The following is a 72,089-nucleotide window of genomic DNA, read 5'->3' on the forward strand; positions in this document are numbered from 1 at the left end:
GACATTTACTGAAATTAAAGATGTGGCTGTGCAATCCAGTCAATAGAAGCCACAAACGAAACGAAAATAAAGGAAAAAAACATAATGAGAGAAGTACACAGACAATCTGACCAATAATTTATATTCTCTCTATTGCTGGAGTTCTTACAATACGTTTATTTTGTTTTTTAAGGACAAAAACAAAATCAGTGAGCTCTAAAATAGTTATTATTTTATTATTTATAAATAATTTACTTTTTATTGGTTTTATCATCTTGTTTGAACACACTATTTACTTCTTTATAGTTAATTTGCATCTCTGCTTTAACAATATGAAACCATTTGGGGATCAAACTTTAAATGAAATGTAAATTATAAAACACACACACAAAAGCTGACAATAATAAAATGTTTAACTTCATAATTAATCCCATTGTCAACACTGTATTCTTTTGAAATGACACCCATAATTTCTCTGAGGTGCCTCTGTTGGTATTCTTCACTCTATGAACAGAAAAAACAGACAGTACTTTTTGAACATTTTGGGAAATATACAATTTGCTAGCAGATAAATCCCGTCATGTCCAAGCTAAAGTACTTTAAATCTTGTTCATGCAGGAAACTTTTTATATTATACTTAAATATACTTTTGTTCCCTTTTGTTCCCTACTGTATATAAAATATGAAGGTAATTTGCCTTAAATAATTAAAGCTTAGCTATATGTGTTCAGTTTTTGTCCAGTTTACACATATAAATAGAATTTTATATTCTATAATTTTCAGTAATGTTATTCCAGAGCCATAAATTTATAATTATCATAATTTGGAAAAAAATATTACTAGAAAATAAAATAAAGGAGAATCCAGCTTTGATTTGTCTGCAAATGATGGCCTAGATATAAAAATGAAGGTAAATGTTAACAGATAATGTAGTACTTTTGTTAATCTTCTTTAACTAAGGTTGAAAATCTGCATAAATTATATCTTGATTATTTAATTAAAAATCCACTAGAGATCCACTATCTCCATAAAACAATAAAGCTCAGATTCTCACCAGCTCTTCTTCGAGTATAGAGAAGTAAAAATCCCATGACGATGAAGGCCACAGCTACTCCAGAACAACTCACAACAATTACAGTTATCAGCAGCGTCCCTGCAATGGAAATATTTATTAGCAAAGAACGCTATCATATGAAAGGTTTTGTTAACACTCACCAGTTAGTTAAACTGCAGGAAGGTCTTAAAGACATAAAAACCTGGATGGCCGCTAACTTTCTCCTTCTAAATTGAGATTAAACTGAGGTTATTGTACTTGGCCCTGAAAATCTTAGAAATATGGTATCTAACCAGACTCTTACTCCGGATAGCATTACCTTGGCCTCTAGTAACACTGTGAGAAATCTTGGAGTCATTTTTGATCAGGATATGTCCTCCAATGCACATATTAAACAAATAAGAAGGGTTGACAATATGTAGTATTTAAAAGTAGAATGGGAGATATATGTGTCAGCAGGTATAATATATGACCTATTGTGCTTGTTAACATAGCCAGTCTACCTGTTCTTTCATCTTGTGGTGACGGATCCATTGGATGTGTGTTATCTGAAAAAATGAGTATATACACATGCTGTCTGTCTGAAATGCAAAAAAAAAACCATACTGCAATCTACGTAAGTGTCATCACTTTACGTAAAGTGTATCAGAATCAGTTTACAGTTTCATCACCTGATACACATTTCTCTGAAGTTGGCATTATGGGCATTCCTGCAACGGTAGTAAATACACAAAAGTAGTACAAAATGATGATGGGACAAGAGTGGCAAACACTTACTTTGTACAGTAATGAAGGTTAGGTTACTGTATGGAGAGCCTGACCCTCCAGGTTGTGTCATAAAAAACGTAAGGAATACCACTTTTGTCCCCAGGAATGATGGTTACTAAATTCATGGTTCTTTTTCCATCCTTTAGATTTCCCCCTAAAAACACATTTAAAGCTGAAATATTACAGCACAAAACTTCTGTTGTTAGGATGCTGTATCAGTATATAATGTGATGAAAAAGAAGGTCACTTACTTTGTACTGTAATGGTTGACATGCTACTGTTCCGAGACTTTAACTCTCCAGGTTGTGCAATGTAAAAACAGATCACTTTAATTTCAGCAGGTGTCCTGAGATTTGCCATCTCCAGCAGCGTGGTTGCTGTCAGTGTTGTTAGACAGGAAAACCCTTTCACCGTCCCTCCACTCAAAGTGTAGAAATAACATTCAGGCACAGAAACAGATGAAGGAGTCTCACAGTTGAGTGTGACTGAGTCTGTCTCTGTGATCACTGGTGGATTAATGATGAGTTTAGGTGGAAGGGGAGCTGAAAAGTTGAAACATTAACTGCAGTTAGGATCACATCTGTGCCTGACCAACATGCATTCTTTGCTTTCACACATTAAGATAACATCAGTACTTTGTGGTAAAGCCGCTCACTCACTTTGGATGATGATGGAGGAATAGTCACTGTACAAAGAGTTTGACCCTCCCGTCTGGGGCGTGTAAGAACAACTCACTTTAATCTCTGCAGGTGGTCTGAGACCGGCCATCTCCAGAAGTTCAGTTGCTGTCTGCTGTGTCAGACAGGACAACTTTCTAACAGTTCCTTTACTCAAAGTGTAGAAATAACACTCTGAAACCGAAGATGGAGCCTCACAGTTCAGTGTGACTGAATCCATCTCTGTGATAGCTGATCTACTTACTGTCAGTGTAGGTTGGAGAAAAGCTGCAGAGACAGATTATAACATATGTGTCTGGAATAGGTATAGGGTGGTTTTGCTGCTTATTGTAATACTGTAACTAAAAGTAATATTTTACAGTCATATTTACTCACATCTTATGGTGAGTGGAGACACATTACTCATTGGAGACTGATATATAAAAAGGTAAAAACAGGTCACTTTTAATGTAACAGGTGCACTTTGATGTGCAAGTGATAGCATTTCAGATCCATTCAGTTTCTGCAAACAAGAAAAATTTTTGGCAAGTTGTTGTCCTGAAGTGCGAAAATAACAATCAGATATAGAAACAGATGGTGGAGTCTCACAGTCCAGTATGACTGAGTCTGTCTCTGTGATCACCTGTGGTCTCACTTTCAGTTTAGGTGGAAGAAGGGCTGAAAAATTGAAGTTAGGTAATTATCAGAGTCAGCACCGAGATGTAAATGATTCAGGTTCATGTATATACTGTAATTGCAATATATAAAGATCATGTCAGAAACGTTACGTACCATTTATGGCGATAGTAGATGGTTCACTGTCAAGAGATGTTAAATAAAACCCATCATGCTTTGCAACATAAGCACATCTAACTTCAACCTCAGCAGGTAAAGTCTTTCGAGCCATCCTCAGCAGCATAGTCCCTGTTAGTGTCTGCACACAGGAGGAGCCTGTAGACACTTTTTGACTTGCAATGTAGAAATCACACTGAGACACAGAAATAGATGATGGAGCTTCACAGCTCAGTGTGACTGAGTCTGTCTCTGTGATCAGGCATTTACTCAGAATCACTTTTGGCAGATTAAAGGCTGAAAAGTTAGAGGCGAACATAAGTGAATGAAATACAAATAATATCCACGATGGTGTCCAAGAAACGTAATACTAGACTCAGTGACTGACCTTGTGCTTTGACATCATCAAAAAAATCTGTTGGAGAAAGAACTGATTAAAAACAAAATGTTAAAAGATTGCTTCTCCCACTAAGTGTAATTCTGTCAGTCTAATATAATATACTGTAATTACATAAACATTTAATATTGTTTAAAAGCAGACATTAAATAGGTATCGGGTTAAATACAAAACCATTTCAAATACAAAGAAATGATAAAACGTTGAACTTACAGATGAGGATGACAAACAGCAGATGTCCAGCCATGATGAAGAACCTGAATCCTGTGACTGTGAAAACTACACCTATCTGAGTCATATGTAAATGTAGTTTTCATACTTGTTATATTTACTGTCAGGAAACCACAGGCAGCATCAGAATACATCATATTCAAAAGTCTACAAAAATACATATAGGCACTGTTTCCATTGCCAATAGCAACTTCATGTTGTGGCCTCATGTGGTGTTTGTGCGAAATAAGTCTGTGAAGGTTCTCAGTCAATCCAGGTCATGTTAGTCTAAAGAGGTTGGAAAGAAAAGCATTGGGACTTCTTTAAGTTCATTGAGGACATTTCACCTCTCATCTGAGAAGCCTCTTGAGTTCTAAGGTCAAATGGTGGAGAGTCCCAGATTTAAGTTCTAGGGGAGTGTCCCCCAAGGGGGTCATGAACCCCCTGTTGATTCTCTACCTAATCACACGTGCCAAGGTGTGAAAACGGGTGTAGGTCACAATTAGCCAAGGTTTCGCGTGAACCCGCTGTGAAACCTAGCCCCACCCTATCTTGTGATTTCCTCTGTTCAAAGATGGTAGTTCACAGTGGCAGTGAACAGAGGCGGTGGTTTACGACATCATCTGCCATCTATAATCCAGTTTTGAGATCCTTTCCTAGACGGCTTAACGCCCACTCACATCCTGCACCTGTTGACCTCAGGAAAAAGATGAAGACAATAAACATATTGGACCTATGTTTATTATTCATCCCATAGATGTGATGCAGAACAAGAAGAGGGACAGACCCCTCTCTGGGCATTATCATAATCATTTTGGGTTTTTTTGTTCTTTTTTAATGTACTTGAAAATTTTTTTTACTGGAATAAAACCAAGTGTAAAATCCAGACTTTTGCTAAGTGCCCTGTTGAAACTTATTTTATTATACTTAACAGTTATTCTCTTTCTCTTAACAAAATTGTCTTTTATAAAGATATAACACATTTTGGGGTCAGTGTAAAAGAAAGGCAGCTGTCAAATGTGAAAGTGAGGTCAGAGGTCAAATTTGACATGATATTAAATGCAAACTATAATGTGATATTTAGAATCCCAATATACCAGTATTATTTCCTAAAAGTGGTCAACACACACAAAGGCAGCAGAATTTAAAGCATAGTTTTAGAGATAAAAGACATTTCATTAAAGTTTGACCTTACTTGACCTTGAAGAAGAGGTCAGATGTCAAAGAAGGTGATATTTAGAATTCCCATATCATTCTCTTGATGTTTTCAGTACAACATTGCAGTAAGGAACATAGTTTTAACCCTCTGGGGTCCAGGGTATAATTGGCCGTTTTTGACTACTTTTGATTTTACCTCTGTATTTCACCTTTAAAAACTGTTTATCTTGCCTTGTTTGGTATCATTATTTTCAGCACAACCTCAAATATCTCTATATTTGAGTTATTATTTCATTTTTGCATACTATATTAGCACAATTAATCTAAATTCAGACAAAAAAAATTCAAAATCCGAGTAGAAAAGTAATATTTTTTACTGTAAAACCGACGAAAATGTTTAACAAATCCTTTTCATAACTTGAAATGCAAATAGAAATTGTACATTTCTAAAAATTATGCACAAGTTCTGCAAACAACAAAGTTATATGGTACTATTTGCCTAAAAATGCAGCCAAGGCCTCAGGCGCTTTTTATATAACCATTTAAATCTATTTACAGAACAATCAGGTGTGCTGCATCAAATAAGAAGGGACACAAATTATTTGTGCCAGTCCAAAAAAAATAGTTTGTGTTCGGTCTTAAACTGGTCATGTGATTTTGACCCGCCGGCGCGTCCGTTGACCCCAGAGGGTTAAATAGCTCTTTATAGCATTAATATCGTGTTGACCTTCAAATCAGTCTATTGATCTTGAATGAGAGGTCAGAGGTCTAATCTGACATGACATTTTAAGTCTTTATACGGTACTTTCTAAATGCTGACCATACACACGGCACTTGTAAGAATCAAAATTTCTAAGTTATATTCTGTCATTTTATGACCAATAAATCATTAACTCCACCTTGAAGACCTTAATGGAAGTAAGCCAAATTTGAATGGAATACTAACATGACCCCACTCTACACCCCTACAAAGTTTTAATAGTAACTTAATAAAAAACACATTTTGATAAACTGCAACAATAGCTTTCTGGGGACTTTATACCGATGCAAATGTGCTGTTACAATTTTAGTTCCTTACTTTTAAAAAACAAATAAAAAAAGATCTCTGTGCACAACCTTAAAAAGAATGAATCTGTCACAAAAAAACAAACATGCTGGGGCTGATGTAAATATATGAAGTATAGAAATAGAGGCTAGAGAATTTACTTCATCAGTATCTGTACAATAAAATTTTAAACAGTAAATTTTTTTCACGGTCACGCTTTTAGAGAACATGAACAGAAACAAATTTGCACAATGAGATGGTTTCCCTTTTTAGTATTGAAGTACATCCATATTTTTTTTTAAACTTTTTAAAAATTCATATGGATGAAATCACAGAAATTACCAGAAAGACAGTGTAGATTTTAACATGGCTTTATTTGTTCTTGTTTTAAAGCCAATGATATTTAAGAAAAATACTTCTTAATTTACAGTTTTGTTTTGTTTATCTGTGTGTGTGTGTGTGTGTGTGTGTGTGTGTGTGTGTGTGTGTGTGTGTGTGTGTGTGTGTACTTATGTGTGTGTGTACTTATGTGTGTGTGTACTTATGTGTATCTACTGTGTCCAGAAGAACAAAACATATCCTGTTACAAAAATATCTTAAACATAATACAGAAAATATTTAATGCAGCTGGCATTTGTGGTATAGGACTGTATTTCATGCTGTACCCTCCATGCTCACTAGAAACTTCTTGGCTTTACATATATTATCTCCCCTGCAACGTCTGCATGCAGTAATGCAGTTCTGCATGCATGTCTGGTGGATCGTAGTCACTATTAGAACTTCTTTCCTTCTTACACCAAGGCAGTTTTTGCTCTTTTTTTTGTCATTTTTTATTAACATTGAAGCACATGGTGAGGAAATTTTCTCACATGCACATATATTCTTCTCTTAGTTTTTAGTTAGATCTTTGTTTGGTTTTCCTCAGGGCTGTTGTAAATAATTTTTCTTTAATACAAATGTTGGCATGATTAATGTTGTATAGGAATGAATGCTGCCAACCTTTGCTATGCAAAATTCTGATATCCTTCAACCTCACTGACTACTGACATATAACTGTGATTGTAATTATTATTAACTGGTTTCAAACCAATATTCTATTTTATAAGACTGATTAAACTAAGAATTTATTTAGATTTTGCACTTATTTTAATGATTTTAGTTATTAGAATCCCTAAATTAATGGTTAATCAGTTAAAATTAGCTTAATTGTTTTTCTTCTTTTAAAGGTGGTGCCCTTATTAAGATCATTCTTAACGGGGTAGACACAAAGAAAGCTCCAGCATTTTTGCTGGCACTGCCCTTGTGAGGCACAGTGATGACATTATATGAAAGACTCCATAATGTTCTACAGAACACATTATGTAGAACACAGAAATGCTACTTGGATAATACTCACTGCACTGGTAATACAAAGCTCTGGGCTGACACCAGAAAGCAAGCCAAGCCATGCACATACAAATGTTAAATTGGGTTTAATACTTCTCTATTAATCTTTTGGAAATTATTGTCTTAAGTAGAAATATTATCCAGGTGAGTTTCCAACAAAAAGAAAGAAAGAAAGAAAGAAAAATACTTTCCTGTCTTATCTATATGGCTTGAGTGTGTAATGGCCATTCAGTCTTATCTTCTGTTTTATTCCAATTCAGTATTTTTGATGTGTTTCAGTGTGCCTGTAGAGTGCTGTATGCCAGGTCTGTTTTCATTGTAGGCGTTTCATCTGGCTCCTCAGGGATGCTGGAGTAAAAGTAGTATGCGGCAGACTAGAAAGAAAATAGAGCAAAAGGTTTTTACATCTGTGTCTTCTCTGTGGTAAACATATTAAATACTGAGGATGCACTTGTCTCACTTACATTCTCAGTTTGAGACTCCTGTCTTTTGAGTTGATTAGACCCTGTGAGTAATACAGAACCAGAGTTACCTTTATTTCACTTTGTATTTCTATGCATAAAAATATAATGTGTATGAAATAGGAAAAGGTCTGAGGACTGTGCTATAAAGCAAAATTATTGGTTAGCAAGGTAAGTTGAATATGAACAGGATATTGTAATGTCTTTTAACACCTACATCGCTATGGTAACCTATGCTGAACACATTACTGGTCCAAACCAGTCTTTGTATGAAATTTTGGCTTAAAATTGGCTGGAAGTGACATATTTTCACTAATTCTTTTTTTAGTAGTATCCTATAAATGCAATATAGTTTTACTACTGAAAGAAAACAATTTATATATAAACATGCAAAAAACAGCAGTAAATAAAGCCCAGCAAACTGCATGCCACATTGTCGTGCCATGTATTCATATTCAGATGGTGAAGCAGAAAATATATAACCTTTTTTATGCTTGGTCCTATTCTTTTACCAAACTTTTGCTTTGGCACTCTTGTAATTGCATCTACTAGAATTGTCATGGTTAGTGCCGTGCGGCGGGCAGGAGGGAGGATCCAAATGCAGGACTCAGAAACAGAGGGTTAAGCTTAGGGCGCAGCTTTATTGCTGAAAGAGCTCTTCATGGAAATTAACACTTACAAAAAGAAACCAAAACCTAAAACCTAAACTAAACTGGCACCGGAAAATAGACACTAAGGAACATGGGCTCGAAACATGACGGGAGAAACACAGCACAAAGAGAGGGTACGATGTGACAACAAGCAGGGGATGACATAGGACTAAAATACATGACGGAGTAACCAGGAAATGGCAGACAGAAGGGAAACACAGCTGGTACTAACTACACAGACAACACGGGGAACAGAGGCCGAACACAGGACTGTCAAAATAAAACAGGAAGTACATGGAAGAAAGATAAGCTCACGTTTCTTACCAAGTGTTTAGAGATTGTTTAAATAACTATCAGCGCACCATCAAGGTAGAAAGAGCAAATTATTTCTCCAAGATCATTTCTAAGAATTCTGGTAATCCTAAAGTTCTATTCAACACAGTCCTGCATCCCACCACTTCAGCCATATCTGAGACTGCCTCACACACGTCTGAGGATTTTCAAAAGTTCTTTACTGAAAAAATTGATAATATCAGAGCACATATCCCGCTCCCATCCCAAGACCCTTCTGAACCACCTACATGCTCATTCTTTTTCTCCGAATTTAAACCAGTTTCATTATCCCATCTTACTAATATAATAATGCACATGAAACCAACTACGTGCCCCTTGGATGTGTTACCTACACCATTTCTCAGAGATGTGCTGAAGACAGTCGGCCCTAACATCCTCGCTATTGTAAATGGCAGTATCTCAAATGGAACTGTTCCTCATTTGTTTAAACAAGCTGTTGTCCAGCCGCTTCTAAAAAAAACCTGGTTTGGATCTGTCAGTTCTTGGCAATTTTAGACCAATCTCTAAGCTGCCATTTTTGTCTAAGGTTCTCAAAAAAGTTGTCCTCCACCAATTATCCTCATTCTTAGACACACATAATATTCTGGATAAATATCAGTCTGGTTTCAGAGCCTTCCACAGCACAGAGTCTGCTCTATTGAAGGTGTTCAATGATGTGCTTTTAGCTGTTGACTCTGGAAAAAGTACAGTTTTGATTCTTTTAGACCTGAGTGAAGCATTTGACACTGTCGACCACACAATCCTATTAAAACCGTCTAAAGACGTGTCGGCATTCAAGGCTCTGCTCTAAAATGGTTTGCCTCTTACCTGGAGAGCAGATCATACTCTGTGATGCTGGGTAACAAATACTCTTCCCCAGCTTCACTTACTTGTGGAATACCTCAGGGCTCTATTCTGGGCCCTGTCTTATTCTCCTTATACATGCTCCCTTTAGGCTCCATTTTTCAGAAACATCAGATCTCCTATCACTCTTATGCAGATGATACACAGTTCTACCTCTCTCTAAAACCAGGTGCTGATAGTACACTGCAGAAAGTCTCAGTGTATGTCTTAGCGACATACATTGCTGGATGTCTCTGAACTTTCTCAAACTAAATCACGACAAAACCAACATTATAATTTTCGGTAAGCAGGACTCTATTAGTCTTATAAAGAAACAATCTGGGCCCATTATCAGCTAATGCACATCCCCATGTAAAAAATCTTGGTTTTATTTTTGATTCTACCCTCAAGCTGGACAAGCAAATAAATTCAGTTGTTCGTGGCAGTTTTTTCCAACTCAGGAGTATTTCTAAACTCAAAAATATCCTGTCATCTAAAGACCTGGAAACCCTTATCCATGCCTGCATATCATCACGTCTTGACTATTGTAACTCTCTCTACTTAGGCATCTGTCACTCCAGCCTGTGCCGCCTGCAACTTGTTCAAAATACAGCCACAAGGCTCCTAACGGGTACCAGAAAGAGAGAGAGTATTACTCCGATACTCGCATCTCTACATTGGCTGCCAGTTAAATATAGAATTGATTTTAAGGTTTTATTATTTGTTTTTAAAGCTCTCCATGGTTTGGCTCCAGGTTACATTTCAGATCTTCTTAACCTGCACTTACCCACTCGAACTCTGCGCTCCTCCAGTCAGATGCTGTTATTAGTTCCACGCTCCCAGTTCAAATCTAGAGGTGACAGGGCTTTCTCCATTGCCGCCCCGAAACTCTGGAACAGTCTTCCCCCTTTCATAAAATCCTCTTCATCCTTGGAAGTCTTCAAATCAAATTGAAGACCTACCTATTTTCGAAGGCTTTCGGATCTCTCTGACACCTCTTTTATTCTGTTCTAACTATTCTGGTCTTTTATCTCATTGGATGATGTTTGCATGTGTATACACATATACATGTATTTTATGTTCACTTATGTGTGCTTGTGTGTGAATGTGTACATTTTTGTATATATAGTTACATATTTGCATGTACACATATACTTTTTACAAACTTATATGGATGTCTTACAATGTTTCTATAATGTTTTCATTTTATCTATTTTAATTCTTTTTATCATATTATCCCTCTGTTCAGCACTTTGGCCGGCACTCGATGTCTTTTAAATGTGCTATATAAATAAAAATGACTTGACTTGACTTGACTCGACAGACACAGAGACCCAGACTAGACACTGAACAGAAGGACCACAGAGTACAGAGACAGGAGCGACAAGAGACACGACTGACTGGGGAACAAGAAGACAAACATAAGGACAGAACTAAACCTACACTAAACATAGGGGCACCAGAACTAAACCTAAGAACTGGAATTAACAGAGCAAAGAGGGACTAGAGCGCTAGGAATAAAAAACAGAAACCAAAACACTAGTAATCATAAACCTTGATGAAATCAGAACACAGGGGCACTGACCCAGGACCGTGCAAGAATACAGATTAGAAAAGTGATCAGTTACATTTGTAGACTGTTTGTCACCATATCTATTTGATAAATAAAATGAATGTCACTTTGATTTAGAGACAAACTACAGTAATTCCCATGTCTGCTTTATTGTTTAGGGTCATACAGTCTAACCTTTTAGAGCTTTTCCATACAGCTGTTACATAAACAGCAGCACCAAGAGTACACTGAGTAGTAATATAAATAGATTAACATGTTTATTTTAGTGCTCCATGCGCTTGTGATGATCTTGTGAATGGTTATCATGATGACAATAACCATTGTCATGACACCTGTTATCTCCAGCTGGGGTTTTAGAATGTTTTAAGTCCACTAATGCAAATCAATTCTGGCTATGTTGATCTTGGGTTGTAGCATACCCCTCTGATATTCATACAATAAGATTGTTTTGTTCTATAAATGCTTTGTTCATTCAATTATATCATTTTGGTTCCTCATCAAAATAATCTTAATTGTTACACAACTGTAACAAACCTGTGAGCACAAAAGCAGCAACTCACCGTTAGGTGGGTCATCAACAGGGACTAAACTGGTCATACTGTAGACTTCAGAATCATTCGGAGACATCTTGTTTGATAACAGAAGAAATGGAGAAGAAGAGAAGTCATGAATGACTTGCAATTAAGTACATGAATTATTAGTAGATACAAGGAATTTTATTACAACAAAAATAAGAAAGAAAAGTACCCATCCTCCTCGGTCAGTTTTTTTCGTGCTTGAAAAATTACCTACAACAAAAGGCAAAACAAAAGTAAGCATATAAAACTACCATACAAAAAAAACAACAACACTCAAGGACATCGTGGTCTGCAGCACAGCTGTGAGGGAGGCAGTCGCACCTGGATGGCATGCAATCATGCCTCGCCAGCTTTAAAGTCTTTATTGGGTCCTGAGTTTGTGTTGTTGTTTTGATGTGTTCGGCTGCGAGCTGAAAAGCTGCAGCTGTGTGTGTGTGTGTGTGTGTGTGTGTGTGTGTGTGTGTGCGCGTGTGTGTGCGTGTGTGTGTGTGTGTATATATATAAAGTACAGCAACCATTAGTAAAGTGTATGCTGACAAGCATGGAAACTTGGCTGGGTCTGCCGTGGATTTATTGCACACATAATACCAGAGGTGATTAAATATTTAATTAATTTAAGTCATTGTGGATGTGACAGTGTTGTTACATCAGGGCAAAAAAGACAAGCATTAATTCTCAAATTAATTAATTGTCTGTTAATACATGCTAAAGTAAAGTGATCTCTCTGCTTTCATCAGCAATCTGTCATTAAGCTTCTCACATACCTGTTTGCATCCATCCAAACAGGTTCTTAAAAAAAAAAAAACAAAAAAAAAAACACTGCCATTTTGTGGCAGCTGCTGTCTATTCACTTATAAATCAGAATGATACTTGATACCAGACCTACTCAAATCTATATGGGAATGGGCATTCTCATGTGTGTGTGATAGAGGTGGGCGGACTGAGTTAAATATCAATGATATACTAAAGCAGTTGGATCAATACATGTTTCTATCCTGTATGTATGCACTCCACTGAACTGTGTTAAATCAATTTTTCATTTTTTGTAAATGAAAAATGAAAAAACTCAAACATACACGTTGAAAAAGATGCAAACTTTTTTCTGTTGACTGTCACATCAATTCTTTTTACCCTATGCTGGGCGAGTTAATATATTCACCGGTGTGTTGAAGCAGTGAGGTACAGTGTTGGTGCGGAGCAGCTGAAACATAATGCTGAGTCTTAAGGAGGAATAAGAAAATTGTGGGAAAGCGTGTAAGTATGGAAGAGAAGTAAAAGATATGGAGGTCAGAGGAAATCAGTCGGTTTATGAACAGAATGGCGGTGGGGCTGGTGGATTTTGTGTATAAACTTTTTTATAATATAGTGTGATCAGAAATACTTCAAACTGTAGAAAAGGTTTGAGGCTTTACATGACATAAGGAATGATTACTATCCTTACCATTTCTTCTTTTCACACAGACAAGAGCCATTCCCAGTGAGATGACGCCCATGATTACACCAAAAACAGTTGCAACTACAGGTAGAAGTTTATGGGCAGGAAGTACTAGAAAAGCACAGACCACAAACAAGTGTCAGTCTTGCTTCCATTTTGGTGGAAGTAAAGAAGAAAGACATCTACTGTTAAAAACCAACAAATCTCTTATTTTATGGTCTTGAGAGCAGCAAAGTATGCTGAATGACATGTAGGCAAAGAACAAACTTCACTGATATGCAAAGCAAAACCCTCCTAGTATGATGAATACACAGTGCAAGGAAATTTCACTCACCTGAAGATGTCCTTGGTGTGGTCACAGAAGAAGTCGTCCCCACTGAAATGAATATCTCTAAATGTCAAAAAACACCACAGCAATTGACCGAAGCATTTTTATTCACTTGTAGAAATCTTACCAATTGTGTGAATTGTAATTGTGTGAATTGTAAAGTCCATAGAAGGAGGAGGAGCAAAGGTCAAAGTGTTTTTTTCAGCTGCAATAAAAGAAGATTGTGTAGTGATTGTTTCATTATTTGAGTTTCTTGTGGATTCACCACAAAAGGCATTTTTCTTCCACTACTGCAAAACTGTCATACAGCAGCAAAGTGTCAATGTTTTACACTTAACTTTAAACTTTCAAATTCAAAACAATGTTGTAGGGCTTTAATACTGATTGAGTGATTCGAATACTTTGATTATAAAAAACTCTCGACACAGTCTTTGCTTCAATGCTTCCTTTAACACGCGGCTCTGTAGTGCTCCGATGTATTAAACGATGTAAACGCGACTAGAACAAGACCTGCAATACAAAAGTATTTAGAAGCAGTGTGTGAATAAAAGGTTTGACAACATTGATCCTACACACACTGATAACACAATAGCAACAGTGATGATGACGCTGACACAGTTTAACATGGAGCCGGAGTTTGTTTATGGGCAAGAGCAAAGAAGTGGAGGTGTTACCAAGACAGTGAGCTCAAGGTGAGTGAAACAAAATGTGTTTTTAACGTTAAAACAGCAGCGATGTTCCTGTAATCACCATTAAAACCTTTACTTTAGCGTGAGTCCCTCAACAAAGCACCTGATCAACAAACTTCCAACGTGAAGAAAAGCAAACTCTGCAGCTGCTCCATCCACTGCCATTTGTTTTAAACAGAGAAAAAAATCTGCAGTAAGCCTCCACAAGTACTATTAAAACATGCAGGTGAACTGAGTCTGAGATCAGACTGGTTAAAACATACAGCTTGCTGAAGGCTGACGGTAGCAGTCTTATTTGACATGGAAGTGGTACCTGCAGCAAACAGGGGCTAAACCGTATTAACTTGAAGACTCTTGTAACATTTTTCACGCTGAAAATGAAATCATATCAGATAATGTGCTAATTAAACTGCATTAATATTTAAAAATATAGGAATAAAAACTTTTTTAACAACCTAATAAAAATGTAAATGGGCATTTAAACTCTGATCCACTGACCTGAGAGTTGTTAGGTTGGACACTGAATTATTATTAATATTTATTATTAACATCTAGAACATCGTATCATCTGTTTTGTGCCTTAGTTTAGATTACACATATATCTTGCTTTGTTTTATTGGACCTTTGACTGAACTTTAAACTATTTATAAATGTTTTAATTTAAGATAAAGCTTTCTTAAAATATATTTTATATAAATACACACACACACACACATATATATAATTTACAAATACAATTATTTTACAGATCTTATATCTTATATGCAATAAACATTACAATTTCTAAAATGGAAGCTTACTCAATAACTAAAATAATCGGTAGCTGAAGCCCTATAATACTATTTTACTGTCATCTGATGTCATTGCATAACACATAATGCACTGTAAATACATCCATCAATACTCAGAATTCTGCTCCCTGGACGGACTTAAATTAATTCAATAGATAGGCAGATTATTTAAGGATGGAAATATATATCACCTCCTAATATCTGGTACATTACATTGTTAAAGCTAAAAAGAACCTTATAAACATCAGTTTTCAGCTACCCTTTTTCATTTGTAGAAATAAATGCACATGCTGTAATGAGGTATAGTAGAGAGCAGCACATTGTGATCACTTACTTTGTATGTTAATGGAGGATATGTTGCTGTGAGGAGACTGGTATTGTCCCCCTTTATGCTGTGACATGTAAAAACATGCCACTTGAACCTCAGCAGGTGAACTCTGCTGTGCCATAAAGAGGAGCTCAGTTCCTGTCAGTGTCTGCTGACAGGAGATGGACGTAGATTTTCTTCTTCTCATAAAGTACAAAAAACACTGAGACACAGAAACAGATGATGGAGTCTGACATTTCACTGTGACTGAGTCTGTTTCTGTGATCATCATTAGATTCATTGTCAGTTCGGGTCGAGGAGCTAAAAAATGTAAAGATTTCTCAAGTTAATTAAAGAAATGTTTCATTTATTGAAACTGCTTATGTATCTTATGCACATTTAAATTTTCCTCACACCTAAAACAACCGACAAGTTGAGAGAGGTTGTTGTTTTTTTCTACTGATACTGTTGCCAGACATCCTCATATTAGTTAACTGCATTAGTATTTACTCACTTTGTATAATAGCTGTAATTTCTGACATGTTACTCAATGGAAATTTTGTTTTAAATTGACTCTTAAATTCAAACAAATGGCAGTTTATTTAAGAATGTAACATCAGTTACATGTAAATGAAAAACTTTATAAAAATCAGTTTTTAGTTTCATTCTTTGGTTTATAAAAGCTAAAACTTTATGCACATACTGTACAGAGGTATACTATAGAGCAGCATGTTATGATCACTTACTTTGTATGCTGATGGAGGACGTGTTACTATGCAGAGACTTATGTGGTCCTCCTTTATGTTCCAATGTGTAAAAACATGTCACTTCCACCTCAACAGGTAAACTCTGCTCTGCCATAGAGAGGAGCTCAGTTCCTGTCAGTGTCTGCTGACAGGAGATGGACGAAGATTTTCTTCTTCTCATAAAGTACAAAAAACACTGAGACACAGAAACAGATGATGGAGTCTGACAGTTCACTGTGACTGAGTCTGTTTCTGTGATCACAGTTGGATTCACTGTCAGTTCAGGCCGAGGGGCTAAAAAATGTAAAGATTTTTTTTAGTTAAATAAGCAAATGTTTCATTTACTTAAAAATAAAATATATTGATAGAAACTGATCTGAGAGTTTTACTTTTTAAAATAATCAAGTTTGATACACATAAACAATTTCCTCCAACAACCCTTAAGTTGAGAGCAACTTTGTTTTTTGTACTGATACTGTAGACAAACATCCTCACATTAGTGCACTTCAGCAGAATTTACTCACGTTGTATGTTGATGGGTGACATGTTACTCTCTGGAGATTTAAGTATATAAAAGTAATAACAGGTCACTTCAGCTGTAAGAGGTGAACTTTGACGTGTCCATGACAGAAATTCAGACCCTGTCAGAGTCTGCAGACAAGGAGCTGCTTTATCAGGTTTATGTCCTGAAATGATGAAATAACACCGAGACACAGGAACAGATGATGGAGTCTGACAGTTCACTGTGACTGAGTCTGTCTCTGTGATCTTCTGTGGATTTACTGTCAGTTTAGGTGGACGGAGATCTGAAAAATTCAGGTACATGTTAGATTCATTAAATACATTCACATCTATATTATATATTTCATATTGTAGATTTATAATAATTACATTTAGATTCATAATTATTGCAAGTACTTAGATAATAACTAATCAACCCCATAATTACTATTGAAACATATTATAAACTGTTCATGTACTTTTGTGACTCACTGTTTATGGTAATGGTGGATGGCTCGCTGTCAGGAGATGTATGTTTTAAAGTATCAATGTGTACAGTGTAAGAACATCTCACTTCAACCTCAGCAGGTAAACTCTTATGTGTGATCTTCAGCAGCTCGGTCGCTGTCAGTGTCTGCACACAGGAGGAACCTTTGGACAGTTTCTGGCTTGCAATGTAGAAATCACACTGAGCCACAGAAACAGATGATGGCGTCTGACAGCTCAGTGTGACTGAGTCTGTCTCTGTGATCGCAGGTGGATTCGCAGTCAGTTCAGGTGGAACACTGACTGAAATTACATTTACACAGATGTTATTTCAAATAGTTTACATATGCACAAAAAGTATTGATGATGAGCAAAGTTGAGTTATTGTAGAGAAACTCCAGAGACAAAACCGAAAAATTAATAATCCCATACAGTGATAAACACATGAAACTACGACTGACCTTGTGCTTTAATTTCATGAAAGGAATCTGAAGAAGGAAAGAAGGAAAATACAAAATAGAATCAACAATAAAAAGATTCAAAATGTAAACTTGTGTTAGAGTTAAACAACACTTAATAGTAATAATAGGTGAGACTATATTTAGTAATAGCTGACATGAACAATGAATTATAAGAAGTTTAACTTACACATGAGAACGACTAGCAGCAGGAGATCAGCCATGATTAAAAGAACAATGTGAACGTGCAGCACAGACTACAACAGTCTGTCTGACTGCTCTGACTCTCACCTATATTAAATGTTAATTTTAGAACTTGTTTTCAGGAAAACCACAGTTTTCAAAGTGTCACACTAACTGGCCACAGTAAGACACACGCCACATACTGAGAACCTGCAATGATACACTTTTTAAACCCCCACACATATAACTAGAATATATTTAGTCATCCTTTTTGTAGGCACGTAACAGTTAAAGTGTCTGTTGATCACTTCTGTTGCTTTGCTTTTGTGTTTCTTAGACATGCTTATTTCTACAATGGCAGAACGATTAGTGGATACATGCTTTATCATATATGTCAAAACAACAAGTAATTTGGTTTTTAGTAAACGGATTATTAATTAAATTTTGAGATGTTGGTAAAAATGGTTAAAGAAATCTTTAGACACAGATGGGGATGCCATTTCCACCTGAATATCAGTATAGTTTTTGTTTTTGTTCACCAGCTATTACAAAACTTCCTTTGAAGAAAAATGCATTTTAGCATACAGTATAGCTACAGTTAGAGTTCATATAAACTATACAGCAGAGGTCTCATCATTACTATACACCATGCTATGCCTTGCAAGAAAAAATATGGCATAGGCATTCAACAACCTTAATACATGAGAATAAATGGACAAATAGAATTATAAATAACTTGTCTAAAATGAGACTATATAAAGTAAAAGAGGTTTGACTTCGAGGACAGACGTTCCTCCTAACTGCTGTTCAAATCTCCTCATTATGATGTTCAGCCAATCAGAAGAAAGTTTGTTTTAAAGGAAGCTAGCACAGGCTGTGGGTGAAGCAAGGCTTTTGTAGAGGACAACACAAGACAAGACAAGACCATATACACAAATAGGCGAGTGAACACGGGTAAAAGCAAACTAAAGTGAAACTAATGAGAGCAGAGAAGCAAATTACAGACAACAGCTGGAAGTCAAATGAAAGCAAGGAGTATAAGAAAACTAACCTTCCAAGTAAAACAGGAAAAAGACAAAAGATAAACAACAATACACACTAATTTTTTTCGTTGTCTGTTTCCTAAATGCTGGATACTTTTTTGTAATCAAAACTCAGAGAAACACAGAGACCAAATAGACCTGCTGTAGCACACTTTTAGAAACCCTCAACCCATATAATGATGATATTGTTAAGTTAAATGGAAATCTGGACACAGGCACAGAGCACAGAGGTGATCTTAAAAGGAAGGAATTTATTCAATAGGCGAGCAACAGTCTTTTCCTCAGAAATATGTTGGTGGAAGCTAAATTATGTATTATAAATGAGCTGTTCTCTCTCTCATGTGTTTCCAGACAAAATCAAAAGTAATTTTGAAATAATTGTCTCTAAAGACCTGCTATTCTCCTTTTTAACAGCTTGTCAAAAGATGTATGACATTTTATTCTTAAATAATAACACTGCAAAATCTCCAGTGTTAAATTGACACGATAAACTGTCTATATGACTCCACTCTTTTGAGTGTTAAATGAACATTTTTGACAGTGTTATATTTCTAACAGTAACCTAGTCAGTGTTAAAGATTAACAATGGCTAACATTAGCAGTGTTGATTCTCTAACACTGTAAAGTTACTAGCATGTTTAGTTATTTTCCAGTGTTAGAAAATCAGCACTGCTCAGTGTTAGTCATTGTTAATCTTTGTTACGTTCCCCTAAAAGGGTCCAGGCCATTAGGGAAAGTAACAAAAAGTGTCCGGGTCAGAAAAAGGAGACAGGGAGGCAAAAGGGGTTAAATTAAAGAGTTTTATTAAAGTTTCTATTAATAACTCAACTAAAAGAGACAGACAAGCTGTTATCACCATTTAAAGAAACAAAACAAAACTCAAGCGTTGGTCAGTAAACTGAAAAGTAAGTAAAGAGGATTAGTTGCCAAACACACTCCTCTCCACCAAGTAGGAGCAGAACACACACAGCTCACTAGCTGCAAATCAACAAGGATCTGGCCCAAGAGCTGCTGCTCTTCTTCATCGTCTTCTTCTTCTTCTTCGTCCATTTTAATGGCAGCTTGCATCCATAGAAGTTGCATTACTGCCACCCTCTGGTGTTACTTAGACTGCATCTAGCTCTTTAAATCCTCTTAAATAATCCCGTACTTCTCAGAAACCAAAGAACCACTCCTTTCCTTTCATGACATCCTAGCCATTCAACCACGTTTTCAAACCTGAGTTCCCCCCTCATTCCAGTTTCTACCCTCATCATTCTCCTATACCATACCTCCTGCAGTTAATAAATACATGCTCAATTGTTTCCATAACACCACACCAATTACATAGCCCCTTTAAATGTTTCCCCATCCTAAAAAGAGTGCCATTCATGTAACAATGCCCTGTTCTTATTCTACACATAACAATCTCCTCCCTCCTATTCAGTCTTCTATTTCTTTTACTTCTACTGTATTTTGTACCCTATACAATTGTCTCCCTCTAGTTTCATTATCCCATGCCATTTTCCATAACTTCTTACTTTCACTCCAAACTATACACTTTCCTTCAGATTTAGATAATGGTATCCGTACCTCTGCGTCTACTCTTTTAATAACTTCCTTAGGCATTCTATCTGCTTTTTCTGGCCCTAGAGCTCCGCTTTCTCTGGCCTTAAATACCTTTAACTGCTGATGGGAGTCAGCTGTACAAAAGAAAAAGGTGGCACCTAAAGCAGAAGGACAGTAGGACACGCCCACACAGGCAACTTCAGGAGAAGGCCCAGCTCATCAGGAGAAGGCCCAAAGGGCAGCTCATCTCTGTGATGCTTATCAGAATAAATTTGTGGGTACTTTGTGATCAATATCTAAGACAAATCAATCGATTTAAATTATTGACTTCTCAGAATCACACAGATGACAGCAAAAGGTTAACCAAACCTGCAAAAACAATAAACTGCATCTTCCTGTAGAAAACATTTTACTTGTAATTAAGGTTTTTAAAACTCAATTGTTATTATTATTATTGCTAATTTCTGTGTTTAACTAAAAACTAATTCACAAGTGAAAAAGCTTTATTAATATGATTTTCTTTTAAGATATGATAGGACAAGAGTGACAGTCACTTACTTTGTACAGTAATGGAGGTTAGGTTACTGTAGATGAAGAATACCTTAATCAATCCTGTCCCCAGGAATGAAGGTTGTTAAATCTGTGGTTCTTATTCCAACCTTTAGATAAACAAAAACTGACATGTTACAGCACAAACGTCTGTTGTTAAGGTGCTGTATCAGTATATAATAATATGGAAAAAAAGAAATTTGTACTGTAATGGTCAATATGCTATTGTAAATAACATTCAGGCACAGAAACAGACGAAGGAGTCTCACAGTTCAGTGTGACGGAGTCTGTCTCTGTGATCACCGGTGATTAATGATGAGTTTAGGTGGAAGAGGAGCTGAAGAGTTGAAGCTTTAACTGCAGTTAAGTTCACATCTGTGCCTGACCAACATACTGAAAGCATGCTTTGCTTTCACACATTAAGATAACATCAATACTTTGTGGTAAAGCCGCAGACTCACTTCGGATGATGATGGAGGAATAGTGACTGTAAAAAGAGTCTGACCCTCCCGTCTGGAGCGCGTAAGAATAATTCACTCTCCATGTGGTCTGAGATTGGCTATCTCCAGAGGTTTAGCTCATGTCAGTTGTGTCAGGCAGGAGAACGAACTTTTCTTTTAACATATGTGTCTAAAATAGGTATAGAGTGGTTTTACTGCATATTGTAATATTGTTGTCTGCACACACGGAGACTGATATATAAAAAGGTACAAACCAGTGACTGTAGAAAACATGGACGACGTGACAGCTCCCCAAAAATGAAACCAAAACATCTATCGCCCCCTGGTATCTATATTTAACTCAAGCCCTATTTAATGTTGTTTTTTTTTATAAAATATTAAATGTTTATGTAATTGTAGTATTTTACCTTAGACTGACAGAATTACACTTAGTGTGAGTTGCAATCTTCTAACATTTAGTTTTTAATAAATTCTCTCTCCAGCAGATTATTGTTGATGATATCAAAGAGTAGGTAGTCAGAGAACCTAGTTTTTACTTTCATGGTCACCTGTCTGATGTGGTGATGTTAGCAGCCTTTCCTCCACCAAAACTGACTCTGAGTAAATCCTTGATCACAGTGACAGCCTCAGTCATATTGAGCTGTGAAGCTCCGTCAGTGTGATTTCTACATTGCAAGCCAAGTGTCTACAGGCTCCTCCTGTGGGCAGACACTAACAGGGACTGTGTTGTTGGAGATGGTTAGAAAGATTTTACCTGCTGAAGCTGAAGTTAGGTGTGCTTATGTTGCAAAACTTGATGCTTTTCTTTTTATGTCTCCTGGCAGTGACCCATCTACTATTGCCATAAACAGTAAGTAACTGTACTGGCATGAACTTCATATATATACTGCAATTATAGTATATAGAGTGACTTGAATCATTTACACCTTTATGCTGACTCTGAGAAAGACCTAACTTCAGTTTTTTAGGCCTTTTTTCACCTAAACTGAAAGCGAGACCACAGGTGATCACAGAGATAGACTCAGTCATACTGCACTGTGAGACTCCACCATCTGTTTCTATATCTTAGGGTGACCAACCGTCCTCTTTTCCCCGGACATGTCCACTTTTCACGTTCCGTCCGGGGGGATTTTCAAGATCAATAAAAATGTCTGGGTTTTTCTATAGTCCGACAGAGGACCCATATGTGTGACGTCATCCTGCTGCTTTGTGAGCGCTTGTTCTGTGCGGACAAACAGCGAGCAGCAATGCGCCTAATGGTGTTTAAAAGATCCCAAAGTGTGCATCTTTTCAGACGAACTGCAAAAGAAATTTTCCTCATACCGTCCCGGTACTAGTAATTTTTCTTATGCAGAGGAGGCATTATTTCTGTACCATTATTTGTTATTCCAGAGGCTTTTAAGCTATTTTTTTTTTTGCACTTGTTGTCTTGTAAAAGCCTATATTATATATTTTATTTCACAATTCATTAACTGCACAGAGAAGGCATCAAAATATGGTCACCCTACTATATCTGATTGTTTTTTCCACACTTCAAGGCAACTGTTGCACACTTGGATTGAAAGGAATTGCAACCAGTGTAGCTTTATGAGTTTGCCTTTACTGTGCCTGCAAATATATAGACACAGTCTTACACAGCCCTTTTTAGGTGCACTGCCTTATGGTTAGTCTTTAAACTCAAATGCTAATACTCCTTACAGTAACATAAATGAAATAACATAAACAAAGATAGTGTAATTCACCAGTCTTCACCCACTGTGATTACAGCCCGACACCGGTATAGGTCCACTACAGCGCCACAAGGTTTCCACAAGCATTAGCGAATTAGCTCTAGCTGCTAATCGTTAGCTTCATGACTATCGCTACCAATGAGTATATACTAATGACACATAATGGGGATTAACGGCCAACTTTCCCACATTCTCTGCAACCTGTGGGCTCATCTTTAGGAACTGAGGAATAACTACCCTTCCCATACCATGTCTTATTGGAGACTGTGGCACACATTATTTTATAACAACCAACGAAAATAACATATCTGAACAATCAGAACATTTTAACCAAATATAATATTTTAACTAAAGATTATGGGGGGTTTCTTGTTTTGTCCACAATGCCTCTCTTGTCCTTACACAACAACTTGCCAAACGATTTTCTTGTCTGCAGAAACTGAATGATCTGAAATGCTATCATTTGCACATCAAAGTGCGCCTGTTACAGTAAAACTGGTCTGTTTGTACCAATGACTGTAGAAAACATGGACAAGGTGACAGCTCCCCAAAAATGAAGCCAAAACGTCTCTATCGCCCCCTGGTGTCTGGCTGCAGTATAGGTCATAAACCCCGCCTCCTCCATGTTAGCGGATGGGACTGCGGTCAGACTAAAATAAATTAATTCTCCTCAGATACATTTCTTCCAAAGCTTCTTTCTTTTCGTTATCAATAGTTCTCATCACGCTGATTTATGTCCAAGGGCTCTCCTTTCCCATTAGTTTTGTTCTAATTCCTACTGCGGTGATATTAAATTGGGGTGTAACGTCATCATAACAGCTTTGACTGACAGCTGCAGTCACGGAGAAACTTGCGTATCTCTGTTCGGGAATAGCAGATAGAGCGTAGGGTCTGAGAGGACAGCCAGCGTTTACGTTACGAAAACACGACCGAGTAGTGATGGCCAAATGAAGCTTTCTGAAGCATTAAAGCTTGTATTGAAAAACCGTTCATTACTCGAAGCTTTTCAACAGTATTCTCCGGTGACATCTGGTGGCTAAAAATATGAAGAGCAGATTGAATCTACAAAATAAAACGGACTGCTTCATTTTGACTGCCCAGTTCTGTTTGATATTGGGCCACCGTTGTGTTGTTTTGAACATGTTTTATTTATTTATTTATTTATTTGGGGGGGCTGAAAAAATTGTCTTGTTTATTTGTTTAATAAATAATTTTGATCAATAAACTTTCCTTGTTCAAATATGTGCCATGGTGTGGTCTTTCTTTACTTGTGACTTCTTGATATTGGTAAATACAATAAGTGAAAAATACATATAATATACATATAATAATGTACAACACATTATGGAGTATGCTTTTGCTGTGAGTTCCTGCCTCCATGTACTTATGCAATTAATCACTGGACAGCTGGACAGGTATGTTTATAAATATCATTATATTAGGCCAATTTTCTTTTACATATTTTTGACCTGGGGTAGGATCGATTGTGAACTGGAAAGGGAAAATGCTTATAAATAGGGGTGGGTATCGTTACTGATTTCTAGAGTCGATTTGATTCGATTTGAATCGGGGAAATTTTGTCTCAGGCAGTCAGAAATATTATAATTCTGATCACTTATCAGTAAATATCCATATTTTAATATCTATAAAAAGAAAGCTGAAACTTGTGAGACTTCATCAGAGGGGTAAACATCACAGCAGATGCCTTTGTGTCAAAGTAACTCAGAATAAAACACAGAAAAACATGAAGGAAATTTTCCTGGCCTGGCTTTTCATAGCAGGCAACCTTAAAAATATTCTGCAGTAGAACAAAAACTGAAGAAAACCATGAATCAACATATGAACATTACCTGATGCTGCTGAAGTAAAGCAGAGCAAAGTTACAGAGGTCTTTATTAGAGATACAGCTAAGCATATTGCAATTTCGCATAATTTTAAAAAGTTTAAATTTCTTCAGTATTGAACAGCAGAAATGAGACTTCCTTGTCAGAAGTCAGTACATACCGGTAGACCGGTGGGTAATAAGCAAGCGAAAAATGCAGAAAACAGAAATTTTTAGATGGGAAACTGTTCTTGAAGTACACTGAGAGAGAGAGCTGTGCATGAAGTGTGATTTTAGCGTGGTGGAAGCAAAACAGCAAAAGTAAGAGGGAATTCATTATGATGTTTATCTGACGTGGAATGTGAAGCATAGTTTGGATCTTCTTTTGCTGCTGGTTCAGTCAATTTTGTTTGGAGAGCGATGAAACCTGCAGCTGCAGAATCTACCGCAACCCCCCCCCTCCCAAAAAAAACGTAAAAACAAAGAGCGGACCCGCCGACGCATCAAAATCTGTGGGCTATCGGCTTTCAGCCCCGATGCAGTGTCCGTGCCGTCGGGTGAGAATCCGTAAACCAGCTCTCATTTCCCGTTTTAGCTGTTTGGTGGTTGTAGAAATTTTGTGAGGTTTAACGTGAGATTCTGGCATTTCAGGCAAAATAAATTTATATTTAAAAATCGATTCAGGATTTTAATGAATCAATATCACTTTGATCAACCTAGAATCGATTTTAATCGGAAAATCGATAATCAAAACCCAACCATACTTACGAACTTCGTAAGTATGGTTGATCCATTTAAGGTAACCCTTTAAGCCTTAAAGGGTTACCTTAAATGGATCATTACCTTAAAGTTTAAGGTAATGATCCATTTAAGGTAACCCTTTTTTCATTTTTATTTAATAAGAGAACTTGTTTCACTGTGCGATGGCCAAGTCTGTTTCTTTTCTTGGAGATAATTTTTCCTGCCTGAGGAAAAATCCTGTTGTATGGAACAGAAGAGGCTGAAGTACATAGAAACTGCAATGCAAGTAGGTAGAGATGCAGGTATACGGTCTTCCAGGGTCCCACAGACTATCACCTAAAAAGAATACACAAAGAATACACTTAAAATGTTATTCTAAAATGTGCAGCAATTTAATATTAAATTGCTGCACATTTTAGAATAGCATTTTAAGTTTATTTTAAAAATACATTTTTTATTACATTAAATTTAAGTCAAATGGAAGTGTTTCTAAAGTTATATACTGTAATGATATTTACATTATGAAAAGCTGATTTTTGACATTTCAAGTTTTACACGTTTTCAGATAAAATAAATTGACCAAAATCAACTCAAGATACTCCCACACACGACAGAACCTCCCCATTTCCTCGCTGGCTCCGTTTCTCTCAATAGAATGATCAGTGGTTCGCTATCTCTCACTATCAAAACCAGGGGTCGGCAACCTTTCTGATAATGAGTGCCATCTAAAATTTCCTCAGAAGTCAATGTGCCATATGATTGCATTAGCAATGAATTTAATAACGCTCTATATTAACAGTTACACACTATATAGAACAACTTTATAGAATTATATTTGTTCACAGATGTTGGCAGCTATCAGCGAATAGTTATCAGCTATTTTGAAACAAAAAAAAAACACTTTTTATCCATAACAAGAACTCCATAACACCAAATGAACTGTACAACAGAAAATGTAAATGCTATTTATAGTCTCCTCACAACAATGATAAGAAAAATAAACTGGGCCAATATGGCATGTTTGTTAATACAGGGATACACATGTTAATCTGATCTCTGGTCTTCCACTCAGAGACACAGGTCTCCGAGTGTCCAGCATTCAGACGGCTACCTGAGGACACTCTTCATGTGAGAGAAACTCTGCTCACACAGATATGTAGAGCCAAATACTGTCAATAAGGCCTCTGCAATGTTCTGAAGACAGTTAAACTTGTCACGTAGTGATGTCCAGCAGGTGAAAATGCAGCTCCATGAACACGCACAGCTGTGGATTCCAGCTGCGTTCGTAGTTCTGCAAACTTTGACCCCCACAGAGTGGAGCTTTTCAGTTCAGTCACTTGCATTTCGATGTCCTCTGTGTCCAGCCAGTTACAGAGAGACAAATCTAGCTGCTCATTAAAACTTTCTTGTTTGATCAGAAAAAACAAACAAACAAAAAAAAAACCATTGGTCCATACACCTGAAAGTCCCGAAAACGCATTGTGAATTCTGTCTCGAGTCTATGGATGTATCTGTGTATTTCCACGGTGCTGATGCTGCGCTGAGCGAACAGCTCCTGAAGCATTTGAAGTTTTAGAATGTGGAAATTTCAACATCGATTGAAAAAACTGCCAGCTAGCAACGTCCCTCTCACCGGTAGGCTAAGTTTTTTTTAGCTAATTATAAGTTGAATCTGGTAGTTGGGGTTGTTAGCTAAGATACCGTCATTAAGAAGCGGCACAACTAATGTGTCTATGCGAGCTAATTTGCGATGTGCACCGCTGGCCCGACCATTTATTTTTTAATTCACCTTCTCAGATTAATTCACTGTGTGTCGTGCCCAGGGCTGGACTGGGACAAAAAAATCGGCCCGGGCATTTTGACTAGAGAACGGCCCCCCAGGTATTATAGGAAAAGCCATAAAGCCTTTGAATGAAAACAAACGCTGTTGTGACAGTGATGTACACTGTCTTGTTGGTATATGTATGATTTCTATACATTTTACATCAGATAACAACTTCGGTTGTAAGATTCAGATATTTTTTTTATTAAAAGCTAGACACTTTAAATGAGAATAAGAAAGAAAAGTATTTCTTTGTGCCCCCCTTTCCCTGTTAATGCCCTACCTGTCAGCTACTTAGAAACGGATCCTGGTGTTATTTGTCCCTCAGAAACAGTTCATAACTTCCCTTCAACTCACTGATGTCACCTAAAAGATAAAGCTGTTTCTCCATCACCTGTTTAGCTCTGATGATTCAGTAAGGACATCTCCTGGTTTCCCTCTCACCAGATCCAAACCGACATCATGACCAGCAGCTTTTACAGCTGTGGCTCCAACATCAGCTGATACTAGAAATTAATATTAAATAAATTCTAACAACAGCTGATCAAGGTTAAACGTGCTGCTGTTGTTTAGCGTAACATCCGCTGGTTTCTTCTTTCTGGCGCAAAGTGGGACATAAACAAACAAGAGAGACAGGACTTGCATCAGAAATACCGATCAGCTGATCATTGATCAGTTTCATGATTGAAGTAGCAACAGGAGAGGGAGAGGGAGAGAATGAGAGAAGAAGAAACAGCTGCAGCGTAAAGACACAGAATAACTCCAGCTTTGTGTCTTTTTTCATTCTAGCATAGTACGGGACAAACTGTGTTCCTTTTCAGCTCAATACGAAACACGTAATATTTTCTCTGAATACGGGACAATTCCATTGTTAACGGGATGGTTGGCAACTCTACTAACTAACCTTATGAATAAAATAAAGTTCACTATCAGTAACATCATAGCACCCACCCAGCTGTATAGAAACTCCGTCATGCTAGCTAGTAGGCAATACGAGTTATTGTAACTGACTGTAAAAAGTCAGCACAATGAAAATAAACTACACCTAAACTTGGTTTATATCTGACCCAGATAGACTGCAGGTCATAACTTCTTACCTGAAGTTCAGTTCACCTGACATTCGGACCGGCGGCCGCCTCGGGTCTCTTCTCCTCCTGCCTCCCCTTTTCCTCATCCACCTGCTGGCCTCCACCACTTGCTAATGTTACTTAATCTGTGGAAGCTCCGCGATAGCCACCACCAAACAATTGAGTTATTTTTACACATCTGCCAGCATCTGGCCAATTCACCACCTTTCATTGTTTATACCGTTACGAAAAAACAAAAAACTAAAACCATCGGCCCATATGCCTGATGGCCAGTCGAGCTATGGTCATGCCATCAGTTAACCCTTGGCGTGCTATGGCACACGTGCCCAGGGTTGCCGCCCCCTGTATTAGAGTAACAGGTGTGTAGCATTGCTAACTAGCTAGCAACAAGCCCCCAACACATTGCAAGTGCTAGCGGCTAATCTAGCAAACGAATTAACAACAGAGTGATTTTAGATGTTTTAGAACTATAAGATGATAAGCTGTGAGTCTTTTTCATAACAGTGACATGGTTGTTTTTACCTTAATTGAACGAGTCGTCAGTTGCGGTAAACCCATCAGCAAATAAACTGGAGCAGCCGGGCTATGTAAAAAGTGTAGGGGGGCATGTGGGCGGGAGGGTGACACAGTCGCTCCACCTCAAGTCACTACTGCACAGACTCTGGCTCCAAAAATGCAAGATGGCCTCCACAAGTGGGATATTTTGGCTTCATTTCTGAACAATGGGAGGAGGTGCTGTCATGTCATCCATGTTTTGTACAGTCATTGGAATGGACGTATTAGAGTTGTTTAGAAGTGTTACTACCACCTAGTGGTAATTAAGCAGAATGCCCTTTTGAAGAGGAAGTCGTCTTCAGGAAGTAGTGTGCTCTTTTGCTTCAGTGGAAAATTGTAATCCAATGGCAATCTCTTCAATCCTGGTGTTAAAGTCCACAATATCGACTTCATCTGTAAATTCTTATACCTTTAATGCATATTAGTAAGTTCTGACACTATTTTTAGTTGAATCATTTGGAGGCAGGTGGACACTTGTATTTTCAGCAGATGCTTAATTTGTGGTTATGTATCGTTTTCTTGAACAATGTTATTCTCTCTGCGTCATGGAACAGCCTTCATTGTGTATTTTGTATTCATTTTTGTACAGTTTTACAAAAAAGAGAGAGAGAGAATTTATTTTCCTCATTAAATCCTGCCAAACACAACAAGCGGCCTGTTTCTTGGAGGATAAGGTGCTGGGAATAAAGAATGTTAAGCTAGCTGTATAGCTGAAATTACGTTGACTGCAACAAACTTTAGTGAGCATAATAAGATAGACACCTGCTAAATTAACAATAATAAGAAGACATAATTAATTGCCATACAGCTTAAGTAGTAACTTAGTATACTCACATTATACATGGACCATATATCAAACAGTAAGCTTATAATACACCAATGGAAACTTGCAGGCCGTGGGCCGAGGTTTCATCTCTAACTGCGCTCTTGTACTGAACTAGCTGGGTATAACAAGCTTCCCAATTAACAATTGTGACCACCAGAGGGCGCCAAACCATATAAAACAAAAGAATATTATCACATTCAAACTATACCAACACATTCTGGTTTTGTTTCAGCTGAGCTTCGTCTCTTTGGTTAAAGATCTATCTAAGAGTAAATCTGAGTTATTTCTGATCTGTAGCTTTTGTGAACTTATATGAAATGCAAAGTATAATGTAATATTCAGAATCCCAACATACTAATATTATTTCCTAAATGTGGCCAACACACACAAAGGCAGCAGAATTTAAATAGTTTTAGCATAGTTTTAAAGATAAAACACATTTTATCCTTGTCTTTATCTTTATAGTTTGATCTTGCTTGACCTCGAAGAAGGGTTATCAGTCCCTTTATGTTTTCAGTACAACATTGCAGTAAGGAACATAGTTTTTAATAGCTCTTCATAGCATTAATATCGCGTTGACCTTCATATCAGTCTATTGATCTTGAATGAGAGGTCAGAGGTCTAATCTGACATGACATTTTAAGTCTTTATACGGTACTTTCTATATGCTGACCATATACACCAGACTTGTAAGAATCATAGTTTCTAAGTTATATTCTGTCATTTTTTTGACCAATAAATCATTAACTCCGCCTTGAAGACCTTACACCCCTACAAAGTTTTAGTAGTAACTTACAAAAGAAACACAAAGATAAGAAACACATTTTGATAAACCGCAAAAGTAGATTTTTGAAGGTTCTATACTGATGCAAATGTGCTGTTATGATTTCCTCATTTCCAAAAAACAAAAAGATATCTAGGCACAACCTTAAAAAGAATGAATTTGTCAAAGAAAACAGCTGTAAAGATATTTTGTTTATTGGCAACATAAATGCTTAACTATTTTTAAAAGTAATTATCAAACTTAAAGTTTGATAATTACTTGATAATGTGCACTTTATTTAGTTAAAGCGCTAATTTCAATTAGAATTCAAAGGCACAGCATTTATTCTCATATTTAGATCAATTATCACAGTTGACTTGGTTTTTAAATAAATTACATTTAATTACGTTAAACCATCAAAAATGAAACTGGAAAAAATACACAAGTCAAAAATGCAATACCATAATTGTAAATAGCGATGCCATGTTGAAGTATTCATTTTTTCTCATGCTGGGGCTGATGTAAATATATGAAGTATAGAAATAGAGGCTAGAGAATGCAGAGTTGTTCTCTCACCCGTGTGGTCTGCATTTAATTATATATTTGGGTTTCACTTTTTCAAGGCAAGATTTTTAAATTTACTTCATCAGCATCTGCACAAGAAAATTTTATTCACGGTCACGCTTTTAGAGAACATGAACAGATATAAATTTGCACAATGAGACGGTTTCCCTTTTTAGTATTGAAGTACATTCATATTTTGTTTACTTTTTTAAAATTCACATTGATGAAATAACATAAATTACCAGAAAGACAGTGTAGATTTTAACATGGCTTTATTCTGTTCTTGTTTTAAAGCCAATGATATTTAAGGAAAAACTTCTTCATTTACAGTTTTTTTTTTTGTTTGTTTGTCTGTGTGTGTGCATGCATGTGTGTGTACTCATGTGTATCTGTGTCCAGAAGAACAAAACATATCCTGTTACAAAAATATCTTGAACATAATACAGACAATGTTTAATGCAGCTGCCATGTATTGGTATAGAAGGACTGTATTTCATACTGTACCTTCCATGGTCAATAGAAACTTCTTGGCTTTACATATATTATCTCCCCTGCAATGTCTGCATGCAGTAATGCATTTTCTGCAAACGTGTCTGGTGGATCAGGTGGTTTTCTCATGGTCACTATCAGATCTCCTTTCCTTCTTACACCAAGGCAGTTTTTGCTCTTTTTTTTGTCATTTTTTATTAACATTGAAGCACATGGTGAGGAAATTTTCTCACATGCACATATATTCTTCTCTTAGTTTTTAGTTAGATCTTTGTTTGGTTTTCCTCAGCGCTGTTGTAAATAATTTTTCTTTAATACATATGTTGGCATAATTAATGTTGTATAGGAATGAATGCTGCCAACCATGGCTATGCAAAGTTCTGAAATCCTTCAACCTCACTGACTACTGACATCTAACTGTGATTGTAATTATTATTAACTGGTTTCAAACCAATAGTCTATTTTATAAGACTGATTAAACTAAAAACTTATTTAGATTTCCCACTGATTTTAACAAATTTAGTTATTAGAATCTCCAAATTAATAGTTAATCAGTAAAGATCAGCTTAACTGCTTTATTGGTTTTTCTTCCCTTATTAAGATCATTCTTAACAAGGTAGATAAACATAAAGAAAGCTCCAGCATTTTTGCTGGCACTGCCCTTGTGAGTCAGTTCCAGCAGTGATGACAGTATGTAAAAAACTCCATAATGTTCTACAGAACACATTTTGTAGAAAGCACAAATACTGCTTGAATAATACTGCACTGGTAATACAAATCTCTGGGCTGACATCAGAAAGCAAGCCATGCACATATGAAATGTTAAATTGGGTTTAATACTTCTCTATTAATCTTTTGGAAATTATTGTCTTAAGTAGAAATATTATCCAGGTGAGATTCCTACAAAATAAAAGAAAGAAAGAAAGAAAGAAAAATATTTTCCTGTCTTATCGATATGGCTTGAGTGTGTAATGGCCATTCAGTCTTATCTTCTGTTTTTTGCCAGTTCAATATTTTTAATGTGTTTCAGTGTGCCTGTAGAGTGCTGTATGCCAGGTCTGTTTTCACTGTAGGTGTTTCATCTGGCTCCTCAGGGATGCTTGAGTACAAGTGGTATAAGGAAGACTAGAAATAAAATAGAGCAAAAGTTATTTGCATCTGTATTTTCTCTGTAGTAAATACATTAAATGCTGAGGATGCACTTGTCTCACTTACATTCTCAGTTTGAGAATCTTGTCTTTTGAGTTGATTAGACCCTGTGAGTAATACAGAACCAGAGTTATCTTTATTTTCACTTTGTATGTCTTCTTGTATGTGTATGAAATAGGAAAAGGTCTGAGGAGTGTACCATAAAGCAAAATTATTAGGTTAGCAAGGTAAGTTGAGTGTAAAGCAGGAGATTTTAGTGTCACAAAAGTGGATCCCTTTTTACCACCTACATCGCTATGGTAACCTATAATGAACACATTACCTGGTCCAGACCAGTCTATGGTCGTGTCCAAATTCATGGGCTGCATCCTCCTGAGGACCCGGCCTTCGCGATCTACGTGGGCCGGGTCCTCAGAAGGTCGGGTAGGCCGGAAGTAAACGGCTGTGAAATTGGACGGTCTAGCCTTCTGATTAGCGTCACCGCTGTCTCGGTGGAGTTTAATAAACTCGGCCGTCTGCTCCTTGCTATCTAAAATATAACAGGACACTGGCGTAAATTCTCGACCGTCTCACACTTCTGTTTAATCGGTTTTCTGTTTGACGTTTATTCCGCTGTGTGAAAACCGAGGAACTCACCCGGGGGATTAATAAAGTTTTATTTTATCTAATCTAATCTAATAACTTTAATCTCAGCCAAACCGATTTACTCACGAACAAATAAAACACTGAAAAAAGCCAAACAATATCATTTTTAGGTTGTCTAAGTGACTTATATATTACATTTAACCTGAGTAGCGAAAGTCCGGGGTGATCTGAAAATGATGTGCCAGGAGTTGTGCCGTTTTCGGCGGCTTCAGTGACCCTCGAGCTCTCGGCTAGCTATCGAGCTAGTGGGTAACAGACGTCTCCGAAAACATCGAAGCACTTTTGCAAATATGCAATATCTTGATAAACCAAGCAGATATTTGAAGTTTACACACCCACATTCTCGCCTGAAAATATGTTAAAAGTTTATTTTGTGACCCAGAAAGATTAATAAAAGTAATTTTAAAACTTAGTAGCGGCCGCCATTGCCGGAAACTGGAGTTTGGCTGGGCCGCGCTATGAATTCTGGGATATGGTGGGCCACGAAGGACACACCCGACCCATCCTTCAAATTCAGGGAAAAGGAGGACGCATTTGTCGGCAGCCTTCGGCGCGTTGCTGTGACGTAATCGGTCTACAAATGCGGCCTCAGGAGGATGCAGCCCATGAATTTGGACACGACCTATGTTAGAACTTTTGGCTTACAATTGGCTGGTAGTGACACATTTTCACTAATTCATGTTTTTATAGTATCCAGTAAGTGCAATATCGATTCACTACTGAAGGAAAACATTTTATATAAACAACATGTAGAAAACAGCAGTAAATAAAGCCCAGCAAACTGCATGTCACATTGTCATGGCATGCATTCATATTCAGATGGCAAAGTAGAAAATATCTAATCTTTTTTTGCTTGGTCCTATTCTTTTACCAAACTTTTGTTTTGAAACTGTTGTAATTGCAGTTACTAGAACACAGATTAGAAAAGTGATCAGTTACATTTGTAGACTGTTTATCACAGGGAATATCTATTTGATCACTAAAATGAATTTCACATTTATTTGGTGACAAACTACAATTTCCATGTCTCTTTTATGTTTAATCTCATGCAGTCTAACCCTTTAGAGCTTTTACAGCTGTTACATTAGAAATACACAGCAGCACCAAGATTTCACTGAGCAGTAATATAAATAGATTAACACGTTTACTTTAGTGCTCTGTACACTTGTGATGATCTTGTGAATGGTTACCATGATCATGATCAGCTGGATCCAATTCCAAACGGAGGCTTTGCTAAATCCATTTTCGGTTAGTATGTTTAATTATTTTATTTTAAAATATATAATTTCTTATGACCCTTGTTGGTTTTAATCTAGTTTAAACCAAACCACTCCACTGGATTTAGCTACATTCTGGACTGTCTTTTCAGAATCCAGTAGCTAGCGAGCTGATTGGAGACCGTGACAGCCAATCAGAATATTTGCATCCAAGTCTGTGATTTTGTGTGGTACACGGCGCAATCTGTCAAAAAATGTTTTAGTACGACTTTGGTAAGCTACGAAGCCCCATCGCTTGATGGATTGTAGGAGCATTACGGCTACCATAGTCAGGAGCCTCGCAGAGTAATACGTTTATTTATGGAGCATTATTATTTAATAAATGCTGACAATTTATTTCTGAGTATTTTTTTCATGTACATCCACGCTGTATGTTAATAAAAGTGCCTATGTGAGATTTGGGACACAGCTTTGATTAGGAATTCTCTTTTTGTTCTTACTTTATGGCTTTAAAAAAATATCAAGATATCTATTGTATATCGCCATCCAGCTAAAGAATATCGAGATATGTATTTTGGGCCATATCGCCCATGCACATATGCACACATACGTACACAAAGGTATATAAACCAACCATAAATAACCAGTCTAAATCTTATATACATAAAATACAGGATGACAGAAATGAAATGAATACCACAGATTGTGCAGAAGGTGCAGTTGGGAGTGAAGGTAGACAGCGAGACAGAGCAAGCGAGTGAGAGAGAGAGTTTTGAGATGTGGGAGATTTGTGACTTTTAGCATGGAGTATCTAGTTTGTGTGTTGTGTTGTCTCGTGTAATTAGTCTGTTGTGTAGTTGTTGTTTTGTTTTGTGTGTGAGTGATGGTACTAATGAATGTCACAAAGGCAGATTGCAATGTAAACGCTGTCTCTAGGTGAAAAAGAGGAGTGAGTCAGGCCTGCAGGGTTTCTCCCCGTGGTGTTCTCTTCTGTATTGTGACGGATAAACTTTTTTTTTTTTTTTTTACTGGCACAAATAATTTTGTGGGGCATCTTATTGTGACACCTGATTGTTCTCTCAATTTAGTTATAGTAATATTTTTAAATGGTTGTACAAATTAAAAAACAAAAACAGCTGTATTGGCTGCATTTTTAGATAACTAGTTGTATATGTTTACAAAATATGTGCCTAACTTTTCAAAATGTACAATTTATATTTGCATTTCAAGTTGTAAAAATAATTTACTCAACATGTCTGTTGCTTTTACAGTAAAAAATACTACTAGGATTTTATGTTTTTGTGTGATTTCAGATCAGTTGTGTTAACACAGTACGTAAATGAAAAAAACAACTAAATTCAGACACGTGAGGTTGAGCTGAAAAGAACTATACGAAGCAAGGCAGAAAAAAAAAATAAAATGAAGCAATTTGAACGTGAAATACAAATGTAAAATCAAAAGGAGTCAAAAATGGCCAGTTATATTTTGGACCTCAGAGTGTTAACCCAACAAATAATGAAAAACTAGGTTTAAATTTTTGTTCATGACAGTGCAGATTTCTGACATTTTGTGTGAATTTAAGCATCTAACAATTTGATTTTTTTTAACCAAAAAAGTGTGAAACTTAAGTTAGACTTGTGTTTGTAAAGCAACCACCACATGTTGTGTACCTTTTTGGATTTTATACTTATTGGGCTACATACATATTTATTATACAGGCTATACAGTACATAAAATCAAAATTTGCATGTTTTATGTAACTGAAGTGTTTAATTATGTGGGCTACAGAAAATAATTAAGTTATAGACTATATTTATATGAAAAGCATGTATATTTAGCGCATTTGAATCATTTTAACCATATGTAACCACCTGCATATGTGTTTGATAAAAAGGGCTTTGATTTTGCCACCCCATTTGATTTCCTTACCACCCTCATGCCACCCCCTGAACATTTCTCTAGATCCTCCCCTGTGGGTTGTGCCATGTCGCAAGTTTTGTGAGGTGCTTTTGTGGTATTTAATGGATCGTATTACATTTTTTTCTCCCCGATATCTGATCCAGTAATTTACGTCAGGATCAGACGGATACCCATACTGTATATTGGATCGGTCCATCCCTAGTTTCAAGTCCACTAACGCAAAGAAAGCCTGGCTATGTTGATCTTGGTTTGTAGTATAACCCTCTGATATTCATGCACTAAGATGGTGTTTATTGTATAAATGCTTTGCACATTAAATGATATCATTTTGGTTCCTCATCCAAATAATGTTACTTGTTATACAACTGTAACAACCCTTAGACCAAAATTTAAAAAAGGAAACAAAAAAGCAGTAGCTTACCTTTAGGTGGGTCATCACCAGGGACCAAACTGGTCATATTGAAGGCTTCAGTATCATTTGGAGACATCTTGTTTGATAAGAAGAGAAGAAAAGGAGTAAGAGGAGAAGTCATGAATGACCTGTAATTAAGTACCTGAATTATTAGTACATAAAGGGAATTTTATTAAAACAAAAAAGAAAAAGAAAAGTACCCATCCTCCTCGGTCAGTTTTTTTTGTGCTTGAAAAATTATCTACAACAAAAGGCAAAACAAAAATCAGCATAAAAAACTAGCACACAGGGGGACAAAAAATTACTCAAGGACATCCTATTAAACACAATACCAGAAATGATTAAAGAATAAATATTTAATTAATTAAAGTCATAGCGGATGTGACAGTGATGTTACATCACGGAGAAAAAGAAAAGCATTAATTGTCAAGTGATTGTTAGTTAATACATACTAAAGTAAAGTGTTCTCTTTGCTTTAATCACAAACAGCAATCTGTCATTAAGCTTCTCTCATACCTTTTTTGTCCAGCATTTTGAGTTAATTTTGTATTTTTGCTTTCTTATATTATATTGAAAATATGTTCTTTTGTTGGTATTATCAGTTAGGTTTAAGTTGAGTTTTATTCTAGTTCAGGTTTTCATTTATGTTTGTATTTCATAGTTTCTTTCATGCTCCTGCTCAAAATCATGTTCATAGTCGTGATAGTCTTTCCTAGTTTTTCCCATTTAGGTTTTAGTTTAGCTCTCACCGCTGTTCATGTTTTGTTTTGCATTCTTGTTATCTAATAAAAGTTCGCCTTTTGTTTAAAGCTCACTACCATCTCCTCTCATGTTCTGTATTTGGGTCCATTTCACAAACACACCGGCGTACATGTTTGCATCCATCCAAACAGGTATGAGAAAAAACCCTGTCATTTTGTGGCAGCAGTTGTCAATTGACTCTGGAAGCAGAATACTACTTGAAATCTATATGGGGATAGGCATTCTCATGGGTGTGTGATAGGGTGGGCAGATCGAGCCAAATATCGATAATATCGATACTAACGCTGGTATCAGTATTGGACAGATACCAATGCAATTGGATCATAGGTTGCTTCTATCCAGTATGTATGCACCCCACTGAACTCTGTTAAATACATTTTTACTATATATTTTAAATTAAAAAATATACTTCAAACATGCGCTATGAAAAATATCTAAACCTTTCTCAGTTTTGTCATGTCAATGCTTTTTACCCCGTAGCACATTTAAACAACAGAAGCTGACACACAGTCTTTTAAAGATGGGCACATTTACAGTGGCTTGCAAAGGTATTTGGCCCCCTTGAACTTTTCCACATTTTGTCACATTACAGCCACAAACATGAATCAATTTTATTGGAATTCCACGTGAAAGACCAATACAAAGTGGTGTACACATGAGAAGTGGAACGAAAATCATACATGATTCCAAACATTTTTTACAAATAAATAACTGCAAAGTGGGGTGTGCGTAATTATTCAGCCCCCTGAGTCAATACTTTGTAGAACCACCTTTTGCTGCAATTACAGCTGCCAGTCTTTTAGGATATGTCTCTACCAGCTGTGCACATCTAGAGACTGAAATTCTTGTCCATTCTTCTTTGCAAAACAGCTCCAGCTCAGTCAGATTAGATGGACAGCGTTTGTGAACAGCAGTTTTCAGATCTTGCCACAGATTCTCGATTGGATTTAGATCTGGACTTTGACTGGGCCAGTCTAACACATGGATATGTTTTGTTTTAAACCGTTCCATTGTTGCCCTGGCTTTATGTTTAGGGTCGCTGTCATGCTGGAAGGTGAACCTCTGTCCCAGTCTCAAGTCTTTTGCAGACTCCAAGAGGTTTTCTTCCAAGATTGCCCTGTATTTGGCTCCATCCATCTTCCCATCAACTCTGACCAGCTTCCCTGTCCCTGCTGAAGAGAAGCACCCCCAGAGCATGATGCTGCCACCACCATATGTGACAGTGGGGATGGTGTGTTCAGAGTGATGTGCAGTGTTAGTTTTCCGCCACACATAGCGTTTTGCATTTTGGCCAAAAAGTTCCATTTTGGTCTCATCTGACCAGAGCACCTTCTTCCACATGTTTGCTGTGTCCCCCACATGGCTTGTGGCAAACTGCAAACGGGACTTCTTATGGTTTTCTGTTAACAATGGCTTTCTTCTTGCCACTCTTCCATAAAGGCCAACTTTATGCAGTGCGCGACTAATAGTTGTCCTATGGACAGATTCCCCCACCTGAGCTGTAGATCTCTGCAGCTCGTCCAGAGTCACCATGGGCCTCTTGGCTGCATTTCTGATCAGCGCTCTCCTCGTTCGGCCTGTGAGTTTAGGTGGACGGCCTTGTCTTGGTAGGTTTACAGTTGTGCCATACTCCTTCCATTTCTGAATGATGGCTTGAACAGTGCTCCGTGGGATGTTCAAGGCCTGGGAAATCTTTTTGTAGCCTAAGCCTGCTTTAAATTTCTCAATAACTTTATCCCTGACCTGTCTGGTGTCTAAATCCAATCGAGAATCTGTGGCAAGATCTGAAAACTGCTGTTCACAAATGCTGTCCATCTAATCTGACTGAGCTGGAGCTGTTTTGCAAAGAAGAATGGGCAAGGATTTCAGTCTCTAGATGTGCAAAGCTGGTAGAGACATACCCTAAAAGACTGGCAGCTGTAATTGCAGCAAAAGGTGGTTCTACAAAGTATTGACTCAGGGGGCTGAATAATTACGCACACCCCACTTTGCAGTTATTTATTTGTAAAAAATGTTTGGAATCATGTATGATTTTCGTTCCACTTCTCATGTGTACACCACTTTGTATTGGTCTTTCACGTGGAATTCCAATAAAATTGATTCATGTTTGTGGCTGTAATGTGACAAAATGTGGAAAAGTTCAAGGGGCCGAATACTTTTGCAAGCCACTGTACATCACAGGTCTCTAAAAAACACACTTAATATATTAGAAAAGCTAAAAGTATTTTTTTACTGTGTTTTTTTATTGTGTTTAGTAAAAGTCAGAGCACTCATTCAGCAAGACTGAACTTAACAGAGTTTTATTGCTTGGTTGATAGATACATAACAAAACTGGGAGGGCTAAGGGCAGATACAAAATGGACATATGGAAAGGACACATAGCAAGAGGGAAATTGCAACACTTGACGGTGGTAGATGGACAATAAATACATGAGGGCAAATGAGGGAACAAAACACAGGTGGAACACAGCCACCTTGGTTGGTAATTGGTCCCATTCATGTCTTTGTCTCGTCTCTGTATCTCTGGAACACAGAGACAAGACAAAGACATGAATGGGACCAATTACCAACCAAGACAACCTAAACTAGAAATACTGATAAACTCGAGAACAAGCAAACTGAACTGTGGAACATAACACACACAGAGAACATAAGAATGAATAAACAAGACTCAAAACTCTAACAGAAAACACTGGGTCAACGACCCAGGTACCATACCATGATAATTCAGCTCATAAATCATGATACACTATTCCCCTACATAAGCTCTCTTTATAGATTAAAAGTATCAGTATTGGCAATACTGCTGTTAATTTACCTGGCATTGGATTGATACCAAAATTTGCAGTATTGCACAGCACTAGTGTGTGAACAATTACTAGAGCTTGTCAAGATGAGAGGCCTGCAGTTTGCGACTAGTTGTTTGGTCAGTGTAGACAAACTTCTGGACCTTGACAGGACTAGTGTCCTAGACAAACTAACGCTGACTGTGCTTTCATTGGCCACTTTGGCCTATGATGCAAGAAATCTTTAATAACTCCTTTAAGGTGTTGAAAGTTTTAATGATAGAGAAGGGAATGCCTGCCATGTCCAGCGGATCATTTGGAGGCTCCATTGAGACTTTTAGATTAATATCTCTGAGTAATCACTTAGTTGACCAAATGCACGGAGTTTAACTGTTTATGCTAAAACTTATTTTACTTACTTTTATCATTGATATTTAATCTCGTTGTACATATTGGCAGTTAACCACGTCACAGAGTTCTTATGCTGTTAATTCAGCTCAGATTATTTTTTAATAAAGATATATTTGATACACTTTAAAATCAGGATCATCACAGCTGATCATTTTTAGCTAATAGTAAATAGTTAGATAACGATAGCAGTAATAACATTTCACAATTCTACAGGCAGGAAGGAGTGCAGAGAGGTGAAGACTACCAAGGAGAGTGCAGCAAAAGAGTGCTATGTTTTAATCTGGTCCAATTTGCCAAAGATAGGATTTGTTAAACGATAAGGGAGGCTTTATTTTATTTTTTAAATTAATTCATGTATTAGGGGGCAGGAGGGGTCTATCTCTGCTTTCCTTCCTCTAAAAGTCACCACACACTGTTAGGATCTGACATCAATAGAGTAACAGTTAGATTAAAAGAGCTCGGCGAGTTAATGTATTCACCGGTGTGTTGAAGCAGTGAGGTACAGTGTTGGTGCGGAGCAGCTGAAACATAATGCTGAGTCTTAAAGAGGAATAAGAAAATTGTGGGAAAGCATATAAGTATGGAAGAGAAGTAAAAGATATGGAGGTCAGAGGAAATCAGTCGGTTTATGAACAGAACGGCGGTGGAGCTCGTCAGGGGATTTTGTGTATAAACTTTTTATAATATAGTGTGATCAGAAATACTTCAAACTGTAGAAAAGGTTTGAGGCTTTACATGACATAAGGAATTGTTACTGTCCTTACCATTTCTTCTTTTCACACAGACAAGAGCCATTCCCAGTGAGATGATGCCCACGATTACACCAAAACCAGTTGCAACTACAGGTAGAAGTTTATGGGCAGGAAGTACTAGAAAAGCACAGACCACAAACAAGTGTCAGTCTTGCTTCCATTTTGGTGGAAGTAAAGAAGAAAGACATCTACTGTTAAAAACCAACAAATCTCTTATTTTACAGTCCTGAGAGCAGCAAAGTATGCTGAATGACATGTAGGCAAAGAACAAACTTCACTGATATGCAAAGCAAAACCCTCTTAGTATGATGAATACACTGTTTAAGAAAATTTCACTCACCTGAAGATGTCCTTGGTGTGGTCACAGAAGAAGTAGTCCCTTTAGTGCTGAGCTTTGTAGAAATAAGGTCTACTGAAATGTCTACTGTTAAAAACCAACAAATCTCTTATTTTACGGTCCTGAGAGCAGCAAAGTATGCTGAATGACATGTAGGCAAAGTACAAACTTCACTGATATGCACAGCAAAACCCTCTTGGTATGATGAATACACAGTGCAAGGAAATTTCACTCACCTGAAGATGTCCTTGGTGTGGTCACAGAAGAAGTCGTCCCCACTGAAATGAATATCTCTAAATGTCAAAAAACACCACAGCAATTGACCGAAGCATTTTTATTCACTTGTAAAAATCTTACCAATAGTTGTGTTTCTCCTGATTGTGTGAATTGTAAAGTCCATAGAAGGGGGAGGAGCAAAGGTCAAAGTGTTTTTTTCAGCTGCAATAAAAGAAGATTGTGTAGTGATTGTTTAACTATTTGAGTTTCTTGTGAATTCACCACAAAAGGCATTTTTCTTCCACTACTGCAAAACTGTCATACAGCAGCAAAGTGTCAATGTTTTACACTTAACATTAAACTTTCAAATTCAAAACAATGTTGTAGGGCTTTAATACTGATTGAGTGATTTGAATACTTTGATTATAAAAAACTCTCGACACAGTCTTTGCTTTGATGCTTCCTTTAACACGCGGCTCTGTAGTGCTCCGATGTATTAAACGATGTAAATGCAACTAGAACAAGACCTGCAATACAAAAGTATTTAGAAGCAGTGTGTGAATAAAAGGTTTGACAACATTGATCCTACACACACTGATAACACAATAGCAACAGTGATGATGACGCTGACACAGTTTAACATGGAGCCAGAGTTTGTTTATGGGCAAGAGCAAAGAAGCGGAGGCGTTACTGAGACATGAGGTCAAGGTGAGTGAAACAAAATGTGTTTTTAACGTTAAAACAGCAGCGATGTTCCTGTAATCACCATTAAAACCTTTACTTTAGCGTGAGTCCGTCATCAAAGCACCTGATCAACAAACTTCCAACGTGAAGAAAAGCAAACTCTGCAGCTGCTCCATCCACCGCTATTTGTTTTAAACAGAGAAAAAAATCAGCAGTAAGCCTCCAGAAGTAGTATTAAAATATGCAGATGAACTGAGTCTGAGATCAGACTGGTTAAAACATACAGCTTGCTGAAGGCTGACGGTAGCAGTCTTATTTTACATGGAAGTGGTACCTGCAGCAAACAGGGGCTAAACCGTATTAACTTGAAGACTCTTGTAACATTTTCACACTGAAAGTGAAATCATATCAGATAATGTGCTAATTAAACTGCATTAATATTTAAAAATATAGGAATAAAAACTATTTTAACAACCTAATAAAAATATAAATGGGAATTTAAACTGTGATCCACTGACCTGAGAGTTGTTAGGTTGGACACTGAATTATTATTAATATTTATTATTAACATCTAGAACATCGTATCATCGGTTTTGTGCCTTAGTTTAGATTACACATATATCTTGCTTTGTTTTATTGGACCTTTGACTGAACTTTAAACTATTTATAAATTTTTTAATTTAAGATAAAGCTTTCTTAAAATATATTTTGTATGAACACACACACACACACACACACACACACACACACACACATATATATATATATATATATACATATAATTTACAAATACGATTTTTTTACAGATCTTATAGGCAGTAAACTTTGCAATTTCTAAAATGGAAGCTTAGTCAATAACTAAAATAATCGGTAGCTGAAGCCCTATAATATTATTTTACTGTCATCTGATGTCATTGCATAACACATAATGCACTGTAAATACATCCATCAATACTCAGAATTCTGCTCCCTGGACGGACTTAAATTAATTCAATAGATAGGCAGTTTATTTAAGGATGGAAATATATATCACCTCCTAATATCTGGTACATTACATTGTTAAAGCTAAAAAGAACCTTATAAACATCAGTTTTCAGCTACCCTTTTTCATTTGTAGAAATAAATGCACATCCTGTAATGAGGTATAATAGAGAGCAGCACATTGTGATCACTTACTTTGTATGTTAATGAAAGATATGTTGCTGTGAGGAGACTGGTATTGTCCTCCTTTATGCTGTGACATGTAAAAACATGTGACTTCCACCTCAGCAGGTGAACTCTGCTGTGCCATAGAGAGGAGCTCAGTTCCTGTCAGTGTCTGCTGACAGGAGATGGACGTAGATTTTTTTCTTCTCATAAAGTACAAAAAACACTGCGTCACAGAAACAGATGATGGAGTCTGACAGTTCACTGTGACTGAGTCTGTTTCTGTGATCATCATTAGATTCATTGTCAGTTCGGGTCGAGGAGCTAAAAAATGTAAAGATTTCTCAAGTTAATTAAAGAAATGTTTCATTTATTGAAACTGCTTATGTATCTTATGCACATTTAAATTTTCCTCACACCTAAAACAACCGACAAGTTGAGAGAGGTTGTTGTTTTTTTCTACTGATACTTTAGCTGGACATCCTCATATTAGTTAACTGCATTAGTATTTACTCACTTTGTATAATAGCTGTAATTTCTGACATGTTACTCAATGGAAATTTTGTTTTAAATTGACTCTTAAATTCAAACAAATGGCAGTTTATTTAAGAATGTAACATCAGTTACATGTAAATGAAAAACTTTATAAAAATCAGTTTTTAGTTTCATTCTTTGGTTTATAAAAGCTAAAACTTTTTGCACATACTGTACAGAGGTATACTATAGAGCAGCATGTTATGATCACTTACTTTGTATGCTGATGGAGGACGTGTTACTATGCAGAGACTTATGTGGTTCTCCTTTATGTTCTAATGTGTAAAAACATGTCACTTTGACCTCAGCAGGTAAACTCTGCTCTGCCATAGAGAGAAGCTCAGTTGCTGTCAGTGTCTGCTGACAGGAGATGGACGAAGATTTTCTTCCTCTCATAAAGTACAAAAAACACTGAGACACAGAAACAGATGATGGAGTCTGACAGTTCACTGTGACTGAGTCTGTTTCTGTGATCACAGTTGGATTCACTGTCAGTTCAGGCCGAGGGGCTAAAAAATGTAAAGATTTTTTTAGTTAAATAAGCAAATGTTTCATTTACTTAAAAATAAAATATATTGATAGAAACTGATCTGAGAGTTTTACTTTTTAAAATAATCAAGTTTGATACACATGAACAATTTCCTCCAACAACCCTTAAGTTGAGAGCAACTTTGTTTTTTGTACTGATACTGTAGACAAACATCCTCACATTAGTGCACTTCAGCAGAATTTACTCACGTTGTATGTTGATGGGTGACATGTTACTCTCTGGAGATTTAAGTATATAAAAGTAATAACAGGTCACTTCAGCTGTAAGAGGTGAACTTTGACGTGTCCATGACAGAAATTCAGACCCTGTCAGAGTCTGCAGACAAGGAGCTGCTTTATCAGGTTTATGTCCTGAAATGATGAAATAACACCGAGACACAGGAACAGATGATGGAGTCTGACAGTTCACTGTGACTGAGTCTGTTTCTGTGATATTCTGTGGGTTCACTGTCAGTTCAGGCCGAGGATCTAAAAAATGTAAACAGTTGTTGAGTTAAATAAGCAAATGTTTAATTTATTTAAAATAAAATCTAATAATAGAAACTGTTTTTTTTTTCCTGATGCACATGAAAATTTTCCTCTTCACTCACAGCATGATCACTTACTTTGTATGCTGATGGAATATCTGTTACTGTGAGGAGACTGGTATTGTCCTCCTTTGTGCTCTGAGCTGTAAAAACATGTCACTTCCACCTCAGCAGGTGAACTCTGCTGTGCCATAGAGAGGAGATCAGTTGCTGTCAGTGTCTGCTGACAGGAGATGGACGTAGATTTTTTTCTTCTCATAAAGTACAAAAAACACTGAGTCACAGAAACAGATGATGGAGTCTGACAGTTCACTGTGACTGAGTCTGTCTTTGTGATATTCTGTGGGTTCACTGTCAGTTCGGGTCGAGGAGCTAAAAATGTAAAAATTTCTTGAGTTAAAAGAGAAAACATTACATTTATTTGAAAATAAAATCTAAAAAAAAAATGACTCTGAAAGTTTTATCTGATGCACATTTAAACCTAATATTACTGCGTTCATCAGAGTAGCATCTACTCACTTTGTATTGTGATTGGTGACGTGTTACTCACTGGAGATTTATATATATTAAGGTAAAAACATGTAATTTCAACTGTTACAGGTGAACTTTGACGTGTCCATGACAGAAATTCAGACCCTGTCAGAGTCTCCAGACAAGGACCTCTTTTGGCAATTTCATTTCCTGCAATGATGAAATGACACTGAGTGACAGAAACAGATGATGGAGTCTGACAGTTCACTGTGACTGAGTCTGTCTCTGCGATCTTCTGTGGATTTACTGTCAGTTTAGGTGGACGGAGATCTGAAAAATTCAGGTACATGTTAGATTAATTAAGCACATTTGCATCTATATTACATATTTTATATTGTAGATTTATAATAATTACATTTAGATTCATAATTATTGCAAGTACTTAGATAATAACTAATCAACCCCATAATTACTATTGAAACATATTATAAACTGTTCATGTACTTTTGTCACTCACTGTTTATGGTAATGGTGGATGGCTCGCTGTCGGGAGATGTATGTTTCAAGGTATCAATGTGTACAGTGTAAGAACATCTCACTTCAACCTCAGCAGGTAAACTCTTATGTGTGATCTTCAGCAGCTCGGTCGCTGTCATTGTCTGCACACAGGAGGAACCTTTGGACAGTTTTTGGCTTGCAATGTAGAAATCACACTGAGGCACAGAAACAGATGATGGAGTCTGACAGCTCAGTGTGACTGAGTCTGTCTCTGTGATCGCAGGTGGATTCACAGTCAGTTCAGGTGGAACACTGGCTGAAATTACATTTACACAGATGTTATTTCAAATAGTTTACATATGCACAAAAAGTATTGATGATGAGCAAAGCTGAGTTATTGTAGAGAAACTCCAGAGACAAAACAGTAAAATTAATAAACCCATACAGTGATAAACACATGAAACTACGACTGACCTTGTGCTTTAATTTCATGAAAGGAATCTGAAGAAGGAAAGAAGGAAAATACAAAATAGAATCAACAATAAAAAGATTCAAAATGTAAACTTGTGTTAGAGGTAAACATGCTAACACCTAACAGTAATAATAGGTGAGACTATATTTAGTAATAGCTGACATGAACAATGAATTATAAGAAGTTTAACTTACACATGAGAACGACTAGCAGCAGGAGATCAGCCATGATTAAAAGAACAATGTGAACGTGCAGCACAGACTACAACAGTCTGTCTGACTGCTCTGACTCTCACCTATATTAAATGTTAATTTTAGAACTTGTTTTCAGGAAAACCACAGTTTTCAAAGTGTCACACTAACTGGCCACAGTAAGACACACGCCACATACTGAGAACCTGCAATGATACACTTTTTAAACCCCCACCCATATAACTAGAATATATTTAGTCAACCTTTTTGTAGGCACGTAACAGTTAAAGTGTCTGTTGATCACTTCTGTTGCTTTGCTTTTGTGTTTCTTAGACATGCTTATTTCTACAATGGCAGAAGGATTAGTGGATACATGCTTTATCATATATGTCAAAACAACAAGTAATTTGGTTTTTAGTAAACGGATTATTAATTAAATTTTGAGATGTTGGTAAAAATGGTTAAAGAAATCTTTAGACACAGATGGGGATGCCATTTCCACCTGAATATCAGTACAATTTTTGTTTTTGTTCACCAGCCATTACAAAACTTTCTTTGAAGTAAAATGCATTTTAGCATACAGTATAGCTACAGTTAGAGTTCATATAAACTATACAGCAGAGGTCTCATCATTACTATAAACCATGCTATGCCTTGCAAGAAAAAATATGGCATAGGCATCCAACAACCCTAATACATGAGAATAAATGGACAAATAGAATTATAAATAACTTGTCTAAAATGAGACCATATAAAGTAAAAGAGGTTTGACTTCAAGGACAGACGTTCCTCCTAACTGCTGTTCAAATCTCCTCATTATGATGTTCAGCCAATCAGAAGAAAGTTTGTTTTAAAGGAAGCTAGCACAGGCTGTGGGTGAAGCAAGGCTTTTGTAGAGGACAACACAAGACAAGACAAGACCATATACACAAATAGGCGAGTGAACACGGGTAAAAGCAAACTAAAGTGAAACTAATGAGAGCAGAGCAGAAAAGCATATTACAGACAACAGCTGGAAGTCAAATGAAAGCAAGGAGTATAAGAAAACTAACCTTCCAAGTAAAACAGGAAAAAGACAAAAGATAAACAACAATACACACTAATTTTTTTTTCTTTGTCTGTTTCCTAAATGCTGGATACTTTTTTGTAATCAAAACTCAGAGAAACACACAGAGACCAAATAGACCTGCTGTAGCACACTTTTAGAAACCCTCAACCCATATAATGATGATATTGTTAAGTTAAATGGAAATCTGGACACAGGCACAGAGCACAGAGATGATCTTAAAAGGAAGGAATTTATTCAATAGGCGAGCAACAGTCTTTTCCTCAGAAATATGTTGGTGGAAGCTAAATTATGTATTATAAATGAGCTGTTCTCTCTCTCATGTGTTTCCAGAGAAAATCAAAAGTAATTTTGAAATAATTGTCTCTAAAGACCTGCTATTCTCCTTTTTAACAGCTTGTCAAAAGATGTATGACATTTTATTCTTAAATAATAACACTGCAAAATCTCCAGTGTTAAATTGACACGATAAACTGTCTATATGAATCCACTCTTTTGAGTGTTAAATGAACATTTTTGACAGTGTTATATTTCTAACAGTAACCTAGTCAGTGTTAAAGATTAACTCTGGTGTTACTTAGACTGCATCTAGCTCTTTAAATCCTCTTAAATAATCTCATACTTCTCAGAAACCAAAGAACCACTCCTTTCCATTCATGACATCCTAGCCATTCAACCACGTTTTCAAACCTGAGTTCCCCCCTCATTCCAGTTTCTACCCTCATCATTCTCCTATAGTTACCATAACTCCTGCAGTTAATAAATACATGCTCAATTGTTTCCATAACACCACACCAATTACATAGCCCCTTTAAATGTTTCCCCATCCTAAAAAGAGTGCCATTCATGTAACAATGCCCTGTTCTTATTCTACACATAACAATCTCCTCCCTCCTATTCAGTCCTCTATTTCTTTTACTTCTACTGTATTTTGTACCCTATACAATTGTCTCCCTCTAGTTTCATTATCCCATGCCATTTTCCATAACTTCTTACTTTCACTCCAAACTATACACTTTCCTTCAGATTTAGATAATGGTATCCGTACCTCTGCGTCTGCTCTTTTAATAACTTCCTTAGCCATTCTATCTGCTTTTTCTGGCCCTAGAGCTCCCCTTTCTCTGGCCTTAAATACCTTTAATTGCTGATGGGAGTCAGCTGTACAAAAGAAAACGGTGGCACCTAAGGCAGGAGGGACGGTAGGACAGTGGTCCCCAACCCCCGGGCCTCGGACCGGTACCGGTCCGTGAGTCGTTTGGTACCGGGCCGCGAGAGTTGAGGCTCAGGTGTGAAATGTATGGTTTTCAAGGTTTTTATTGGTTTTCAGCGTTATTTTGTTATCGTTTTTATCGTTAACTCGGTTCTCCTGGGTCTTTTCACGTGTGTTATGAATAAATCTTCTTTTTTCGGTACCGGTACTAGTTTTATTTTGTTGTATTTATCCGCGACACCTTAAAGGCCGGTCCGTGAAAATATTGTCGGGCATAAACCGGTCCGTGAGGAAAAAAAGGTTGGGGACCGCTGCGGTAGGACACGCCCACACAGGCAACTTCAGGAGAAGGCCCAGCTCATCAGGAGAAGGCCTGCAACAGCTTTAACATGACAAAAGTAGTACAAATAATAAATAAATGCCTGTTCACAAAACCTTTAAAACAATAAATATAAGTGATATAAACTGCTAAGTGATAATGATGTGGACCTCTGGGTAGATACATGTCTCTCCTGGGGCTGTACTAATGTTATCATCAAGTCTCTTTCCATAATGTCTCAAAATTGATTTAGGCCCCTAAATATCGAGAAGCATGACAGACTTGGAGAACAAACAGGCCTCATTCTGCTAAAGTTTTAAACGCATTTTAATATTTGAACTGACAAGTCAAAGGGCAGCTCATCTCTGTGACACTTACCAGAATAAATCTGTGTATTTTGTAATCAATATGTAATCAATGGAGTTAAAATATTGACTTCTCAGGATCACACAGATTACAGCAAAAGGTTAACCAAACCTGCAAAAAACAATGAATTGCATCTTACTGTAGAAAACATTTTACTTGTAATGAAGGTTTTTAAAACTCAAAAGTGAAAAAGTTTTATTAATATCATTTCCTTTTAAGATATGATAGGACAAGAGTGACAGTCACTTACTTTGTACAGTAATGGAGGTTAGGTTATTGTAGATGAAGAATACCTTGATCAATTCTGTCCCCAGGAATGAAGGTTGTTAAATCTGTGGTTCTTATTCCAACCTTTAGATAAACAACAACTGACATATCACAGCACAAAACGTCTGTTGTTAGGGTGGTGTATCAGTATGTAATAATATGGAAGTTTACATGGAAGAGGAGCTGAAAAGTTGAAACATTAACAGTAGTTAGGATCACATCTGTGTCTGACCAACATACTGAAAGCATGCTTTGCTTTCACACGTTAAGATAACATCAGTACTTTGTGGTAAAGCCGCACACTCACTTTTCATGATGATGGAGGAATAGTCACTGTAAAAAGAGTCTGACCCTCCCATCTGGGGCGTGTAAGAACAATTCACTCTCCATGTGGTCTGAGACCGGCCATCTCCAGAAGTTTATTTGCTGTCTGTTGTGTCAGACAGGAGAACTTTTCTTTTAACATATGTGTCTGAAATAGGTATAGAGTGGTTTTACTGCATATTGTAATATTGTTGTCTGCACACACGGAGACTGATATATAAAAATGTACAAACAGACCAGTTTTACTGTAACAGGTGCACTTTGATGTGCAAACAGTAGCTTTTCAGATCATTCAGTTTCTGCAGACAAGAAAATCGTTTGGCAAGTTGTTGCCTTGAAGTGCGGAAATAACAATCAGATATAGAAACAGATGGTGGAGTCTCACAGTGCAGTATGACTGAGTCTGTCTCTGTGATCACCTGTGGTCTCACTTTCAGTTTAGGTGAAAAAAAGCCTGAAAAAACTGAAGTTAGGTCTTTCTCAGAGTCAGCATAGAGGTGTAAATGATTCAAGTCCATCTATATACTATAATTGCAGTATATATATATGAAGTTCATGGCAGTACAGTTACTTACTGTTTATGGCAATAGTAGATGGGTCATAAAGTAGATGGGACATAAAAAGAAAAGCATCAAGTTTTGCAACATAAGCACACCTAACTTCAGCTTCAGCAGGTAAAATCTTTCTAACCATCTCCAACAACACAGTCCCTGTTAGTGTCTGCCCACAGGAGGAGCCTGTAGAAACTTGGCTTGCAATGTAGAAATCACACTGACGGAGCTTCACAGCTCAATATGACTGAGGCTGTCACTGTGATCAAGGATTTACTCAGAGTCAGTTTTGGTGGAGGAAAGGCTGCTAACATCACCACATCAGGCAGGTGACCATGAAAGTAAATACTCAGCTCTCTGACTAACTTCGTTTTGATATCATCAACAAAAATCTGCTGGAGAGAGAATTTATTAAAAACTAAATGTTAGAAGATTGCAACTCCCACTAAGTGTAATTCTGTCAGTCTAAGGTAAAATACTGTAATTACATAAACATTTAATATTTTATAAAAATCAACATTAAATAGGAATCGGGTTAAACATAAAACCAAGTCAAATATAAAGCAATGATAACAAACTGAAGTTAGAGGTGAGGATGGCAAATAGCAGATGTCCAGCCGTGATGAAGCTGAATACTGTGACTATGAAAACTACACCTATCTGAGTATATGGAAACGTGGTTTTGAGACACGATATACTTGCTATCAGGAAACCACAGGCAGCATCAGTAAACATCATATTTAACAGGCTACAGAAATACATATAGGCACTGTTTCTATTGTCTACATGCTGACTTAATTTAATTTTTATGGCCTTGTGTTGTGTTTTGTTATGTTCGAAATTATGTTATCAATGAAAAAAAAACTTTAAATCTTTTAAAAATAAAACATTTCAGCATTCACCAGTGAAAACTTACCATAGTCTTTGAGTTTTATCTTTTGGGTTCTTGGTCAATTCATTTGAGTTTGTGTTTTTGTATGGGTGAACATTTTTTTTAATGCTTGAAATGTAAATGTTTGTGTTTGTTGAATCTTTTGACTCCTGATTTGATTTTTTTTTTTAATTCTTGCAGTTGATTTTTAATTTTTGTGGAATCAGTGATATCGAGTTTTTATATCAGCAACGCTTTTTCTTTTTGGATTAGGTTGCTGTTCTTCTGCAGATATAATAGTAATCATCAGTAATATACATGATATAAAACAAAAGGCATTCATTTTGTTTTCTTTGTTCTTTTTCAACGACCAGGCCACAACCAGGCTCCACCATCAGCCAGCAGGCCCAGTCGGCAGGACCAGCCACCAGGCCAGGACCAGGTTTCCACCTTAGCTTCCAGGCAGAGCAACCCCATATGGAAAAGCAATAGTAAAAACTTATAAAAGACTTGCATAAGATGTGGCCTACTTCATATAGTGAATCATATAAGGCTTATATGATTTACTCATGAAAGTGGCCACTTTCTCATTACTTTCATATATTGTATTAGTAAGTATCCAAAACATACAAGTTTCATTTATATAATTTTTAAAGGGATCTTATATCTGTTTTCACTCTTGTATGCTTTTCATACAAGTTTCAGACAAGACAGATACAAACTTTATAAGATTTATATATATCTTTTCCATATGGGACAAGTTGAAACATCAGTAATGAATGCCATACTGCACATATCATGTTGGCCCATGATGAGAGCCTTATCCATGGGACCTACTGACTTGCTGGAGCTGAAGTTCTCTTTTTCTTTTCTTAAGTCCAGTGGTAACTGTTGAGTGCTGTCTATTGGGCCCAGGCTGGTCTGATTTTATTTAATTTATTCACAGCATTCTCTACCTGGGCTGATATCCTGATTAATGTGTGATGTCACCCATCATCATCATGATGTGACTGGGAAGGACCAAAAACCTGAATAGAAGCTGTGTCCCAGCTCAGTAGAGCCGGCAAGAACACCGGACTCCCGGCACTCAGGTTAAACGTGATATATAGGTCACTTGGATAACTTCAAGATTTTATTTTTGGGGTTTTTTCAGTGTTTTATTTGTTCCTGAGTAAATCGGTTTGGCTGAGATAAAGTTTTCACAAAGCTGAATAAACCTCAAACAGAAAATTCAATTCAGTTCAATTTTATTTTATTTATACAGTGCCAAATCATTACAACTGTCACCACAAGTTGCTTTATATTGTAAAGTAGCCCCTACAATAATATATACAGAGAAAAATCCAACAATCATATGACCCCCTATGAGCAAGCACTTTGGCGACAGTGGGAAGGAAAAACTCCCTTTTAACAGGAAGAAACCTCCGGCAGAACCAGGCTCAGGGAGGGGTGCTGCTGCGACCGGTTGGGGTGAGAGAAGGAAAACAGGATAAAGACATGCTGTGGAAGAGAGACAGAGATTAATAACAGGTATGATTCAATGCAGAGAGGTCTATTAACACATAGTGAGTGAGAAAGGTGACTGGAAAGGAAAAACTCAATGCATCATGGGCAGTGTTGGTCAAGTTACTTGAAAAAAGTAATTAGTTACTGATTACTGATTACTTCTCCAAAAAAGTAATCCCGTTACTTTACTGATTACTTATTTTCAAAAGTAATTAGTTACTTAGTTACTTAGTTACTTTTCAAAAACATGATACACTACCTGAATGCGTGATAAAGCAATAGACCTTTTGGGCCAATTCTATTTTTTCTGCATAATCCATCATATAAAAGTGAATCAAATGGAAAAGTGTCTGTTTAAAAAATTGTTTTACTTTTAATCTTAACTTTATAAACACTGCATCAAACAAAAATTAAATTAAATTCAACAGTCTTTGACTTTAATAAATTTGTTTAACATTTAAACATATTTCTGCACATTACACCATATTTTAAGAAAATAAAGGCTTAAACTGTATTTCTACATACTCCAGCATATAACATAAATTATTTTTGTGTATACACACACATTCTTTCATATAAATACAGCAAAAAATAAATAAATAAAATAAATAAAATTAACAATAACATCTTTTAACAGTTGGTAAAGTGCAGAGAGGCATAATATTGAGATAACCAAAACAGAAAATGCTATTGCATGCTACATTTAGGCTGTTAATCCAGTCTCATTTTGTGGCAACCCTGAAAAAGACCTATGTTTTATTGTTTTCTTTTGGACTGAAACAGTGGTTATATCGCATCAGCAGAAGCTTCTCAAACCTTCTATCAGACATTCTATTCCTTTTTGGGGAAAGCACCAATCCACCTAAACTGAACAGCCGTTCCACTGGTGCACTGGATGGAGTTGGACTGTTGTATTTCATGTACATCTTTTTGAGATTTGGGAACTGATTCAGAATCTCAAGCTCATAGCCTGACCTTAAAAAGTCAGTTACTTCTTTTTCTGCTGAGAAGCTTTCTGTGGGCTGATTCTGAAATTCAAAAAAGTCAATTTCGGCTGGGCTGGCTGGAATTTGGGACACATTAGTGTTCTCAGTTGCAGGAGCAGCTTTACGACACTCTGTTATCAGGAGCTCCTTCACATACTCTCTCCTATGCTCATCTCTCACCCAACGAAGTTTAAACTTGGGACAAGTGGCCGCTGCGAGAAGTCCTTCTTGGCTATCCAGAACAGCATCAAAACAAGTCTTGATGGCCTGTAACATACAATATGATGCATCTAAGAATAAAATTATTTTACTATATAATTACCTATTGTCATTATTTTGTGGGCTTTACAGCTCTAAACCATCTATATTTTCTATTATCGATACTGTATGAGATTTCATTTTGGTTGAGGCTTTTGTTGATATTATGATTAATATTCATGATTAATGATAATCAATATCCCTGATATTTAACAAGGGGTGAATACTTGGTCTTTTATTCTATCATTTTAATAATTGTACACGCTGCTTAAAACAAAGTATAACATCCACCTGCTGTGAATGGTATAATAAATTTAACAAATCCACCCAAAGCAATTAATAATAATCTTACCTTTACAATGACATCTGGAAGGCTGGCTGTCATTCTAGAGAGGTCATCTTTCAGGGCAAGCGTCTTTGACATCAGGCTTGTGAGTGTTGGCAGTAAAGCCCCATAGGTGCACTCATCCCCTTGTAAGATGTCCAGAGCCACTGTCAGGGGCTTCATCACAGTACAGTACTCTTTCAAGAACTGGTACTCCCTTTCATTAAGGCACTTGATTCCCAGTTTTACACACAGGGGATTAAGTTCATTCAAGGGAATTGTGATGATTCTAGAAATGGCCTCATACAGGGAATTCCACCTTGTGGATGTCGGTACCATTAGTTTCCTCCGGCTGACTTCTTCCACCTGTTCAGAGGCTAATGTTGATCGACTTGCTTTAGTCCAAAGAGCAGAACATTTTGCAATGCTACTCCTATATACAGCCTTGGTGTCTCCACAGGAATTTAGATGTTTGTCAACATCGCTTGTTGAAATCAAGTTAATTGTGTGCGATGCACATCTGTAGTGTGGAGGGAGGCTAAACTGTGCATCACCAGATGCGGTTGAAAGAGCTTCTATGACATCAGTAAAGGTCGGTTCCTCGTCATCACCTTCTTCATTTTCAGATTCAGACTCCAAATGACAGAGCTGACATACTCTGAATGCTTTGGCAAAATTGGATGCATTATCCGTTACAGTGGCAATAACTTTGCCTTGTAGTCCATATGATGAATGGATTTCTTCAACCTCTGCTCCAATTACATCATAGGTATGGCTGCCTCTAATTCTCTTGCATGCTAGGGCGGCCTTGTTGCATTGTAATGTGGAATTAATCCAGTGAACTGTTACACCCATAAAACTTTTATTATTTACCGTCCAGATGTCAGCAGTGGTGGAAACAAACTCTGCCTCTTCGAGTGTAGCCTTCAAGTTAGAGTTCATTTTGTCATATTCTCTCTCAAGGTATCCTACAAATGACTTTCTCTGGGGCAGCTTGACACCACTTTTAGTTGGTATTTTTTCTACGATGCGTCGGAATGATTCAGAGTCTACAGTGGAAATCGGCAACATGTCCTCAACGATATAGGCAGCAACGAGCTTCTTCAGTTCAGCGGCACTAAGTCCTGTCGCTCTTACATCTAGTTTAACCTGTTTAGCAGGAGTGGGTCCATCTGAGGTTTGCCCGGTGGAAGTAGATGTGGTAGCCACAGCGGTCATGTCAGTGGGGGGGTCCTGGGGGTTTTCTGTCAATTTAACATTCTTGTGGCAGCATGCTAGGTGCTTCCTCAGGTTGGAAGTGGAATTTTTCGACGTAGAAAGAAGTTTTCTTCCGATGCAGAGTGTACAACGTACGCTTATGTTTGTGTCGCTTTTTAAAGAGTCAAATTCAAAGTATTGTCGGTATTTCCAAGTATTAAATGCTGCACGATCGTACTCTATCCCTGGCTCCATGTTTTCTATTGTTGATTTACAGACGTGCTACCACAGCCGTCGCACTCGCTTACGTCATTGTCATGAGACATTCTCGCAAAAAAATCACGGTTTTAGTAACGCAGTAACGCAGCGTTCCTACGGGAAAGTAACGGTAATCTAATTACCGTTTTTGCAATAGTAATCCCTTACTTTACTCGTTACTTGAAAAAAGTAATCAGATTACAGTAACGCGTTACAAGTAACGCGTATTGCCCATCTCTGATCATGGGAATCCCCCGGCAGCCTACGTCTATTGCAGCATAACTAAGGGAGGATTCAGGGTCACCTGGTCCAGTCCTAACTATATGCCTTAATCTTAAGCCTAATCTTAAAAGTAGAGATAGTGTCTGTCTCCCGAATCCAAACTGGAAGCTGGTTACACAGAAGAGGGGCCTGAAAACTGAAGGCTCTCCCTCCCATTCTACTTTTAAATACCCTAGGAACAACAAAAAAGCCTGCAGTGCGAGAGCGAAGTGCTCTATAGGGTGATATGGTACTACAAGGTCATTAAGATAAGATGGGGCCCGATTATTTAAGACCTTGTATGTGAGGAGCAGGATTTTTAATTCAATTCTGGATTTAACAGGAAGCCAATGAAGGGAAGCCAATACAGGAGAAATATGCTCTCTTTCTAGTCCCTGTCAGTACTCTTGCTGCAGCATTTTGGATTAACTGAAGGCTTTTCAGGGAGTTGTTAGGACATCCTGATAATAATGAATTACAGTAGTCCAGCCTAGAAGTAATAAATGCATGAACTAGTTTTTCAGCGTCACTCTGAGACAGGATATTTCTAATTTTAGAGATACTGCGCAAATGGAAGAAAGCAGTCCTACATATTTTCCTAACAGTGTTACTGGAGGCCAAGGTAATGCCATCCAGAGTAAGAATCTGGCTAGATACCATATTTCTAAGATTTTAGTAAGCAAGGAGCAGACGGCAGAGTTTATTAAACTCCACCAAGACAGCTGGTGCCGCAAATCCGAAGGCTCGACCTTCCCATTTCACAGTCTCCGACTTCCGGCCTTCTCGGTCTTCAAAGGACCCGGCCCACATAGACCGCGAAGGCTGGGTCCTCCGAAGGATGTGGCCTAGAAATTGGGACAGAGCTAATAATTGTAGAAAACATGGACAACCTAATAGCTCGCAATGAAGCCAAAACGTCTCTCTCACCCCCTGGTGTCTGGCTGCAGTACAGGTTATAAACCCCGCCTCCCCTGTTAGTGGATGGGACTGGGGTCAGACTAAAATTCTAATTCTGAAAAAAAAAAAAAAAATCTCCTCAAATAAATTTTTCCCAAAGATGCTTTCATTATCAGTGGTCCTCATCACGTTGATTTGTGTTCAGTGGGTCTCCTTTCTCATACGTTTGATTCTAATTACTACCACAATGCTGTGAAATTGGGGTACAACCTCATCATAACAGCTTTGATTAGCAGCTGCAGTCACAGAGAAACTTGGGTATCTCTGTTTGGGAATGGCAGACAGAGCGGGGATGAGGAGGTCCAGTGTTTATGACCGACAATTTTAACCCGACAGCCTGAGGTGTTCTTCAGTAAACTGGACGACCCGACAGAAGGGCCCGAGGCCCTGAGAACTCTCCTTCAGCTCCTGTGCAGAACTGATTATTAAATACGTTCAAACAGCAGCATGTTTTCTGTCTCTTGCCACATCTGGAAAGACAGTATCATCGAATTTAAAAAAAAAAGCTTGCACTTCAGTAACCCATCATTAATCATTAAGTACGAATTAAAATAGCAAAGTCAAATATTTATGCACTGAAATCAACTACGGCAGTTTAAGTACAAATGTACAGTGTGGGCCATTTATATGGATACACCGTAATAAAATGGGAATGGTTGGCGATATTAAAGTCTTGTTTGTGGCACATTAGTATATGTGAGGGGGAAAACTCCTCAAGATGGGTGGTGACCATGGTTTTCATTTAGAAGTCGGCCATCTTGGATACTTTTGTTTTTTCAATAGGAAGAGGGCCATGTGACACATCAAACTTATTGGTAATGTCACAAGAAAAACAATGCTTGGTTTCAACGTAACTTTATTCTTTCATGAGCTACTTATAAGTTTCTAACCACTTATAAAATGTGTTCAATGTGCTGCCCATTGTGTTGGATTGTCAATGCAACCCTCTTCTCCCACTCTTCACACACTGATAGCAACACCGCAGGAGAAATGCCAGCACAGGCATCTTCACACCATAGACAATTGCTTTCAGATGACCCCAAAGATAAAACTCTAAGGGGGTCAGATCGGGAGACTTTGGGGGCCATTCAACTGGCCCACGACGACCAATCCACTTTCCAGGAAACTGTTCATCTAGGAATGCTCAGACCTGGCACCAATAATGTGGTGGTGCACCATCTTGCTGGAAAAACTCAGGGAACGTGCCAGCTTCAGTGCATAAAGAGGGAAACACATCATCATGTAGCAATTTCAAATATCCAGTGGCCTTGAGGTTTCCATTGATGAAGAATGGACCCACTATCGTTGTACCCCATATACCACACCAAACCATCACTTTTGTTATTCCAACAGTCTTGGAGGGATCCATCCAATGTGGGTTAGTGTCAGACCAAAAGCGGTGGTTTTGTTTGTTAACTTCACCATTCACATAAAAGTTTGCCTCATCACTGAACAAAATCTTCTGCGTGAACTGAGGGTCCTGTTCCAATTTTTGTTTTGCCCATTCTGCAAATTCTGTGCGCCGATCTGGGTCATCCTCGTTGAGATGCTGCAGTAGCTGGAGTTTGTAAGGGTGCCGTTTGTGAGTAGCCAATATCCGCCGAAGGGATGTTCGACTAATGCCACTCTCCAGTGACATGCGGCGAGTGCTACGCTGTGGGCTCTTGCTGAATGAAGCTAGGACAGCCACTGATGTTTCTTCATTAGTGACAGTTTTCTTGCGTTCACATTTTGGCAAATCCAACACTGAACCAGTTTCACGAAACTTAGCAAGCAGTTTGCTAACTGTAGCATGGGAGATGGGTGGTCTCGTAGGGTGTCTTGCATTGAAATCTGCTGCAATGACCCGGTTACAGTGTTCACCAGATATCAACACAATTTCGATCCGCTCCTCACGTGTTAACCTCTAGAACACGTCAATGGCTGTGAACAAAAAGAAACTTGTAAATAACTCATGAAAGAATAAAGTTACGTTGAAACCAAGCACACCATTGTTTTTCTTGTGACATTACCAATAAGTTTGATGTGTCACATGGCCCTCTTCCTATTGAAAAAACAAAAGTTGTATCCAAGATGGCCGACTTCTAAATGGCCACCATGGTCACCACCCATCTTGAGGAGTTTTCCCCCTCACATATACTAATGTGCCACAAACAGGACTTTAATATCACCAACCATTCCCATTTTATTACGGTGTATCCATATAAATGGCCCACCCTGTACATTTAATTTTTCCACTGATTAATTTTTTAGCACAGACTCTATATGTATATTTTTTTTTACTGAGTTTCTTTCAAATATTCAGGTTAAAAAACCAGTCTGAATGATTCTTAATGAGGTATTGTTCACAAAGTTACATGTTCAGTACTCTGTACAGCTTACATCCTTTAAGAGAAATAATTTGAAGCATTAATATTTGTTTTTTAGTACTCAGGCAGCAGGTCAAACACCAGTGACAATACCTCTGTATGTTGGTGACCACAGTGCAGCAGCAGACTGAGCCATGGCTCAACTTCAGATCCTGAGTGTGTAAGGATAGAGAAGGATCAGCTTTATTTCAGATTTGAGGGATAAACTTTATATTTCACAGTTTGTGATGATAAATTTCTCTTTGTGATTACAGGACCTGCCCTCAGATTTAGGCATCAGCACCACAGACAAATCATCATATATCTTCACTCTTTGTAATAAATCCAAATTTAACTGATGAAAACAGTACAAAGGTTAAAGTACTGTTGAAGTACACCGACGGGTTCTTTTGATGGTAGAGATCAAGCGGAGACAAGAACTTCATTTCACACTCTTTATTTTCCAAGCATTCAGGGAACAGATATATCTGGAGACCAAACAGCTAAGTGCTCTCCATGGGCAAGGTCTGGCTAGACATTGCCCATGTATAGGTTCGTGGGAGCTGACCTCTGTGACACAACTCCTAGTACTTTTCTCGCTACTGTTCTCCATCTCTATGGTAACACACCACTGTCTTCCTATCTTATCTCACTGATCTTGTTCTTACTCCCTTTTCTATACAAGCTGCTCACATTCTTTGACTACACCCATGCAGGCTTGACACTAAAGCAGTCTGAAACACAATTAATACAGCATCAAATCAACAGAATAACTTTATTCAGTTTAAACAGAACAATTATCACTAGCTTTGTCGTCTCCATTTCACTTCATTCCACAATACCACGTGATGTACTATCAGTGAAAGCTGCAGCTATTTTATTGATGAAGTTAAAGGTAAAGCCAAACGAATTAATCACCTATGTAACTGTGTCACTATATATATAAGCATAAACATTACCTCAGTTTGGTATTTCATTAAACTGCTGATCTCAGATCTGCAGAGCGTCTGTTTTAAACACTGAATATAGTCAGCTGCATGAAGAGCACATGAGATTTTCTCCAACAGCATTAAATAAAATCCGATGAAGGCCAAAGGTCGTCACTTGTATGTTGAACTAAAAACTTTAATTTGGAATTCTTTCACACTGTTTTTACCAATACTGTGTTATTTACCATAAAGTAATTCAGAGTAATTCATACCAGAGAAACCAGAGAATCATATACTGTATATTTAAATATATAACTTTCTACAGGACTACATATAATGTGATATGTAAAAGTCCAGAGCCTCTGAGGATTATTTGAGTACTTCTAACATTACAAAAGCAAAGGTCTCCATGAAATGCTGTGTTTATCTATCTTCCTGGGCGGGCCTACGGTGATTTACATACAAGATTTCCCTGTGAGGGAGCTGCTGGTGAAGATCAGTTTATTAAATATATATATATAAAAAAAAAAAACACCCAGCACGCCCCTGCGGGCGGTTTATCCTTCAAGCCCGGGTCCTCTACCAGAGGCCTGGGAGCTTGAGGGTCCTGCGCAGTATCTTAGCTGTTCCCAGGACTGCGCTCTTCTGGACAGAGATCTCCGATGTTGTTCCCGGGATCTACTGGAGCCACTCGCCTAGCTTGGGAGTCACTGCACCTAGTGCTCCGATTACCACGGGGACCACCGTTACCTTCACCCTCCACATCCTCTCGAGCTCTTCTCTGAGCCCTTGGTATTTCTCCAGCTTCTCGTGTTCCTTCTTCCTGATATTGCTGTCATTCGGAACCACTACATCGATCACTACAGCCGTCTTCTTCTGTTTGTCTACCACCACTATGTCCGGTTGGTTAGCCACCACCATTTTGTCCGTCTATATCTGGAAGTCCCACAGGATCTTAGCTCGGTCATTCTCCACCACCCTTGGGGGCGTCTCCCATTTTGACCTCGGAACTTTCAGGCCATATTCGGCACAGATGTTTCTGTATACTATGCCGGCCACTTGGTTATGGCGTTCCATGTGTGCCCTGCCTGCCGTAGCATCTTACACCCTGCTGTTATGTGCTGGATTGTCTCAGGGGCATCTTTACACAGCCTGCACCTGGGGTCTTGCCTGGTGTGATAGACCCCAGCCTCTATGGATCTTGTGCTCAGAGCTTGTTCTTGTGCTGCCATGATTAGTGCCTCTGTGCTGTCTTTCAGTCCAGCTTTGTCCAGCCACTGGTAGGATTTCTGGATATCAGCCACCTCCTCTATCTGCCGGTGGTACATACCGTGCAGGGGCCTGTCCTTCCATGATGGTTCCTCGTCTCCCTCCTCTTTCTTGGGTTTCTGCTGCCTGAGGTATTCACTGAGCACTCGGTCAGTTGGGCCCATCTTCCCAATGTATTCTTGGATGTTCGTTGTCTCATCCTGGACTGTGGTGCTGACAGTCACCAGTCCCCGGCCCCCTTCCTTCCGCTTAGCGTACAGCCTCAGGGTGCTGGACTTGGGGTGAAACCCTCCATGCATGGTAAGGAGCTTTCTTGTCTTTATGTCAGTGGCTTCTATCTCCTCCTTTGGCCAGCTAATTATCCCAGCAGGGTACCTGATCACGGGCAGGGCGAAGGTGTTGATAGCCCGGATCTTGTTCTTACCGTTCAGCTGACTCCTCAGGACTTGCCTGACCCTCTGCAGGTACTTGGTGGTTGCAGCTTTCCTGGCGGCCTCTTCATGGTTCCCATTCGCCTGCGGGATCCCCAGGTACTTGTAACTGTCCTCTATGTCTGCAATGTTGCCTTCTGGTAGCTCGATCCCCTCAGTTCTGACTACCTTCCCTCTCTATATCTGCATTTGTAAATTCATTTTTGAATTCCAATTTAATATATATATACACATATATATATATGTTTTTTTTTGCTCCAATTCACCAGGTCTGTAAAGTTCAGTATGACTGTGGTACATGATACAAAAGAATAAATACAGAAGAATAAAAACTTTATGTGAATAACTTTACTGTTCTTAAATATAACTCAGAAAACAAGTAAAAGTACAAATGTGTACAAGTTAGAGACTTCCTCAGTAAGTTTACACTCCTTTGGAGTGATTTTAATTGTATGTTAAAGGAGAAAGAGATTAGGAGGTAAAGTAGAGGATGAGGCCGTCTCTCCTGCATGAAGTCCAGGTGCTGGTTTTCCAGTGTGTGTGTCTGATGTCCCAAAGCTGACTCAGAGCTGTAACACCATCAATGGCTGCAGTATGGAACACATGTGGGTGTGTCCTCATCTCCCAGAGGAGTCCAAATCTTCATCAAACAGCCCTACAGACACAAAAACGTGAAAATATAAACAACCAGACCATCAGCAGTGATTTAACTACTTTAAGACCTCTGTGAAAATCATTTACAGTATATATCACAGAATTTAAGGCCTTTATAATCACAGAGCATACAGAGAAAAGTACTAAACTGAATCAATTTCAGCTTTTGTTTCTCATGATGTATATTGTATTAATAATTAAATTTTAATTATCTGTATCTTTACCACACGTGCCACACAGGTGTAGATACTGTAGGTTCAGTGAATGCTTACATTGCACTGATTAGAATATACTGGACATTCAAAGCTAAGATTCAGCGCACTGTGTTAGAGGCTGGGATTTGATGAATTCATCATATATACAACCTTTGATCATCATTTATGTCCAGTTGAGAATGAATCTGTGCCCTCACATAATAAATGAACTGAAATCAGTAGTGTGATCTCCAGTCTTGATATACGGAATGAGAGAACTGACAGCTGTTATTTTAATCAGCCTGTCTCAGTTGGTTTAACTCTAAGTATCACAAAGTAATGTGGTAACATCTGGACTGACGAGTTTACTGTCAGCATTTTAATCGCTAGTTTAAAGGCTGTAGGTTGCAGCCATTGCTCTAACACTGTATAAATGTAACAGGGCTCAGTGCTGGTTCTAATAGTCTGAGCTGCTTCCAGCTTTATTTGTGAAGAGCACAGCAGCTTACAAAACACGTAGCTAGCTTGTACAGCTGCGACGTAAAATTTTCATAAGCTATGATGACCTTAAAATAACGGGGCTACGTGCGGTGATGCTAGCGTTAGCCATGTTAGCACGTTACCTTCAACAGGTGGTCAGACTGCGTAAACAGGCACTCAGTCAGAGGTTGGACTCTCTGTTTCACTGCAGGGTCCCTTCATTCTTCACATATCCGTGTCGGGCCGAGTGTAAATCCCGAGGCTGAACGGCCTTTGTACAAGCACACACGCTTTGTACCAGGGCGAAGCTATGAGCTAGAAAAATCCAGGCTGGCAGACAGCCTGTGTCTGACCAACCAATCAGAGAGCTCCTTACATCCCACGGTGTGGCTAATTTGAATAGCAGCAGGATTTTTAAAATGAAGTTGTTAATCCAACTGCTAATCCACATGTTAATCTCTGAGCGAACAGGAAAGGGAAATGGATTTTGAAATGCAGTTTATTAAAATGCAATTCGAAAAAGGTTTTTGAAATGCAGTTTATTAAAGTGCAATTGAAAAAAGGATTTTGAAATGCAGTTTATTAAAGTGCAATTCGAAAAAGATTTTTGAAATGAAGTTTATTAAAGTGGAATTTGAAAATGTTTTTTGAAATGAAGACTTAAAAAGCATTTTAAAAATCAGTTTATTAAATTGGAATCCAAAAATGAATTTACAAATGCAGATTTTATTCTACAATTCATTAATTAAGCACAGAATTTTTTATTTCGATGCGCGTGGCTCTTGTGGTCCTCCATAGATTTGTTCCAGCGGGTAAATTTTGCCACCCCCTATTTCTAGGGAGCCATAGAAGAATTTGATCATATGACCACACATTTTTGAAGAGTCATCTGTTTTACTCATCCTGCAAAGACAGTCTCTTTGCATGACAGTTAAGCACATTTTAGTTCAAAAGCTGTTTAAGTCTTTCAAAGTAAAATTTCTATGATCAAGGTTGTTTTATTGTTGTCACGGTTCTGGGTCATTTTAACCCAGCATTTTGAGTTTCTTATGTTTTGGTTTATTTTTGCATTATGGATTGTTTTTTGTTTCTCTGGTGCTTTATTGATTATTATGATAATCTATGTTTCAGTTATTCTTGTTAAGAGATTAGTTCTTATGTTTGATATTTCTCTGGATTATGATTTGCTTGGGTTTTTGAGTTGTGCTGGGTTGATTTTGTATTAAGGGTTATTCTTGGTTTTGTTCTCTTTACTTTATTTGGTGGTCTGGCCTTTAGTTTTAGTCACTGTCTTCTCTGTTTTGTGTTATATTCTGTCTGCCTCTCAGTGTCGAGTCTGCGTCTTTGTTTAGTGGTTTCTCGTTTCCTGTTTTATTGTGAAGGTCTGTGTCTCATGTGAGTGTGTTCAGTTTTACTGCTCCCCTGTCTCGTTAGTCTAATTTCTCCCAGCTGTGTCTCCCTCCTGTTGCCCATTCCCTGATTACCGCCCTGTGTATATAAGCCCTGTATTTTCCTGTGTTCTCTGTCGTGTCGTACCCTCAGATTATGCCTGTGTGTTTTTGGTCTCAGTATTCAGTGTTCATTTCATGTTTTGTTTTCATGCCAGCAATAAAGCTGAGGTTTTGAGTTGCATTCTGTTTTCCGAGTCCTGCATTTGGATCTTCATCTCCGCCACACAGAGCCCTGACAATTGTTTTGTCCAAACAGTTATAGACAAGTTTGAAAGTGCTTTGGTAAGCTACAGTATGTCTATACTCAAAACTGCTAGATTATGCTTTTTTTTTTTTTTTTTTTTTGTTCAGAATGGTGGGTTTGGGGTGAGTTGTGCCAGTTGACTGTAGATTGTGTTATTACAGTTTATCACTGTGACATTCTTAATTCCAGACTGAAAATAAAAATAGACTGGAGTTGACAGGCAGGGCTTCCACTCCTTTAGAGGACATGGACAGAGCAGTGAAGAAGTGTGTGTGTTGAATGTCTCTAGCTTTTGTATAGAATTACAGTTTCTGAGATCAAAATATAGTGTTTTACTTTAATAATAAATGGCACAATGTACCCCAAGGTATTCGCTTGAAAGGCACAGCTTAACCCGCACCAGGGGCAAAATGTGACACAAGACCACTATTTTTCAGAAAGCTATATTTCTTAAATACTATATTTCACATCCAAAGTGGTTGTTCCCAGGGATGCACAACATTATGAAATATATTTACATATTTTAGTTGAAAGCATGACTGTCACTTTAAGTAAAAACTGGCAGAACTCACCCCATTCTCCTATTGTAAGGCTATTACATACTGCGTTAGTAATAATGGAGAATTACAGATTATTATTATTTTACTTAGTCTGATTTTCATGTTAGGGCAATTACAGTTAGACTAAAACTGAATTCTGTCTGCTGTAATTAATGTATCTTTTATTCTTAATGGGTTACTTTTAGTTTTATTATTAGCAGTTTTGTAAAAAGCTGTGTAACCATGTTTTTAACTTCTTTCTTTATTTCCATTAATAAATGTGATCATACAATCTAATTACTCATTTCATAGATTCCAATGGATTGCAATATCCATATATAGCTCCACCACAGGACTAAATAAAAACATAAAATAGTTTGCAAATATAACATTTACATTCAAAGACGAAGCAGAATTAGCAGTGGAAAAAAGTAACCTAAAGAATCCAGAGATTATACATTACAAAAAGAAGGTTAAGACAATAGTAGTAACAAAAAAAATCTTAAATTGACCTACTTTCTTTTAATTTACATCAAATGAACAAATCTGCTTTGGGGCTCAGAGATTGTCATTAACAAAAGGACTATACGTAGTAATAAGTTGTTGTTGGCCCATTGTTTAATCTTTGGATGGCAATGTTTTCTATAAATCATAGAAATCATTTATTAAATTATAACAATCTTGACTTGGGTGAAACAAAGAAGTTCTTTCCATTTCTTCATACAGTCAGCGAATTGGAATATATTTATATGTTTCTGACTCAGTCTAAAGTCAGTTTAATTAAAAGAAAGTACCTAAGTAACAACACATTTTTATTTCAATATTTTGGCACCACCTGGTGGTATTTTCAAGAATGCTTTGAAGTTCTGTCAACAGAACTTCAAAAGAAAAAGAAAATTCTGCAGTGTCAACTGAGATTTCATTGGCTCTTTATATTTTACATAAACATGTGAAAACATGTATTTAAGGATTTAGGGTTTTTCTTTTCTTTTTTTCTGTTTGTGGGTCTTAACAGGTATGTACACAATAATCCAGGCATGGTGGGCTCAAGTCAGTGTACTCTTAGTCCAGGTCCTAGGAAGAGTGAAAATTTTGGGTCAGGAAGGGCAATGAGTGATGGAGATGAGTGACATGAGTGTCAGGAGTGAATTGTGACAGAAGGATGCAGAAGTGAAAGGGAAGGGTTAAAAGGTGCTATTAGGGCTTGCTCTGATGTATGGTTTGGAGATGGAGGCAGAGCTGAAGATACTAAGATTTTCATTGGGAATAAGGGATTGACAGAATTAAAAATGAGTATATCAGTGGGACAACTTAACTTACTGAACATAGACTATTGAATATGGACCTGCTGAGCAGGAAGAAAAGAGTAAGACTTTAGAGGAAGTTCATAGATGTAGTGAAGGAGGACACCTAGAGGAGAGACAACCCATAAATAGAACAGCCAAAAAAAGAAAAAAAGAGGATGAACAGGTAGGTGTGTAACACAAATATTGCCTGAATAACATTCACACTTTTTTTTAACCCTTGCTCACTTTCTTCGCTGTCTTTATAAGGTGTGGTTCAGTTGAAGGACTAATAATACAAAGCTCTGAACTTAAAACCAGAAAACTGGGTATGCAGTCCACAAAATGTAAAGCCAGGTTTAATACTACTCTCTGGATTACATTTTGAGAGTAGAAATGTAGAAATGTTATCCAACATGTTATCCAAGTAATACCCTCCCAAAAAAAGATTTACTACATGCCAGACCATAGCTTCAGGGTTTGAGTTCATAATGGCCATTTAGTCTTCTGATGACCATTTTATTTTCTTTGCAAATACAGTGATTTTTAATTGTTTCAGTGTGGCTGTAGAGTGCTGTATGCCATTTCTGTCTTCACAGAACGTTTATCGTCTGGCTCCTCAGGGATGGTGGCGTACACATGGTATGTGGCAGACTAGAAAAAACAAGAGCAAAGATTCTTTGCATTTTTAGTGCCTGTTCAGTATATATATTAATTAATGAGAAAGTAGACATCTCACTTACATTCTCAGTTTGAGAATCCCGTCTATTCAGCTGATCAGATTCTGCCAGTAAGAATGAATCAGATTCTAAGACATAAGGTTAACTTTGTATTACTTTGTGTTCCTATACATTAAAAAAGTATATAGAGAAATACAAATCGTACAAAGTCTGATGGGTGTACTATGAAGCAAGATTTATGGTTTATAGTAGCAAGGTAAGCTGAATCTAATGGGAGTTTTCAGTGTTATGAAGGTGGCGCTCCTTTTAGCAGCTAAATCACCATTGTAACTTGTGCTGAACACGTATACTGGTCCAGACCTGTCTACAGTGGCTTGCAAAAGTATTTGGCCCCCTTGAACTTTTCCACATTTTGTCACATCACAGCCACAAACATGAATCAATTTTATTGGAATTCCACGTGAAAGACCAATACAAAGTGGTGTACACGTGAGAAGTGGAACGAAAATCGTACATGATTCCAAACATTTTTTACAAATAAATAACTGAAAAGTGGGGTGTGCATAATTATTCAGCCCCCTGAGTCAATACTTTGTAGAACCACCTTTTGCTGCAATTACAGCTGCCAGTCTTTTAGGGTATGTCTCTACCAGCTTTGCACATCTACAGACTGAAATTCTTGCCCATTCTTCTTTGCAAAACAGCTCCAGCTCAGTCAGATTAGATGGACAGCGTTTGTGAACAGCAGTTTTCAGATCTTGCCACAGATTCTCGATTGAATTTAGACACCAGACAGGTCAGGGATAAAGTTATTGAGAAATTTAAAGCAGGTTTAGGCTACAAAAAGATTTCCCAAGCCTTGAACATCCCACGGAGCACTGTTCAAGCGATCATTCAGAAATGGAAGGAGTATGGCACAACTGTAAACCTACCAAGACAAGGCCGTCCACCTAAACTCACAGGCCGAACAAGGAGAGCGCTGATCAGAAATGCAGCCAAGAGGCCCATGGTGACTCTGGACGAGCTGCAGAGATCTACAGCTCAGGTGGGGGAATCTGTCCATAGGACAACTATTAGTCGTGCACTGCACAAAGTTGGCCTTTATGGAAGAGTGGCAAGAAGAAAGCCATTGTTAACAGAAAACCATAAGAAGTCCAGTTTGCAGTTTGCCACAAACATGTGGAAGAAGGTGCTCTGGTCAGATGAGACCAAAATGGAACTTTCTGGCCAAAATGCAAAACGCTATGTGTGGCGGAAAACTAACACTGCACATCACTCTGAACACACCATCCCCACTGTCAAATATGGTGGTGGCAGCATCATGCTCTGGGGGTGCTTCTCTTCAGCAGGGACAGGGAAGCTGGTCAGAGTTGATGGGAAGATGGATGGAGCCAAATACAGCGCAATCTTGGAAGAAAACCTCTTGGAGTCTGCAAAAGACTTGAGACTGGGGCGGAGGTCCACCTTCCAGCAGGACAACGACCCTAAACATAAAGCCAGGGCAACAATGGAATGGTTTAAAACAAAACATATCCATGTGTTAGAATGGCCCAGTCAAAGTCCAGATCTAAATCCAATCGAGAATCTGTGGCAAGATCTGAAAACTGCTGTTCACAAACGCTGTCCATCTAATCTGACTGAGCTGGAGCTGTTTTGCAAAGAAGAATGGGCAAGAATTTCAGTCTGTAGATGTGCAAAGCTGGTAGAGACATACCCTAAAAGACTGGCAGCTGGAATTGCAGCAAAAGGTGGTTCTACAAAGTATTGACTCAGGGGGCTGAATAATTACGCACACCCCACTTTGCAGTTATCTATTTGTAAAAAATGTTTGGAATCATGTATGATTTTCGTTCCACTTCTCACGTGTACACCACTTTGTATTGGTCTTTCACGTGGAATTCCAATAAAATTGATTCTTGTTTGTGGCTGTAATGTGACAAAATGTGGAAAAGTTCAAGGGGGCCAAATACTTTTGCAAGCCACTGTATGTTTGGAGTTTCAGTTTAAAATTGGCCGAAATGTTTTCACTATTTCCCATGTCTATTATATAGACCTTTGGGGTAGAGTCAGAGCTGAACACAAGTAACCGTTAACGTTTAAATGTTTCTCTGTGGATGGATGGATAGTTTAAAGCTTCAGAACTGTTAAACTGTCACATTAGAAAATAAACAGCAGCACTGAGAGATACCAAACATGTAATATAAATGCAAATATATATATTTTATACTGCTTTTCTCCCTTCGTGCAACCCATCTCCTCCCCATCGCCACCTCTACCTCATCTCTCAGGCTTCATCCAAGCTTCCATCTTCAGCTCCACCACCAGCTTAGGGACCAGGGGTAGGCAACTCCAGGCCTCGAATGTCGGTGTCCTGCAGGTTTTAGATATTACCCTGGGTCAACACACCTGAATCAACTAATTTAGTTCATTACCAGGCCTCTGGAGAACTTCAAGACGTGTTGAGGAGATCATTTAGCCATTTGGATCAGCTGTGTTGGATCAAGGACACATCTGAAACCTGCAGGACACTGGCACTCGAGGTCTGGAGTTGCCTACCCCTGGTCTAGACTCTGGAGGGGTTCTGCCCTAATCCCTGTCAACGCTATTATTCCGTTCTGCTTTGACGGGTCATTGGAGTCTAACCGCCAAATACCTCAAACTGAATTCTGTACATTAATAAATCATGTATAGTTCCTTCTAATGATCTCTTCTTATTGAAATGACACTAGTTATCTTCAGCTGGAGTTTTATTAAGTCAAGGCAAAAAAGAAAGAAAGCCAGGCTCTATTGATGTTGCTTTGTAGTATACCCTTAGTATACCTTAATACTCATGGACTAAAAGGATGTTTGTTTTAAATGCCTTGCTCGTTAAATTATATTATTTTGGTAGCTCATCAAAATAATCTCACAAGCTGGTGTAACAAATATCAGATTTTTTTTTTTTTTTTTTTTTTTTGAAAAAACAAAACAAAAAAGGAAGGGTATTTTTCAAAAGAACTTCCTTTGAAGACAAAAAGCTGCAGCTCACCATGAGGGGTGTCATCAACAGGGACATAGTTGATCAGACTGTAGGCTTCATTATTGTTTGGAGGCAACTTGTTTAATAAGAGTAGAAAAGAATGGAGATAGGGATAAATCATTAATGACTGCAAGATAGTAACTGGATTATTTGTAAACTGTGAGAATGTTCATTTTAACAAAAAATGATTAACTGATTAATACTTTGATTAATTACCCATTCTCCTCTGTCCATATTTCTTGGGCGTGAAACATCACCTACAAACAAAACAGACACAACAAAGCCTAATATAAGCAACTAGCAAACATAAAAAAGACACAACAACACTCAATGAATTCAAAATTAAATTCAAAGCAGAT

General features: G+C 37.6%; 3 protein-coding genes across 4 annotated transcripts; all 3 read right to left on the minus strand.

The window, feature by feature from the left end:
* Positions 1 to 1,446: 1,446 nt before the first annotated feature.
* On the minus strand, positions 1,447 to 3,995 carry LOC102083096 (uncharacterized). Its single transcript, XM_019358863.2, has 7 exons — positions 3,860 to 3,995; positions 3,638 to 3,664; positions 3,250 to 3,546; positions 2,854 to 3,135; positions 2,461 to 2,745; positions 2,053 to 2,343; positions 1,447 to 1,955 (listed from the first exon to the last, which is right to left on the minus strand). Exons 1-7 carry the CDS (start codon positions 3,942 to 3,944, stop codon positions 1,834 to 1,836), a joined length of 1,389 nt encoding a protein of 462 aa, XP_019214408.1. The 5' UTR covers positions 3,945 to 3,995; the 3' UTR covers positions 1,447 to 1,833.
* Positions 3,996 to 6,577: 2,582 nt separating this feature from the next.
* LOC102080880 (uncharacterized) lies at positions 6,578 to 47,605 on the minus strand. Of its 2 annotated transcripts, XM_019358862.2 has the most exons (16): positions 47,491 to 47,605; positions 47,299 to 47,325; positions 46,844 to 47,140; positions 46,375 to 46,656; positions 45,934 to 46,227; positions 45,518 to 45,796; positions 44,995 to 45,288; positions 44,276 to 44,569; positions 42,557 to 42,637; positions 42,436 to 42,477; positions 42,203 to 42,286; positions 41,875 to 41,979; positions 37,352 to 37,392; positions 11,866 to 11,932; positions 7,910 to 7,950; positions 6,578 to 7,819 (listed from the first exon to the last, which is right to left on the minus strand). In XM_019358862.2, exons 1-16 carry the CDS (start codon positions 47,522 to 47,524, stop codon positions 7,721 to 7,723), a joined length of 2,361 nt encoding a protein of 786 aa, XP_019214407.1. In that variant the 5' UTR covers positions 47,525 to 47,605; the 3' UTR covers positions 6,578 to 7,720. The 2 variants fall into 2 exon arrangements, with proteins under 2 accessions (XP_019214407.1, XP_005469666.3); XM_005469609.4 differs by lacking the exons at positions 6,578 to 7,819; positions 7,910 to 7,950; positions 11,866 to 11,932; positions 42,203 to 42,286 and adding exons at positions 31,606 to 32,933; positions 33,024 to 33,064; positions 37,161 to 37,227 and having other exon boundaries at positions 47,491 to 47,600.
* A 6,739-nt stretch (positions 47,606 to 54,344) lies between these two features.
* On the minus strand, positions 54,345 to 56,261 carry LOC112846922 (uncharacterized). Its single transcript, XM_025907291.1, has 2 exons — positions 55,564 to 56,261; positions 54,345 to 55,220 (listed from the first exon to the last, which is right to left on the minus strand). Exons 1-2 carry the CDS (start codon positions 55,873 to 55,875, stop codon positions 54,717 to 54,719), a joined length of 816 nt encoding a protein of 271 aa, XP_025763076.1. The 5' UTR covers positions 55,876 to 56,261; the 3' UTR covers positions 54,345 to 54,716.
* Positions 56,262 to 72,089: the final 15,828 nt, after the last annotated feature.

Source organism: Oreochromis niloticus, linkage group LG5, assembly GCF_001858045.2.
Source record: "Oreochromis niloticus isolate F11D_XX linkage group LG5, O_niloticus_UMD_NMBU, whole genome shotgun sequence".
Lineage (NCBI taxonomy): Eukaryota > Metazoa > Chordata > Actinopteri > Cichliformes > Cichlidae > Oreochromis > Oreochromis niloticus.

What these genes read in the sequence shown, in the direction of transcription:
- LOC102083096 (XM_019358863.2), bottom strand. Translation starts at nt 3,944, where the DNA reads ATGACTCAGATAGGTGTAGTTTTCACAGTCACAGGATTCAGGTTCTTC. An exon ending in ATCTACTATCGCCATAAATG is followed by an intron (nt 3,136 to 3,249) that starts GTACGTAACGTT and finishes TCAATTTTTCAG; the next exon opens with CCCTTCTTCCACCTAAACTG. An exon ending in TTCCTCCATCATCATCCAAA is followed by an intron (nt 2,344 to 2,460) that starts GTGAGTGAGCGG and finishes TCAACTTTTCAG; the next exon opens with CTCCCCTTCCACCTAAACTC.
- LOC102080880 (XM_019358862.2), bottom strand. Translation starts at nt 47,524, where the DNA reads ATGGCTGATCTCCTGCTGCTAGTCGTTCTCATGT. An exon ending in TCATGAAATTAAAGCACAAG is followed by an intron (nt 47,141 to 47,298) that starts GTCAGTCGTAGT and finishes ATGTAATTTCAG; the next exon opens with CCAGTGTTCCACCTGAACTG. An exon ending in AAACTGACCGAGGAGGATGG is followed by an intron (nt 11,933 to 37,351) that starts GTACTTTTCTTT and finishes TTATCAAACAAG; the next exon opens with ATGTCTCCGAATGATTCTGA.
- LOC112846922 (XM_025907291.1), bottom strand. Translation starts at nt 55,875, where the DNA reads ATGGTACCGACATCCACAAGGTGGAATTCCCTGTATGAGGCCATTTCT. An exon ending in TTCCAGATGTCATTGTAAAG is followed by an intron (nt 55,221 to 55,563) that starts GTAAGATTATTA and finishes TGTATGTTACAG; the next exon opens with GCCATCAAGACTTGTTTTGA.